The sequence below is a fragment of the Schistocerca gregaria genome, chromosome 7, assembly GCF_023897955.1.
Source record: "Schistocerca gregaria isolate iqSchGreg1 chromosome 7, iqSchGreg1.2, whole genome shotgun sequence".
NCBI lineage: Eukaryota > Metazoa > Arthropoda > Insecta > Orthoptera > Acrididae > Schistocerca > Schistocerca gregaria.
Window position 1 is genome coordinate 38,754,988 of NC_064926.1, and position 72,089 is coordinate 38,827,076.

The following is a 72,089-nucleotide window of genomic DNA, read 5'->3' on the forward strand; positions in this document are numbered from 1 at the left end:
CTAGTTTCACACCAATGGGTACAGTACTGATAAATATTCAAAATGATTATCAACCTACGTCTGCGTTCATTCACAAACTGAGGCGTATTTGTAATATTGAATCTAGACTAGGTATCCTTGTCTTTCTTGAGTGGGCATTGGAAGGCGTTTACACACACGTATACGAGGGTAATCCCAAAGGTAAGGTCTCCTAAGGGACACGCAAGTGGCAACGCAGGCACAAACGAGAGATCCTTAATTTTAATGGCAAGCAGAAACCACAGTGTTAGCTGCATGGTGGCAAGGTGAGGAAAAGCGAGACTATGGATACGAAGGTCTCAGGTTCGATCGATCACAAGCCCCATAATTTTTATGTGTCGTTTTACACATATTTCCCCTGGGGCAGTGTTTGTTGATGTGAAAAATGCCGAGTTGCACTGTGGTCCGAAAGCCACTTAAAACTGTAGGTTCCCCTATTATTTGGCTAGGAAAGTCAACTCAAAGGTCGGATGAAAGCAACAGCATACCACCCCCAACAAGACCGTGCCTATTAAAGCACTGTGGTGTTCAAACCACTCTTGCGACTGATGACTGCTTTATTTTCTATGGGTTCCAGAACTAATGATCTTCGGGTTATTAACATTTTTGTGTTTTCATGCTGTAGCTTTCATACCAGTAAACGTAAGTAACCGGCCGAGCACTGTCACCGTTCGAGTTGTCAAGGTGGTAGACGACGATGCTGTCGACCGCAGTTACAGTTTTGGTCATGGCCATGTTTCAGTCGAATACCTCTATGAGCCTTTCTGCATATTTCAAGATATACTTTTATACACTTGGTACGCTTCCAAATTGATATCTGACAGGGATGTATTTAGCAACATGAATCAGATATGTTTTCCGTGCAATATATAGGACAACACGTCAGTGCAAGATTTCGTTTATGTGTTGCGCATGGTGCAAGAAATATTTGTGTTTTGCTTGCTTCTGTGATAGGTTTCACCCCACTGAATGGGAGCAAGTTCACGAATAGACTGTCAATAACTGGAATTACGCAATAACACACTTAAAAGCTGTATTTTTGCATTATGTATCCCGATGAAAATAACTGTAAACAGGTTATATGCCTACTTGCTTATTATCGCGCTTCTCGATGCTTTCCTCAAAAAATTAAAATAATAATAAAAAGAGACAGATAAAGAAAACAGAAATGTATTTCAAATATCAGCTCACTGAAGCCATGCTCGTCTCGTGATATAAAGCAAGGATAGTTGATAGGTAATATCTCGTTGTACTAGCGATATGTATGGCTACGGGATTCTTTGTTTTCTCTCTGCAACCCACTATAACAGAATTCAGTAACAAAGTGGTAAGAACATCTAGTCAGTGCGCCAATTAAATACTCAGCCATTCTTGGTTATTTTAGTAATCGTCTGTAATGCAGTAAACATCCTTGATTATTGATTTGTAATTACTACCATTGTTATTGTTATTCGTCACCCCACAACAGCTTTCCTATCACTCATTGCCGCCGATGCACGTAATGAATGGATCAGGATGAATGGAATGTGGGATGTTTCGACACGGAGAATATACACATTTATCTCGGCGACTTGTGTCAGGGTAATATGAAAATCTCAATAAGAAAAGACGACAATAACTCCCAACTATTTCTGTCCACTTAACACCATGGCGACAGACAAATTGGCGTCTCACTGTATTTTGATTATAATTCGTTAGCCCTTTTGCGACCTCATTTTAATACCTCGTTGGAGCAGGCATAATATTTTGATTTTTGAACACCAAACAATAACACAAAGATAGTAGATGGAAGGATACAAAGAAAAAATCAGACTCTTGGGTGTGGGTCCAGTTCATCATAAGAAGACTAAACAAGAGCGAAACATTACGAAAGCAATGAATACGCTGGTTAGTATACATTATTTGTATAGATCTGAAGATGAAAACGCGCAGATCTGCACAGTGCCCGCATCTGCACTTTAGTTTCTGTCTTAATGGGCATAATTTTTAGTTTCTTCTCTTCTGAATTATGAAATGAATTGATTATTACGTGGTGCAGAATAATTAGGTAACTGTGTTTCTTACAGCTTTCATTCGCATCAACATTTTTCTACATTCTCGTTCAATTCATGAAATTCTACTTGTATGATCACAAGACTGCACATAGATGCAATCGATTTCGAGGTGCAAAGTGTTTGTTATCTTACCTTTCGTGACAGGTTGGCAAAGTTGATTTCCAAAGACTTTTTATTGTACTGAATTAATATTTTGTAACAAAGTAACAAGGTAAGTGTTTTATTCGTATATATTTTGTGGGGAAACTGTAATCGTGATGGAAGATAACACACCTGAATGTTTGAAACAGCTGGTAGGAGAAAACGCTGCATATTAACCACAAACCCCGCGCCTCCTCTCCGTATCCTCCTATGACACGAGCTTAGGATTCTCCTCCTATAACGCTACAGAGCTGTTCCTAGCATAGCTGAGAATTGGCGACATCGTCATAAACATTTGGCAACACTGTGACAGTGCAATCACTTCCGAGTATGGTACTGAACTGACTCGCTAAATTCACTTGATATTCTCTTTCCATTTGAATGACTCGTGGTATATAATCCTTAGGTAAACTATGACACTGAGACAGAAATTTCAATTTTTTGGCTAAAGAAATGCTTTTCTTCACACAAAACTTTTGATATCTTTCACGTTGCTCTACGAGGCTGAGAGACAAATATCATGACGAGAGTGGCCTGCTGGCAGCAGTGTGTCCGTAGGCCCGTGGTGCCGCCGTGTCTGTGCTCCAATGGTTAAGAAAGTCGTCAGTTCTAACCGTGGTAGGGGCAGCACGTGTGAGCATTTTTTGGGTATTATTTCATGGAGCTGCGAATTCCCAAAAAAAATTCTGTAACATAATCAGAAGAAAAGCTTTACACATCAAATCCTCTTGGCAGCTCGACTCAGTAAGTTGTGTTAATGGTCGTAGATCACGGCTGTCTGACTGCCAAGCTGCTGTACAATACAAGCGTCTCTAAAGAAATTCGTATCGACCGTCAAGGAAATAAATTGATTAGCAAATTGAAAAGAAAATACTTTCAGCTCAAAGTGCAATGGTGAAAAACTTACAATGCTGCACAACAGGTAACGCCTCTTACCCGCTGCTGTCAAGCAAATTTTGGGTTTCTAGGAATACGTAACTTTATTTATGAAATGCCACATTTGCATCCCTGTTGAGTATGACACAGCATACCATTTAAACACAGACCCAATCGAAATCTAAGTGAGTAGTATTTTACTAATTCGTGCAGATAGAGGCACACCTGTGTACCGATACTAAGTTTTGTTAAAACAGACTTACTTTCGTCATAAGGCTATCGTGGGTAGATTTATTTCATTTCTTACAATACAGTGCACAGTTTTCGTAAGGTTTCTTTTAGTGTTGTTAAAACAATACTAATCATCAACGATATATGCGAATTCTCTGATGTTATGTATAACAGTCTGACAATGACCATGCAGCTTATTGATTACATGCGTGTAGAAAACTTGTTTTGAGTTAAAGGTATCAAACAAGGTTTGAAGAAGAATAAAATGCCACTACCAGACGACAGCTAATGCAGAAAACACTTGTCTGACTATTTTGGCACGATACACTCTCCCCGTACATAATACAAAAGCTTCTAGACGCATCTGCTGCCTGGCCGTCTATTAAACCTGAAAAGAACAAAATGACGCAATAGTTAGCCTTTTTTCCACATACGACTATTTTGCGTTGAGAAGTGAAGAGAATTATGTTCAAAGTTCCATTAAATTGATAACTTCATCAGACAGAAGAATTGCGTTAAAAAAAAAAGTAGTAGCGAGTGTAATAGAACACGCGACGTCTTATGAACAGTGCGCGACGCTCACCGTTACGCTACGCTACTAGCTGTGACGTAGCTACAGCATCTCTGGAAGCGAACAACAGTTCCTCCAGAACTTTGGCATTCCACAGTGCTGTGAGATAATGCATACGGCCGGATCTAGACTTCTGAGAGACAGACAGTTACAGCATATCTTTTGCACTGCACGATGGTTTCAACAAACAGATAGCGCAATAGAGTAGCTCAAATGGAAAGGAACACTTCCTATTTAAATTTCTGCATCCTACACTGTTGGCAGTTCTGTGTAGGTGGCAGTTACGTTATTTAATTTCGGAGATTACAAAGTAGAGTCGAATGTCTGCACTGGGTAGCCAAGGCAGCTAGATCATGGCGATTCGGTCAGCAAAGTAAATGAATGTACTGAACATCCTACAAACCACTACAGAGAGCCTGTGTGTCAGAATTCTCATCTTGTGTGCCGCAACGGTGTTATGATAGAGAAATGAGTCGGGGAAAAGAGTGTTTTGGTGGTCTGTTGGACTCATGATAGTTTCATATGATGTTGGTCTCGGTTCGATTCCAACTTCTGCCGATATTTTTTGATAGGGGGAGCCATATTCTATTCTCTTCTGGCTACGCCAAGTGAAGAAGGTATAATGGTATTGTGGTCTGAAAATCACATTAAACATGATATTCCTTCTCTGCCAAGTAGACGTTAAATGGAACCACAATAAAATAAGGATTAGCGACATGTAGAAACTCTATCACCAGTAACCTTTCTTATATTAGTTATTTATTTCTAGTGACGAAACAAACCCCCTGTATGGTCACAGGACACTTATTCCATCTTTTATTTGCGCTTCTGTATGTCGATAAAATTGGTTCTGAACTGGGAATGCAACTCAGACCACTCTTAACGCGGAATTTCATCCCTTCCTGACAACACAGCTCGACTACAACTTGTTGTTTGTTCAAATCTACAGATTCCTCAACATCACCACATATTGCGCATGAATGGATTGGAAACCTGGCCCAGGACTAAACTTTTCACTATGTATTATCAAGCTCTAGCATGAGAACACCTATCTGCTGGTGGATAATAATTTTTATTTTTAATGCATTTTCATTCGTTGCCAACACTAACGATAACTGACGATTTTGACTCCCAGCGAGACACAGCAGTATTTGCGAGATCACTGTAAGTTCAAGGACGTTATTCCGAGCTGCTGGTGGAGAAAAATTCGGTAAGTGTCGTCTCTTTGTGTGTACTCAACAACGATGTGTGTGGGGTTCGATTCTCAGTCAGCACTGAACACTTCGTCATATTAATTCTAGTTCAAACATGCTCACATGTCGCTGCTGGTGTAGCAAACCCATACTTAATGTTCCTTTTCTCTAGAATATAACAGCGATACGTGCCGGGTTGGTGTCCTGGGAAGAAAAAAATTAATGTTTCGTCTCGTCATTTCATTTAATACATATAGATACTGCCGAGAAAACCCGATATGTCAAAGTTCATTGTGCTTCGATAACAATCCGATTAGGTTCTGGGTACGAATCCCTGCCCAATACAAAGCTTTACCTCACTGAATTTCAAGTAAATTACTTGTGAAGTAGCAATATTTAATCTCTCTCGTAGTTCGTTAACAGGGACAATAGATGCTTGGTAGAAATTCGCGTCCGTTAAAAATGTTTACGTTATGTAATTTACAGTTGATATTTGATAACTGATACTGACCAAAAATGAGGTGTATCACTCTCTTTATGCCTAGTCAGGAACGACTGTTAATTTCCGTCAGCCACGAAATCTTAGCCTGCATGATTGATTCAAATTGCTCTGAGCACTATGAGACAACATGTGAGGTCATGAGTCCCCTAGAACTTAGAACTACTTACACCTAACTAACCTCAGGACATCACACATATCCATGCTCGAGGCAGGATTCGAACCTGCGACCGTAGCAGTCACGCGGGCCGGAATGAAGTGCCTAGAACCGCACGGCCACCGCAGCCTAGCCTGCATGATCTGGGTTTGAATCCATATGCAGAACGAGGCGGTTCATACATATTCTCCACTAGCTGCTCGTGAATAACATAAATTTTTATTGACATTTTGTGTTAAATAACAAGTATGGTATGTTACTTTGAAGAGGAAATCATGAATACGACGAACTTACTATGTGCATTACCTATCTGACGTAATAATCAGAGTGCTAACATTGAAGGTATGTCAGTTATTGCAGTAAATGTGAGCTCACAAGCCTTAAGGACAGTCTTACCTGCGATGAGGTGTTCCCTGATATTTGTTGTATCGTGGTATTACTTTACATCTTGAGTTATTTCGATAAAGAGCAGTGTTTTCTAGTGTTGATTTGTTGGAACCATTTTCAATAGTCAAACGACTGTACCAAGGAGAGATTAGAGGACATGGCAGACAGCTGCGTTATGTAGGTCGCATGGGAATCAGGTGAAATGTAATTCAGGTTGTTCGGATACATTTGAGCACGACTGTTCATAAAATCAGAAGTTATATACCAAATGTTTTCAGCAGTAGCGAAATGCCGGAACCTTAATTGACGATAGAATTGTTTTTGTCTGACTGGGATTCGAACCCAGCATCTAGCACCGTCGTTTTCTAGCCAGGAACAGACGATAAATTGCTATTGTTGGTTGACCAGTAGCGAGATGGGCGCAAGTTTAGCTAGACATCAGGCGACGAAAAGTTCTGTGCTGAATGGAATTCAAACCCCGCACACGTGGTCATGAAGAAACTTTAACTATCAAATTCTTTTCCAATAATAGTTAGGAATGGCATGTTTGTACTTTCATTGATGAGATGAAAAATACTCTTCTGTCAAGAAGTTGAATCCACAACATGTCGTCGTTGGTGATCACGATGATCACAACGTCAAACCCAAATCCGTTTTCGCCAGTAGGATGGAGAGGAATGTTTGAACTTCAAAAGATATAAGGAAACGTTTGATCATGAAATGTTGTGATAAAAAGCTCATCATGTGGCTGTGAGTTGAAACGAACACTACAGCTGACAACGCACGAAGAGACGTTGAAATTGCAACTATTTTTCACCAGTAGTTCGGAGTGCACATGCCAGGGCTTGAAATAAAATACTGAATATTTTGTGCTGATGAGTATTCGAAACCAGATAGGTGCCTTTCGAGGACGCCTAGAAGAGTTTGCAAACTTTGGAAATACAGTGAAATCGAATTCTAATCCCAGTCCAGCACCACAATTTTCAACGTCTCAGTTTCAAATAAAGTAAGAGCCTTTTGAACTTACATGGCCACTGGTTCATTAAATGAAATACGTTTTCTAGTTTACCACGGCTTGCTGGGGACAGAGTCCCTGACTTACGGGGTTTCTCCATCTGTCACAGCTCAAACGAATGCCCAGTCTTTTGTGCTGATGAGTATTCGAAACCAGATAGGTGCCTTTCGAGGACGCCTAGAAGAGTTTGCAAACTTTGGAAATACAGTGAAATCGAATTCTAATCCCAGTCCAGCACCACAATTTTCAACGTCTCAGTTTCAAATAAAGTAAGAGCCTTTTGAACTTACATGGCCACTGGTTCATTAAATGAAATACGTTTTCTAGTTTACCACGGCTTGCTGGGGACAGAGTCCCTGACTTACGGGGTTTCTCCATCTGTCACAGCTCAAACGAATGCCCAGTCTTCAGCGAAGGGATCTTTACTGCGGATATTGAACTACGGAGCTTACTGGCGTTCTGCACTTGGCGTTACTAGGGGTGTGTTAAAAATCTACGCCTGACGTGAGATGTGAACCTACACGTTTTACACATCAATACAAGATTAATCCATCAGACCACAGAATCCCCTGCCAAGCACATAATTATGAATTGCAGAATATTCATTTAGATGTAGATTCAGATGTCAAGGGACGCGTAGAAGGAAAGAAGGAGGGATCTGGGAATGGATAGAAGTGCAGAAGTGCAAAATATAAGCGTGAAATGCTAGCAAAGGATTGCTTACTTAGATGTGTGCCACAGTTTGTTTTATCTTAGCACCGAGAGATAAGGAAGGACTGTTCTCAGAACGAAGAATGGGTTATAGGGAAGGGGAGATCAAAGAATACGATTTCATAGGTGGTGAGAGAAATGCCAGAGAGTAAAGACAGCAGCAATTAAAAGAGAAAATGTATCGTCATTGGAAACCGCTAGATGGTTACAAAGTTTTGGGGGAGTGTAATAGAAGGGCCCTTGCTGTGATAGTCTCAGAGAGAGAGTGTGAGAGAGAGAGTAGAAGAGATATTAGCAACGAGTGAACACAAATGTTCAAATGGGTGTGAAATCTTATGGGACTTAACTACTAAGGTCATCAGTCCATAATCTTACACACTACTTACGGACAAACATACACACCCATGCCCGAGAGAGGTCTCGAACCTCCGCCGGCACCAGCCTCACAGTCCATTACTGCAGCGCCCGAGACCGCTCGGCTAATCTCGCGCGGTGAGTAAACATAATTTGAAATCGTTGGCGTATTGTGTGGAGGACGGAGGGTGTATTCATGGATGGAGGGGAAGAGAGAGAAGTATCTGAAATAACAAAAACTACTGTGACAGAGTGCATCTACGCTGATTACTTTGTAATCCATAAGATTTCACAAGTCCACTAAAGATACAGCTTACACTACAAATGCTGCGCCGTGTGGGATCCTTACCAGGTGGGATTGACGGAGGACATCGAAAGGGTGCAAAAAAGGACAGCTCGTTTTGTATTATCACGTAATAGGGGAGAGAGTGTGGCAGATATGATACACGAGTTGGGATGGAAGTCATTACAGCAAAGACGTTTTTCGTCGCGGCGAGACCTTTTTACGAAATTTCAGTCACCAACTTTCTCTTCCGAATGCGAAAATATTTTGTTGAGCCCAACCTACATAGGTAGGAATGATCATCAAAATAAAATAAGAGAAATCAGAGCTCGAACAGAAAGGTTTACGTGTTCGTTTTTCCCGCGCGCTGTTCGGGAGTGGAATAGTAGAAAGATAGTATGATTGTGGTTCGATGAACCCTCTGCCAAGCACTTAAATGTGAATTGCAGAGTAGTCATGTAGATGTAGATGTAGATGTATGTAGACAGGGTATAAATGAAATTAAAATAGAATACTTAACAAACTGTATATTCAAAAGAAACCAACTTGAATTAAAAGGGCAACTCAAAGGAAAGCTAACCCATATTGTATCTTTTCTGTTGCCACGCTATCTTCCACTAGCTCCCAATGAGGAAAAATGACGAAAAAGAAGACATAACAAAACATTTTAAGAACTATAATATTTTATACAGAATCCTTCATTATTTTGTACTTCTATCACGCGTCTTGGCATAGAATGTGTAAGCCGTCGGACGTAACAGCCTGAAGAAGCAACTTCCTCCAAGGCTTCCAGGACGCAGTCCCAAAGAGCGTCCTCAGTAGTTGGTTGGTTTCGTAGCCAGTTCTCTGTTAATGTTCTCAGCCCACATGTTTGCCATGGAGTTCATACCAGCCGCCCATGGCGGCCAGTCCATGACGTTGACGATATTCGTGGAGAGCTCCTGCTGAACAAATGTAGACTTGTGAATTGGAGAATGGTCCTCTTGCAATGTGACGTCCCCTTCTGCGTACAGCATTCGCACTGATGAAGCATCACATTTTCCAATATGTGGGCATACTGCGTGCTGTCCAGAGTTCCTTCTATCCTGTGAAGAACTCCCGCCCCTCTCGCAGAGTTTCAACCCCAGCAGGTAACAGATAGCCGGCCACTTCTTCTGGTCGTGGTTACATATTCGCGTCGATGGCGAGTCTCTTGCGGCCTGTAAACGATTAGTGAACCGTCGTTATTGGTGGAAAACACCTTCTCATCAGAGACAATGATGTTCCACGACGCCCTCAGATGGAGCTCCGAAAATGCTAGCCGGTATAAAACGTTGTCTTTGCTGAGCTCTTGTTTCACGGCGGATCGTCGTGCATGCAGTCCAGCGTCCCTCAGCCTTCGGCGAATCGCGTCGCTGGAGCCGGGGAAGTTGGTCTCCCGCTGCCACTGCTTCGCGTTCAGAAAGGGATTTCCTCTGCTCCTAGACACTAGGTCCCTGTCTTCCTGCTGTGAGATCACTCTATTCCTGCCTGAGCCAGAACCCCTGTTGCTGCTGCCTCTTTCAAGGCAGATCCTCCACTATCTCGTTGCAGTGGTATGTGGTACGCCATACCGTCTGCCAGCTTCTCTGATGGAACATCCTCAATGAGAGCGACGACTCTACCTCGGCCGGCCGGTGTGGCCGAGCGGCTCTAGGAGCTTCAGTCTGGAACCGCGCGACCTCTACGGTAGCAGCTTCGAATCCTGCCTCGGGCATGGATGTGTGTGATGTCCATAGGTTAGTTAGGTTTAAGTAGTTCTAAGTCCTAGGGGACTAATGACCTCAGATGTTAAGTCCCATAGTGCTCAGAGCCATTTGAAATTTTTTGACTCTACCTCGAATAGACCTCTCCCAGTGAGCCAATACGGCAGACAGCCTGATGTGTATTTCTGCTTGCCGCTCTTATACTGATTCTAGGAGAGGTAAACATATTTACGTCAAACGGAGCGGCAGAGGCAGAGGCATGCGGCACAGCCGTCCTGGCTCGTCCCGGGCTGTTGGCCCACCAACGCCACCGCCAGCTCGCTCACTTGCGTCTCGCCTCGGCCAGCCTTTCTGGCCCGTAGCTCGCGAGTCGCGGCTAGTACAGACCCGGGCCGCATGGCCACGATCACCCCTTGAAGGATCAAACGTTGCACCTAACCTACCCGAGTCTGTAGTACAAACTAACGCAGCTACAGCTATTACGCTATTACGCTCCTACAGTTAACGATTTATTCAATTATTTGACGAACAATACTTTCAAAAATACATTCATTTTAAACATAGCTACCATAAAATATTTCACCTAGCTAGCAATAGCATGACTCAGGAAACTATACTTTCTTGTAAGCGCTGTGCATTAGATGTAGCTTTAAGAAAACCTGTATTCAAGGACGACAACTCAGCAGAGAGAGGTTCTAGGCGCTACAGTCCGGAACCGCGCGACTGCGGCGTTCGACTCTCATTCAGTATAGACGTTTTCGTCACCTTATTTCTAGTTAAACGTGTGCACATCTCGCTAATGGTGGACGAACATTGGACATTTCTCGTCTGTTCCTGGTTAGACAACGACGGCGGTAGGCGCCGGGTTCGAATCCCAGGCAGTCAATACAACTTCAGTCGTCATTTCAGGTTCCAACTCCACTACTGGTGACAAACTGTGATATCTACATTCTGATATTACGTACTTATTCAACAATTCGATTAGGTGCTGGATTCGTATCCTTGTCCCCAGCATTACACGATGGCATTTCAATTTTAAACATGTCCATCCATTATTCCTTGACAATGCAACAAGAAGGTAATTGTCATGTTAGGGTTCCTGCTTTCGTACAAACATTATCGTCATTTACGTTCAAGTTGAGAATTGATAACTGATACTGGTGCAATCGTCAAAATTTGACGTTTCTGTCTGCCTATTGATCGAGTCTCGATAAGGCACAAAGCTTTGCTTTGTTAACAATGGCTTTACGTTCTGCATCCGGATCCAGAACGAAGACGTTGGTCATGTCATTTAAAGTACAACTTCGTGTACAAGTAACTGTTGATGAGTAATGTGAGCAATTATATTACTTGTGATTCGCTGTTAATGTGGGGATTTCCGTAGAGTGGTTGCCGCCGTTAATCACGTTTTCATTTAACTGCTTTGTATTACATATAGCTGACGCGAAACCACTCTCCGTTGAACGTTGAACGACGTTCAGCATGTGTTGGTAAACCTTTTAGACAGCAAAGAACTTGTTTCCAATTGCCATACAACTTTATAAATCCATATACTGTCTCAAATATTTAATTGTGCCTAAGGATTACTGAACGATTTATGTGACAAAACTAGTTGTCCCAAACATTTGAAATGTCACTTATTGTAATTAAGTTTAGTTTACAAACGTTAAGGATTGTCTGATGTCTTCTTTACTATCATGGTGTTACTTTACATCTGGACGGACTGTCATAAAGACCGGTGTTCTCTAATAGTCTCTAGTGGTACCCATTGTGTATCTTACAACGACTCTGCTGTGGAGGGTTGCGACAATGTGCAACACAGATATGCTATGTTGGTTGCATACATTCACGTGCAGCCTACACGTTGGAATTTAGGGGTGACCCACTTTTTTTGCTGTCGAGTGCACATGATCATTGTTCCGGTGTTGACCATCCCCAGAAAGTGCTGTTCACAACATGTGCAGGGTTGTACATATAAAAAGAGGTTCTGTTATATTACTGGTGAAGAACAATGTGGCAGGTATCACAGGGTACGAAAATAGGAGGAGTCTAAGGCACTGAGAAACGTCTCCAAACATCTGTCTGAAGGTCATTTAGCCCCATATTCCATTGTGACAAGCAGCAGATGTCCTGTGTTTCGCCAAGGCTCTCTCCATCTCAAACAATTGGTGTCAGTCAATCATTACATGATAACCAACAGAATACCAGTGGAAGGATGCGATGGAAAAGACACCGTTGATATGCGATATGTACTATAATACACACCACAGTTCATAGGGCGGTCAATTTAAGCAAGTTTACCAGCTTTTCCGTAATTTCAACGCCTTACAAAGACACAGCAGAACAATTCCCAATTTCTGCATTATTTCTAAACCACCCCTCCAATACTTTGTGAACACCGTACACTGGACTGCGAATACCGATAGACGAAAGTACAGTACGTCCATTCGATCAGATACATCAAAGTATGCCAGATAACGTCCTATACCGATGCGGTTTAGTTGCATAAATATTTCTAGGATATGGTTCATAGCGCGGAACTTCGGTCACGACTAGTCCTCTTTCCCTCTGTGGATGGTAGTCACATTCTCGCACTCACAGGATAAAGTCAGATATTGGATGTTCAACCCATGTTGTCCTTGAGCGACCCTCCATTCAACACGGTTGCCGGTTTAATCTGCAAATGACCAGAAATTGTAGGGTACTATACTCACTCCATTCCACAACTCGTGAAGGAACAGAGCGAGCTGAGTTCATAACTGCTGGTCAGAAAAGACTGTTTCGCATCAATCTGATTCGCGGCACCCATCCAATAACACTCGAAACTGGTGGCAGATGAATTCAAAATAAAAAACCCGTGCCGCCTTTCGCCAAGATAACTCACCACATAAGGACTGCAGCGGCCAGGCGCATCATGAGATGAGCCAGCTTAGCGCTGGTTAGAGTGAGAATTCATTATACCCACCGCTGCCTGGATGACACTTCGAGGAAACTGCTGGATGTCTATCTCAGGATGTCTTCAGTTCTATCTCCCATATCATGGGAATGGTCTGACGCTACCACCTGGACACAAGCAGACGGCGTATGAAGAAAAGCTGCGAGTAAGCAGACATCGAAGTCTGAACGCCTTGTAGCACGACAGAAGACTAGGCAAGAACAACCTAAGCGTATTGTTATCAACCTTACAGGAAGAACGATCAGTGACGCAGAGATGTCGGTATTCGAGAAAGGACTCAGCTTCGCCCCGACCACGACATCTCTACCGATTGTGGACATTATAAGCAGTGTGGAGCAGGCCACCTACACTCTGACAGCGAATGAAGCAGACGAAATACGTCGTGAAACGTGCCGTGCGCTCACCAGGGCCGCACCACTGACACAGAACATCTCGAATGAGGAGAGAGCGGCCATCCCCGAGTTACACAGCGATCCTGAGTTGGTGGTCTTGCCAAGTGACTCTGACGACACAGCGTACAGAAGGGTAGAAGGAAACCCGACAAGTCGCCTTCAAAGAAGAACAGTTGAACTTCTTCCCAGTACCTTTGATGGAAAAACTGTCAAGAAACTTCGACCACGAGCAGCTGCACCACCACGACTGTATGGGCGACCAGAGGTCCACCAGGATGGGAAACCTATGCGTCCAATATTGAGCAACATAGGAGCAGCAACCTATGAACTGGTTCAACATCTGACGGGTCTTCTTAGTCCATTTGTGGGAAATTGCGAACACCACAGCCGCAAGTCCGTCCACTTTGTGCATCGTATACAAGAACTTCGGCTCCACGACGGCGACTTGTTAGTGAGCTTCGACGTAGTGTCCCTTTTCACAAGGGTATCACTGAAAGACGCCATCGATCTGATAAGCAAGAAATTCGACAACAACCTAACAAGGCTCTTCCAGTTCGTGCTCACCTCAACATACTTCCTGTTCGACGGAAATTATTATGAACAGACAGATGTGGTCACCAAGGGATGTCCGCTTTCACCAGTTGTAGCCAACTTTTTTATGGAGAATTTCGAGGACAAGGCACTAGAACAAGCCAAACAAAAACCAACTTGTTTCTTCCACTACGTGGATGACACGTTCGTGGTCTGGCCAGCTTAAATGAATTTCTCGAACACCTCAACTCGCTGCACCCCAAGATAAAGGTAACGATGGAGGTGGAGCAGGGTGGTGCCCCACCGTTTCTTGACGTCCTGGTGAAACGGAAACCCGACGGCGAGCTGGGACACAGTGTATACAGAAACCCTACATGCCTTCAGTTGTCACCACAACTCCCAGCGTGAAGGCGTTTTGCGCACACTGGCTCACAGTGAACGATCGATCTGCGACCAGGAGAGCCTTCCAGCAGAACTGCAGCACCTCGAGATAACATTTAGGAAACATGGGTACAACCAGAGCAAATAAGACTCGAACTTAGACAGACTGGGCCAAGGGAACAAGAAGAAGAAACAGAAGAACACAAGTCATTGGCGTGCATTCCGTTTGTCGGAAGCACCTCAAGAAAAATGGTTAGAATACTGGGGAAACACAATGTGAAATGTATATTCCGACCCCCTGCAAAAATCTTGACTCTACTGAGTTCAGTGAAAGATGTCCTAGGCCTTCGAAAACCAGGCGTTTATCAAATTCCCTGTCAGTGCGGAATATCATACATCGGGGAGACAGTCCGGACTGTTGAAGAGAGGTGCCGCCAACACAAGCGCCGTACCGAATTACGCCAGGCCATTAAATCAGCCGTGGCTGACCTCAGTACAAAGACTGGCCATACTGTTGACTATGAAAAGACAAAAGTACGCTGTCAGTCCTCCTACTTCTGGGACTGCGTCGCTAAAGAGGCCATCGAAATCCGACTACAGGACGACCTAATTAATAAAGACAGCGGCCTTCAACTTAGTCAGGCTTGGAACCCTGCACTCGGCCTGGAGAGAAAGATGCGGTCCCAGAGATCGAGGACGCCCCCGACGGCGGCAGCAGCGAGACTGCAGACCCCAGTTCAGACCCAGGCGCCGCTTCCGCCACCACCTCCAGTAGCCGCCGCGCCGGCCGCACCGAAGGCACCAGGAGAGGAACGGGGGAGGGGGTAACGGCTAGTATATATAGGGCGCCGAGAGGAACAGTACAGCATTCGTCAGGAACCACCTGACGGAGGCAGCATGCACGTCTGCCGAAATATTGTGGAGAAATTACGAAGCTACCCGGTCGGATACCCGAGAAATGTTCAAATTGGAAATACGCCGGGAAAACTTCAGATCGCATATCAAAATAAATAGTTACACTACGATGGATAATCCCTTTACATACAAGTCGAAATAAATCTCTCCAGCATGCATCTCGTGGTCGTGCGGTAGCGTTCTCGCTTCCCACGTCCGGGTTCCCGGGTTCGATTCCCGGCGGGGTCAGGGATTTTCTCTGCCTCGTGATGGCTGGGTGTTGTGTTATGTCCTTGGGTTAGTTAGGTTTAAGTAGTTCCAAGTTCTAGGGGACTAATGACCATAGATGTTAAGTCCCATAGTGCTCAGAGCCATTAGAACCATTAAATCTCCCCGCTCCCCTTGCGAACTGGCGGGATAAAGGCTGGAGTGGAAGGTACTGTCTTCATTTTTGGCGGAAAATGTGTTCAAATGATGCATATTTGCGTTGCACGGAGAGGAGTGATAAGTGTATTACATATAAACATACATCTGAGGACTGTGTTTGTATCGTCCTACATGTGGAATGAAAGGAAGTGATAATGGGCGACCGTAGTGGAGAATTACTGGTGATGCAGGGAAGGGGGGGGGGGGACGAAGGTGCATTTCACAACTCATCATAGACTATAGCCTGTGCTGGAGCTGGAGCTGTTCGTATTTCTGAATTGGTCGGTAAATCCACAGTGCAGGAGACGATTTCGTGAGCCTTTCCACCGACCGCGAATGTGTCTCGCTGTTTGACGTTGGAGTTCGCTACAGACGCCTCTCCCTACATAGCTTGACATCCTGCAACCCTGATACTAGAAATCCAAATAAAAGGTGCTCTATTTCTCGACAGCTTCACTGGCTCCGAGAGGTCACCTTGAGATAGCTGCTGTGTAGCTTGTACACTGAAATTGTGTGCCAGACCGAGACTCGAACTCGGAACCTTTGCCTTTCGCGGACAAGTGCTCTACCACTGAGCTGCCCAAGCACGTCTCACACCCCGTCCTCACAGCTCTACTTCAGCCAGTACCTCGTCTTCTACCTTCACATAAGCTCTCCTGCGAAACTTGCGGAACTAGCACTCCTAGAAGAAAGGATACTGCGGGGACATGGCTCAGCCACAACCTTGGGGATGTTTCCAGAATGAGATTTTCACTCTGCAGCGGTCTCTCGGTCCGGCACACAGTTTTAATCTGCCAGGAAGTTTCATATCAGGGAATTCTCCGCTGCAGAGTGAAAAAATCATTCTGGAACTTGTACACTAATACATGGTAAGAAGGGATAGGGCATCAAACCATCACTGAAGTGTTAAGAAGGCCAATATACGCTACCACAACCAGCGGAAAATGCTTCATCATAGTAATTATACATCGAAATTGTCGTGAAAAAATCAGCACTCATAAACAATCGTTCATAACGCGTCACACATAGTGGGAATTTAGAAAAATCTTTGTAATACACAAGACAAAGAAATCCTAAGTTCAGACAGGAATGTTTATCGTAAGGATATGTTAGTTGCCAATGGTGGCGGCGCGTTTATTGGAGTAAAAATCAATAAAATCAAGCGAGGTTATCACGGATTCCGAATGTGAATTAATCTGGGTGAATGTGAGTATCAAAGAACAGTCAAAATGGTGATCGGACGCTTTTATAGATTACCTGGGTCAGTGTCTGAAGTAGTAGAGCGCTTCAGAGAGAACGTGTAGAATATCACTGGTAATTTACCTGATCATGCCGTTGTAGTAGGGGGTGACATCAACTTGCCAGATATAGACTGTGAGTGTTATGCCATCAAAACTGGTTCCAGAGACAGGGAATCGTGTGGCATTGTTCTGGATGTCTTGTCCGAAAATTACCATGAGCAGATAGTTAGAGAACAAACTCGTGAGGGAAACGTCTTAGACCTCCTGGCAACAAACAGATCTCATCGAGTCAGTTAATGTAGAGGAAGGTATCAAGGATCATAATTCTTTGACAACATCTATGGCAACGGATCCTACACTGAATGTTAAAAAAAGGTTGTTGTTGTGGTCTGGTTTGATGCAGCTCTCCATGCTACTCTATTCTGTGCAAGCTTCTTCATCTCTCAGTACCTACTGCAACCTACATCCTTCTGAATCTGCTTAGTGTATTCATCTCTTGGTCTCCCTCTACGATTTTTACCCTCCACGCTGCCCTCCAATACTAAATTGGTGATCCGTTGATGCCTCAGAACATGTCCTACCAACCGATCCCTTCTTCTCGTCAAGTTGTGCAACAAACTTCTCTTCTCCCCAATCCTATTCAATACTTCCTCATTAGTTACGTGAACTACCCATCTAATCTTCGGCATTCTTCTGTAGCACCACATTTCGAAAGCTTCTATTCTCTTCTTGTCTAAGCTATTTATCGTCCACGTTTCACTTCCATACATGGCTACACTACATACAAATACTTCCAGAAACGACTTCCTGACACTTAAATCAATACTCGATGTTAACAAATTTCTCTTCTTAAGAATCGCTTTCCTTGCCATTGCCAGTCTACATTTTATATCTTCTCTACTTCGTCCATCATCAGTTATTTTGCTCCCCAAATAGTAAAACTCCTTTACTACTTTAAGTGAGTTATTTCCTAATCTAATTCCTTGAGCATCACCCGACAATTCGACTACATTCCATTATCCTCGTGTTGCTTTTGTTGATGTTCGTCTTATGCCATCCTTTCAAGACACTGTCCATTCCGTTCAACTGCTCTTCCAAGTCCTTTGCCGTCTCTGACAGAATTACAGTGTCATTGGCGAACTTCAAAGTTTTTATTTCTTCACCATGGATTTTAATACCTACTCCGAATTTTTCTTCTGTTCACTTCACTGCTTGCTCAATATACAGATTGAATAACATCAGGGATAGACTACAACCCTGTCTCACTCCCTTCCCAACCACTGCTTCCCTTTCATACCCCTCGACTCTTATAACTGCCATCTGCTTTCTGTACAAATTGTAAATAGCCTTTCGCTCCCTGTATTTTACCCCTGCCACTTTCAGAATTTGAAAGAAAGTAGTACAATCAACATTCTGAAAAACTTTCTCTATGTCTACAAATGCTAGAAACGTTGGTTTGCCTTTCCTTAATCTTTCTTCTAAGATAAGTCGTAAGGTCAGTATTACCTCACGTGTTCCAACATTTCTACGGAATCCAAACTGATCTTCCCCGAGGTCGGCTTCTATCAGTTTTTTCATTCGTCTGTAAAGAATCCGCTTTAGTATTTTGCAGCTGTGACTTATTAAACTGATAGGTCGGTAATTTTCATCTGTCAACACCTGCTTTCCTTGTGATTGGGATTATTATATTCTTCTTGAAGTCTGGGGGTATTTCGCCTGTCTCATACATCTTGCCCACCAGATGGTAGAGTTTCGTCAGCACTGGCTCTCCCAAGGTTGTCAGTAGTTCTAATGGAATGTTGTCTACTCCGGGGGCCTTGTTTCGACTCAGGGCTTTCAGTGCTCTGTCAAACTCTTCACGCAATGTCATATATCCCATTTTATCTTCATCTACATTCTCTTCCATTTCCATAATATTGTCCTCAATTACTTCGCCCTTGTTTAGGCCCTCTATATACTCCTTCCACCTTTCTGCTTTCCCTTCTTTGCTTAGAACTGAGATTCCATCAAAGCTCTTAATATTCATGCAAGTGGTTCTCCTTTCTCCAAAGGTCTCTTTAATTTTCCTGTAGGCAGTATCTATCTTACCCCTAGTGAGATAAACTTCTACATCCTTACATTTGTCCATTTTGCACTTCCTGTCGATCTCATTTTTGAGACGTTTGTATACGTTTTTGCCTGCTACGTTTACTGCATTTTTATATTTTCTCCTTTCATCATTTAAATTCAATATTTCTTCTGTTACCCAAGGATTTCTAGCAGCCCTCGTCTTTTTACCTACTTTATCCTCTGCTGCCTTCACTACTTCATCCCTCAGAGTTACCCATTCTTCTTCCACTGTGTTTCTTTCCCCCATTCCTGTCAATTGTTCCCTTATGCTCTCCTTGAAAATCTGTACAACCTCTGGTTCTTTCAGCTTATCCAGATCCCAAGTCCTTAAATTCCCACCTTTTTGCAGTTTCTTCAGTTTTAATCTACAGGTCATAACCAATAGATTGTGGTCAGAGTCCACATCTGCCCCTGGAAATGCCCTACAATTTAAAACCTGATTCCTAAATCTCTGTCTTACCATTATATAATCTGTCTGATATTTTTAGTATCTCCAGGGTTCTTCCATGTATACAACCTTCTTTCATGATTCTTAAACCAAGTATTAGCTATGAGTAAGTTATGCTCTGCGCAAAACTCTACCAGGCGGCTTCCTCTTTCATTTTAAAAAAGGTACGAAGATATATTTTCTCGGCAAGGGTGAGAGGTTACAAATTTCAGAATATCTTAGCAGTCAGCACAGATATTCTGTGATAAGGACGAAGATGTGGAGAACAAATGAAAAGAACGCAATATGCCCTAGACAAGTATGTTCCGAGTAAGGTTTAACTCTTTCAGACCCTCTGGATACAACGGTGTACATTAACTTTTACTGTGTCTTAACTGCAGCATAAGATTTTTCCCCAGTGGAAACCTGAAGTACACGTTTATCAATGTTCAACCGTCCCATGAAGTGAAGGTTCTGCCAGCTATTGGGCATCACTATGAAAATATCAGCAAGTCAGTGTAGCAGTGCACAGCAGCTCATGACCACCAGAATATACGGATGTAGTTGGTTCGCTATATGACATTGTATAATTGAATATTGTTATTTTCTAAGCTAATTATTGAGTGATCATTTTACGATTTATTACAACACAGAACGTTTCACCATTAGTTGTTTTAGTCCATAAAACAAAGCCAAGTGTACAGTATATGTTTCGAAAATAAGTAGTTCTTTTTGTATAAATCTCGCTCCTAAAGAGCATCACCACCGAAATAAAAATTTTGTTTCCTCCTGACAAAATTCAGGTCTGAAGGGATTAAGGGATGGGAAAAGTCCACTGTGGTTAATTAGCCATGTTAGAACAGTGTTACGTAAACAAAGAGCACTTCATCTCAGATTCAAGAGAAGTAAAAACCTAGCTGACAGACGAAAGCTGGACGAAGCGGAAATGAGAGTAAGGAGAGCAATGAGAGAAGCTTTCAATGATTTTGAAAGTAATACGTAGTGAAACGACCTGAGTAAAAACCTCATGAGATTTTGGTTGTATGTAAAATCAATAAGTGGGTCAAAATCATCTATTCATTCTCGAAGGGACCACAACGGCACCGAAGCGGAAGATAACAGAGAGGAGGTCGAAATACTGAATTCCGTGTTCCGAAGTTGTTTCACCGCGGAAGATCGTAACACCGTCTCTCCTTTCAATAGTCGAGCGAACGTCGAAACGGCAGATATTTAGATAACCGATTGCGAACTGGAAAGCAGTTACAATCTCTTAGTTGAGGAGAGGCTTCAAGTCAAGATTAGATACCTATACGACTCTTAAAGGTCACGTGAAAGAACTTTCTCCCCTTCTAACAGGCATTTATCGTAGATCGGTTCAGCAACGAAAGATACGTAACGACTGGAAAAAAGCGGAGGTCGTTCCCGTTTTTAAGAAAGGCTGTAAGACAGATACACCCCATTATAGACCTATATCATTGGCGTCAATCTGTAGAATTATGGAACATGTTTTATGCTCAAGAATTGTGACGTTATTGGGAAATGAACATCTCCTCTATAAAAATCAACATGGACTCCGCAAACAGAGATCTTGCGAAACTCAGCTCGCTCTGTTCCTCCATGAGATCCACAGCGCAGTGGACAACGGTGGTCAGGTTAGTGCCGTGTTGCTTCATTTCAGTAAGGCGTTTGACACGGTCCCTCATTCCCATATAATGAAAAAAATACGAGCTTACGGAATATTGTAGCAGACCTGCGATACGATTGAAGATTTTCTTGCAGATAGAACTCAACACGTCGCTCTTAACGGAGCTATATCGACAGATGTAAATGTAATATCCGGAGTACCACAGGGAAGCGTGATCGGATCGTTGCTCTTCACAGCATATGTAAACGATCTTGTAGAAAGCGTCGGATACTCTTTAAGGCTATTTGCAGATGATGCAGTTGTTTATGGCAACGCCAGAAGATAGTAAGAATTTGCAGAACGACCTGCAGAGAACTGATGAGTGGTGCAGACTGGCAGTTGACCCTGAACGTAAATAAATGTAACATATTGCGTATACAGAGGAAAAGAAATTCACTACTGTACAGCTACACTATTGATGAAAAACAGCTGGAGACAGCGTATGCCGTAAAATATCTAGGCGTAACTATCCAGAGCGATCTTAAGTGGAATGACCTTATAAAACAGATGGCGGGAACAGCAGCCACCAGACTCAGACTCATCGGAGGAATCTTAAGCAAATGTAACTCATCCATGAAAGAAGTGGCTTATAAGGCGGTTGTTCTCCCGATTCTTCATTATTGTTCATCCACCTGGGATCCCTACCAGGTAGGACTGATAGAGGAGATAGAGAAGATCCAACGAAGAGCGGCGCGTTTCGTCACGGGATCATTTAGGTGGTGAGAGAGCTTTACGAAGATGTTAAACATACTTCACTGGCACAGACGTTGTGCATCACGACGAGATTTCCCATTGAAATTTCGCGACGGCACTTTTGAGGAGGAGTCAGACGACATACTACTTCCCCCCGACATTCATCTCGCGTATTGACCACGAGGAGAAAATTCCAGAAATTAGAGCCAATACAGAGGCTTACCGACAATCATTCTTCCCATGCACTATTCGCGAGTGGAACTGGGTTGGAGGGATCAGATAGTGGTACCGAAAGTAACCTCCGCCACACACCATTCGGTGGCTTGTGGAGTTTGTTGTAACTGTAGATGTAGATGTTCTGTGAAAATCAATCCCAAAAGATGGCACCAAGAGAGAAGGGTGGAAACTGCACGTGTTCCCCTAGATATGCAGTCGTGAGCCAACCAGTTTAAACCCAGTCTTACCTCCCGTCCTATCACCACTCATCCCTCCCTCTCCTCACTGCAGATAGGGGTACAGTCCTATCCTGTCGCTGATGGTCCACAAAGAGATCCCTCTGGTGGCTGTGATACACTATCTCCGGTATGGAGAAATCAGTTATACGTTGACAAAAGAGCAAAGAACAGGACACTTCCTGCAAGCTGTTAGAATGTATTTCTTGGTGACACTGCACTCCTCCCACCTCTTCCCTCCGTAGCAACAACGAAATTCTGCAGAATAGTTTTGGTAACGTTATTTTGTGGGATGGAGTTCCATACCTACTGCAGTTCGTTGGCTACTACAGGGACAGGTAATGCTGTTTGTAGATGATGCTCGAGTTGTAGTCCGATGCTGTCCAATACGTCCTCGATTGGAGACAGATGTGATTATCGAGCAGGCCAAGACAACATGTAGACTCACTGCAGATCATGTTGGGTAACAACAGTGGTGTGTGCGTGAGCGGTATACTGTCAGAAAACACCCCCTGTTACGCTGTTTAGGTTCAAATGGTTCAAATGGCTCTGAGCACTATGGGACCTAACATCTGAGGTCATCAGTCCCCTAGAACTCAGAACTACTTAAACCTAACTAACTTAAGGACATCACACACACCCATGCCCGAGGCAGGATTCGAACCTGCGACCGTAGCGGTCACGCGGTTCCAGACTGAAGCGCCTAGATCCGCTCGGTCACACCAGCCGGCAGCTGTTTAGGAATGGCAGTACTACAGATCGAATCACCAGATTGCCATACAAATTTGCAGTGAGGGTGCATAGCCACGAGAGTGTTCCAGCTATCATCCGAAATTGCACCCTAGACCGTAACTCCAGGTGTAGGTCCAGTGTGACTGGGCCGCAGTCAGGTTGGATTCACGCCTTGAACCGGCCTCCTTCTAACCAACACACGGCCATAACTGCCACCGTGGCAAAACCAGCTTTGATCAGAAAATGCGACAGACCCCCACTCTGTCCTGCAATGAGCTCTCGCCTGATATCACTGCGGTCGCAAATGGTGGTGGTTTGGGGTCAGTGGAGATTACGCTGTAAGGCGTCTGGCTCTGGGCTGTCCTTGAAGTAACCGATTTGTAAGAGTTCATTGTGTCACTGTGGTTCCAGTTGCTGCTCGAAATGCTGCTGCAGACGCAGTACGACGTCTCGCAGCCACACGCCAAACACGACGATCGTCCCTTTCGGTTGCCAGGAGTCTGGTCATCTTGCGACCCCACCTTTCCGTGGCCGCCGCTGTATACTGGCTGCATTCCTACCAAGTATTTCTGCGGTATCGCGGGAAGAACATGCAGCTTCTTGTAATCCTGTTACATACCGCGTTCAAACTCAGTGAGATGTTGAAATTGGCATCTTCGTCGTGTTGAAGACGTTCTTCACTAACATCGCCTCACCACCAGCGATCTCAGTGGTAAGTAACGCTCATATTTAAAGCAAACTTGATTTACATCCTCATAGTGGTTCTACTCGCACCACTCCTGTGCGACCGGTGAGAAAGTGGAACAGACGTCATCGTTCTGATGTAGAAACTCGCCTACCAACTTATGTTCATCTCGCATAGCTCGTTCTAGGTGTCGGGATTTTTTTCCCTCAGTGTAGATAAGAATTGGCTACCTTTGTACAATCCATTTCCACATGAATACAATGAGTATTTACAGTTGTTGAAATCCCTGGACTAGCGGGACAGATCGGATGAGGTTATATTTGTGGAAAGGGGCCAAAATAAGTTGCTGTCAGTTGCACTCAACATATAAACTTTATTTGTTAAAACACACAATACCATAAGCAAGAATTAACAACTCTCAAGGTTTTAACGAAAGAGCTCCTTTGATTTAATTTAAATAGGTTGAAGGCCACATACGAAAATCCAAGGCGCAAGGCCTAGGCTGAAGGCCTTAGTTTAAATCTCTGCCATAGAACTCGCCTGAAGGCCACACATAAAGCAAGAACAGTGTTACGGCTTAACGCCAAAACAATGATTTTCAATGTTAAATCTAAACAGGCTGAAAACTCGAGTGAAAGACGCATATCAACATACAATTTAACGGCTTAGACGAGCTACCAATTTGAAAAGGCTGAAGGCCTTATCTTAAAATATTTCGTGTAAAACTCGGCTGAAGGCCTCATACTGCAGAATAACAATCTTATGACTTAAGGGTAAGACAAAGATTTTGAATTTCGAATTTAAGAGAGATTAAAACTCGGCTGAATGCCACACAAACCATGCAGAAAACAATTTTACGCTTAAGGCCTAAACGAACAACCTTGCAATTTAAATAAGTTAAAACTCGGGTGAAGGGCACACACAGTGCTTAAAAATAAAAGGAAATGACTTTGTAAAACAGAAGGAGCGGCGCTCAGAAGGTTCCAAGGGTCGACCTGAGAAGTAACAGTAACGCACGCTTATGTGAGACAGGCAGCCCGACCGACAAGCTCTTAATCGGAAGGCAACACAACCAACGGACGGTTCACGGTCGACGCACAGTCTGACCGATTTCCAACGGTGAGATCGAATTGCACAGATGATGGAAAATATCGGCCGATGAAGAATAAACCGAGATACCAATAACTGGGTCTCACCAAGATCAAGGCATCAAACATCACCGAAGACGAATTTAAAAGGATCCGAAAATACAAGTCACAACTGTCACTACCGCAGGCTGTAGATTCTAGCCAAGAAGACGCACGGTTCATGGGATGAGGAAACAACAGCCCACAAATAACTAACAAATCGTAACTGTCGAGTTTTAAGAACAGGTGACTAATTACTCAACTTGCGGATCCAGCTGGCGCCACCAGATGGGACAGCGCGTGCCCTCCGCCAAAAGCCCCGGCCTGGCTTCGCGCTGGGGAGCCTGCGTCGCCGCTCAGTTCCAACGAACCAGCGAGGTCCAGCCACGTCCCGACTCGGAAAATGGTGTTCGTCCCGAGGGTCCGAGACGTCGTCGACTGAGGCGACCGGCCGAGCAAACGACCAACGGCAGCCCACGTTCTCTGACAGCGGTCCCGGCGAATCCTAACACCATGCGATCCCGTCTGTTGCTGGCTACCAGCTGCGAACTATTCCCCGAGTGATACCAGTGTTTGTGCTCAGCAATCCACACGTCCCCTTCCGACGACCGGGCAACCGACCGACCAACGGCCTTCCGTCTGCGTCGGCCACGGTCCCGGCACTGTGCAGACCGCCTGCTACTGACTGCCAACTCGGTGCCCGACTGCTGCTGCCAACCGAACTGGCTCCCTTCGGACGGACAACCCGGAGATACTGGCTCCGACCCAACCACGCAGAGGGAACACAACCGACATCTCTGCACAGGAAGGAACCGACCGTTGGCCTGGGTGGCAGAGCGGTTCTATGCACTACAGTATGGAACCGCGCGACCGCTAGTCGCAGCTTCGAATCCTGCCTCGGGCATGGATGTGTGTTATGTCCTTAGGTTAGTTAGGTTTAAGTAGTTCTGAGTTATAGGGGACTGATGACCTCAGAAGTTAAGTTCCATAGTGCTCAGAGCCATTTGAACCACTTTTTTGTGTACTGCGTATGCCGAGCACAATGAACTGTATTTTACATTCCACTTCACTCACACCTTCGTACACTGCCACCGTCCCCCTCCCGCCAGCTCCCTCTCATCCCCCAACCCCAACCGCTCTACGCACAACATGTGGTTCACTGTCCTCGTAACATACCTGGCAACGCTTGTCGCTAAGGGAAATTGTTAATTCTGGTCTCTCAATCGCACTCTCATATTCTGCGCTTTGAATGTGTCGTGATGTCTATTGTTTATTTGCTATTGTTCAGCTGCATACATTACACCAGGTGGGAGTGCATTTCGATCGCACAACAAAAGAACCCATCCGTGTTTACTAAATTTGCATCTTCATTGTGGCATATCCGTCTCAGCATCAGGAATTCACACAACGAACACACGGCCACTAGCGTAAAGGGTGCTTTACTGGCTGCTGGAGACAGTAAGCTAATGCAGATTTAGTGCGTTTGTGTAGTACAGAATGTAATGACGAGACTCATTCAAAGCTCGTAATTCAACAACAGCTACTCGTAAACAATAACAGTAATTTATTAAGAGCCACCGAAATATTACGAGACTGGCTTCTGGTCTGACGTGAATGATTGGGAGCGTACTATGTCGTGGGTCACTTATGTTCTTACATATTCTTCAGGCGTGTCCCAGTTATTCCTGCCTTTATTTACAAATAATTTTGCCATGACGCACTAGGTCCTTAAAACAATGTTCTCGCTTTTCATGGAACGATATCGGGCACAAAAAATTACGCATTTCAACAGAAATGTACAATTTCTGACCACATCTAACTGTGGTCTTAAAGCGTGGAAATTCACGATGGTCAATACGAACAACAGGAACTGCATCGTTGATTGTTCTCCAGAGGCTGAAACATGCTATAATTTAGACCTCTGTCGATACATATCTATCATAAATCACAGAATAGGGTTTATTTTTTGTTCCTAGGATAGCGAGTCCACGATCTGTCGCGTGTTTGTCACAAATAACCAATAATTTCCAAAACTACCTCGGAAAAATAAAAAATGATGTTAAAAAATTACAATCGTATTATTTTTCTAAGCACATCCCTTCTCTTACCACACCTTCCGCGGCGGCTTTCGTAGAAGGTCTGGAATACTTAGCCCCTTCAGGACAAATTTGAGGTTGGGACACAGCGTGAAGTCACTTTGCGCCAAATCAAGAGACTATAGGAACGTGTTTCGGGAAATATTATACCCGTTTTGCCCAAAACTGTCGCACGTAAACTCAGGCATATACAAATTGTACATTTCGGCGCGAACAGAAAAATTTTCGCATGTGGACGTTTGCAAACATCGACACAGAATGTCTCTGACAGACTATGTCCAAGGCGGTAAGATTTCGCGATGAGGAATTCCTCGAGAATCGAAAAACAAGTGAAGAACTGTCTTCATCTTGGATCTCGGGACTCTAACGCTCGTCGGATGGCGCTATTCAGGTGAACACCACTTGGATGATTGTCTCTTCGTCGACGGATCTACGTCTAGATCTACATCTGCACTGTTCAATACACCTTATGTGGTAGAGGATACTACTGGTACCACTGTCTCTTCCTCTTCATGTTTTATGCGTGAATGACGCATGGGGGAACGACACGTGGTAAGTCTCCGTGTTGGCTTCTATTTCTCCGATTTTCCCGTTATGATGACTTTGCGAGACGTGTGTGAGAGGAATTAGTATGTTGCCTGACTCTTCCGGGCGTGTACTGTAGGAATTTAAATAGGAAACATCTCCGTGATGCACATATCTTGTATTGTAGCTTCTGGCATTGGAGTGTGTCGAATATCTCCTTAACGTTATTGATCCAGCTAAGCGATCCTGTTATGAAACACTCCACTTTTCGTTGACTCTGGTCTACATCCCCAATTTATCCTATCTGGTTAGGGTCCCAGACTAATGACAAATACTCAAGAATACGTCTAACAAGTGGTTTGTAAGCCACTTCTTTAGTGGATGAATTACATAAGCTTACTATTATTCTTACGGATCTCAGCCTGATACCTCGTTTCCCTACCATATCTTAATGGGAAGACCTCTCCGGTTGGTTACTCCTAGCTTTTTCGCGGTACCGTAGACTCCCGACGCCGCGGTGGTCTCGCGGTTCTAGGCGCTCAGTCCGGAACCGCGTGACTGCTACGGTCGCAGGTTCGAATCCTGCCTCGGGCATGGATGTGTGTGATGTCGTTAGATTAGTTAGGTTTAAGTAGTTCTAAGTTCTAGGGGCCTGATGACCACAGATGTTAAGTCCCATAGTGCTCACAGCCATTTGAACCATTTTTGACTCCCCACTATCTGTCTGGTGACCAACCGGCTCGTGACTACCCAGACTCCGCACCATCTACCCTACTTGTTGCTGTTGTGGACTTCAGTCGTGAGACTGGTTTGATGCAGCTCTCCATGCTACTCTATCCTGTGCAAGCTTCTTCCTCTCCCAGTACCTACTGCAACCTACATCCTTCTGAATCTGTTTAGTGTAGTTATCTCTTGGTCTCCCTCTACGATTTTTACCCTCCACGCTGCCCTCCAATACTAAACTGGTGATCCCTCGGAACATGTCCTACCAACCGATCCCTTCTTCTGGTCAAGTTGTGCCAAAAACTCCTCTTCTCCCAAATTCTACCCGTCTAATCTTCTTCATTCTTGTGTAGCACCAGATTACGAAAGCTTCTTTCCCTTCTTGTCCAAACTATTTATTGTCCATGTTTCACTTCCTTACATGGCTACACTTCCATGCAAATACTTCCAGAAACGACTTCCTGACACTTAAATCTATACTCGATGTTAACAAATTTCTCTTCTTCAGAAACGTTTTACTTGCCATTGCCAGTCTACAATTTAATCCCCTCTACTTCGACCTTCATCAGTTATTTTGCTCCCCAAATAGCAAAACTCCTTTACTACTTTAAGTTTCTAATTTCCTAATCTAATTCCCTCACCATCACCCGACGTAATTCGACTACATTCCATAATCCTCGTTTTGCTTTTGTTGATGTTCATCTTATACCCTTCTTTCAAGGCATTGTCCATTCCGTTCAACTGCTCTTCCAAGACATTTGCTGTCTCTGACAGAATTACAATGTCATCGGAGAACGTAAAAGGTTTTATTTCTTCTCCATGGATTTTAATACCTACTCCGAATTTTCCTTTTGTTCCCTGTACTGCTTGCTCACAATGCGGACGGAATAACATCGGGAAATGCTGCAACACTGTCTCACTCCCTTCCTAACCACTGCTTCCCTCTCATGTCTCTCGACTCTTATAACTGCCATCTGGTTTCTGAACAAATCCAAACTCATCTTCCTCCATTCGTCTGTAAAGAATTCGCGTTAGCATCTCCAGGCTTCTTCCATGTATACAACTTTCTTTCATGATTCTTGAACCAAGTGTTAGCTATGATTAAGTTATGCAATGTGAAAAATTCTACCAGACGGCTTCCTCTTTCATTTCTTACCCCCAATCCATATTCACCTACTACGTTTCCTTCTCTTCCTTTTCCTACTATCGAATTCCAGTCACCCTCGACTATTAAATTTTCGTCGCTCTTCACTTTTTGAATAATTTCTTTTATCTCATCATACGTTACATCAATTTCTTCGTCATCTGCAGAACTAGTTGGCATATAAACGTACAACTGTAGTAGGAGTGGGCTTCGTGTCTATCTTGGCCACAATAATGCGTTTACTATGCTGTTTGTAGTAGCTTACCCGCGCTCCTATTTTTTTTATTAATTATCAAACCTACTTGTATTTATAACCCTGTATTCACCTGGCCAAAAGTCTTGTTCCTCCTGCCACAGAACTTTACTAATTCCCACTATATCTAACTTTAACCTATCCATTTCCCTTTTTCTAAAATATCTACCCGATTAAGGGATCTGACATTCCACGCTCCGATCCGTAGAACGCCAGTTTTCTTTATCCTGATAACGACATCATCTTGAGTAGTCCCCGCCCGGATATTCGAATGGGGGACTATTTTACCTCCGGAATATTTTACCTAAGAGGACGCCATCATCATTTAACTATACAGTAAAGCTGCGTGCCCTCAGGAAAAATTACGGCTTTCATCCGTTCGCAGTACCAGCGCAGCAAGGCCGTTTTGGTTAGTGTTACGAGGCCAGATCGGTCAATTATTTAGACTGTTGCCCCTGAAACTACTGAAAAGGCTGCTGCCCCTCTTCAGGAACCACACGTTTGTCTGGCCTATCAACAGATACACCTCCGTTGTGGTTGCACCTACGGTACGGCTATCTGTATCGCTGAGGCACGCAAGCCTCCCACCAGCGCAAGGCCCATAGTTCATGGGGGGGGGGGGGGGGGGCTACTTAATTAATACAATAATACTTCTCCGTGGTGAATGAGAATTAATTTATTGTACGTACTGCACTTTTCCAAATCTTCAGCAAGCAGGCGCCAGCTGGAATACTGTGTGTTCTCTCGGAATGTATTATGCATCTCTTGTGCTACTAACACATCTGAAGTCACACTTATGAGACAGTAACTGAGAAACTCGCCATTGCCCAGGTATTTATTTAGGCCTATTCCAATCTTCTATCAGTCCATATTCGTGTCCCTACTATCCCTGTTCATCTCCGCCTTCCCCCTCCCTTTGCCCATCATCTCCAGCCCCCTCTCTCTTTCCACTTCCTGCTTCCATGTCTGTCCACCTCCACGTCCTCCCTCTCTCTACCGTTTCCTCTCTTTTTATCAATCACTCCTCCCTCTTTCGGTCTATCCATCCCACATCCCTGTCCAAATCCCCCATCCCTCCCTCTCTCCGTCCATTTCCACCACCCCATTGGTCTGCTCACCTCCTCCACTGCCCCTCCTTCTGTCTGTCTTATCATCACCTCATCTCTATATCAATCTGCACATCCACCCCCTCCCCTCTGTCCATATGCTCCTTCTCCCTGTGTCCATCTTCTACTCCCCCCTTTAATTCCATCTCCTCCTCACAGTTTCTTTGTCAATATCATCCTCCCCCAGTCTCTGTCCATCTGTTCGCTCCACTCTTTCTGTCCACCTGCTCCTCCTCCTCCTCTCCCTATCCATCTCTTCCCCTTTCCTTTCTGTGTTCATTTCCTCCTCCACTCTCTCTTCTTTTCTTCCGTTCGTCCTCCTTCCACCCATCTCTCTGTGTGTCTCTTCCTCCGCCTCTCTCCATCTTTCTCTCTCCTCTCTCTTCTCCTTATCTCTTCTCTCTCTGTTCATTTCCCCCCTCCTCTATACGTGTCCATGTCCTCCTCCTTCTCCTATCTATGCTATCTCCTCCTTGCCCTCGCTGTCTGTCCATCTGCTCCCTTCTCGCTCCACAATATCATATCTTCCCCAACAGGAGGCTGATGGTTCTTACCTCTACAGTATTTCTTTACAAGTCGTAACTAATATTTGCACCAAATTCGATTCAAATTGTTCACTGGTTTGGGATGAGCTCTTTATCTGTGACTTTTCTCACATATGCACATGTCAGATGTATTTCACATATATTTAAGATATTTCATACGTATTTTTACGCATATTTCATCTCTATGCCTAGCGAATTTTGTAGTTTCATTTTCACACAGCTTAATGTTTATGACGTCTTACCTCCTGAACCGTATGCAGTAGAATGATATAATTTTCCAGGTACATCAATTGGTCTATGCGGCTACTATCTGCAAAATTTGTTGTGAATAGAGTTTGTAGTAAAGAAGTAATAAATTAAAACTTCAGGCGTACTAAGGCAGTTTCTCACGCATGTCAGTGTTTATAACGACATTTCTGCGTAAATGTATGTAGTACAATAATATATTTTTTAGGTGAATTCAGTTGAATATGTGAATAAAGTATGCAAAATGGGTCACGAATAAAGTTCGTCGCAAAGAAGTAATGAATTAGATCGTCGTGCTTCATGCGGCAGTTTAACTTTCATCATTTTGTGGGAGTCATCAGCGAGAAACAATTTGGTAAAGCTTTGAAATTATGTGTAAAGTTTATTGCAAGTTTCTAACAGCTCTCATTCTCAAATACAAGATAACTACAACACGATATTCTCGCTTCATGGGGTGCACTGCTTTTTCATGCCCACCCTCACCCCTTTGATTGGTAGGTGGTTCTTACGCCCACAATAATCCTTTCCACACAGTGCATCATATGTCTACAAAGTTTGGTTGAAACCAGTGCGGTACTATAGGAGGATAGACAGAACGTGCTAATATATACATGCATACAGATATTTTTGTAATTTGTATGGATGTTACTGAAGCCACTCCTCAACAAATGATTCTTATAAGCTCAAAAACAATAATGAATACCCGTGCAGAGGAGCTGTATTGACAGCTTTGTGCTCTTTGTTTCTTCAGTTGCATGTGTGATGTCCAAATTGCGTGCGTTGTTAAATTGTTGTGTTTTGCGGTCCTTTGTGTGTTAATTAAAGAGCCAGAAATGGGTGATAAATGAAAAAAAATTGTAGTGTCTATGGCTGCAAAAATTAAGTGCTGTAATGCGACTGGATTCTTGAGTAGCAGTCAGAACTATTGCTTTGGAATTGGGGGCAGGAAAAAGTGCTGTTGCAATTTCGAAGAAAAATCGAACATAAATTGAAAATTGGTGTACTTACCATGCTAGTGGAAGTGTAATAAAAGTAAGGAAGGCAATGTTGAAGGGTAACGGTAAATAAGTTGAAGAAGCTTTATTTTTATGGCATGAACATTTAAGAGGAAAAGATTTACCCATTACGTGGCCGATATCTCGGGAAAAATCATTGCAGTTTCGGCGGCCGAGAGAAGAATTCACTGCCAGTGGTGAACGGTTACATAGGTGGAAAAAGCTTTCCAGTATTCACCAGACCACATTCTGTGGAATGGCTTTATCGGTTGGCAAAGACACTGTGCCATTGTTTATAGACTATCTTTCGAAGTTAATTCGAAGGCAATTAAAGAAGAGGGGTTTTCTGGAACACAGTTGTACAGTTGCAATGAAAGTGGTTTAAATTACAAGATTCTCCTTAGGAGAACACTTGCTTCAAATAGGAAGCTGCACCACCAGATACCGTAGTGTCTTGCAATAAAACACCCGACAACCACAGGCTTAGGCTAATATTGATAAGGAAAAATCATAAATCACTGTCCATACATTACTCTAATCAAATGAAGGCGTCAATGAATTCAGAAAACTTTAAAACCTGCTTCCAAAATGAATTTACCGAGGAAGGCTTGTTGATGGGCTTTGCATCCTGACAGTAACGAACTGACAGATGAAGATATCAAAGCATTATTTTCATCATGACATGTGTCTGCTCTTTGTCAGTCGATGGACCAGGGTACCCTTGAAATGCTAATGAATAAATATCACTACCATTTTCTCAGTTAGTTGATATCAGCGACTGATAATATTGCAGATCGCGTAAGCACTCTGAAGAGGATTGTCTTACTGGATGTCATAATGTGGCTGGCAGGAACGTGGGAAGAGATTGCGAACATATCATGGTAAGGTCTTCGAAAATTCTTTTAGACCATATTTTAACTTTGAATCCATGTGTGAAAACGTAGTCAAAGATGGAAACAGCAATATCGTTGCGTTGCTCAAAAACGTACCTGGCAATGAGGATGTCGATGAAGAGGACGTCACAGAATAGGTAGCATACGATGAAGCAGGTGAACTAGCTGGCGACTGTATTACGAAAATGGAGATGCAGGGGAAGTAACACAAGGTGAGGCAAACCGGGATGACTGGAAAAATATCATCTGAAACTCGAAAGGGTTCAAGACGGTTGAGGCAGCGCTGCAGTGCGCAGGAGGAAGCAACACCAGCTGATATCATATCGTCATATGTTGAGCGATGACTGTGAAGGACGCTGAGACACTGCGCACTTGTACGAGACAGCGTTATCAGCACTTGACAGAGTATGAAATGGTCCTCTCTAGGTTCCTCCATTAGCCGGCTTGTCGAGTCACGCAATATCTACATTTGTCGGGTATTCTGATGTGGGTAGGGCAGTAGCTCGAAAATGGAGCTACTGCCCTACCTACAAGGCAGATATAATGAAACATTCGGGTATTTACAAAGTTAATGGTAATGACTGTGGAATGTGTGGTGGAACATACTGGGAGAAGCTTTGGAACTGGACTGGGGTAATATCGGACTATTAGTACCAGTAATAAATATTTCATTTAGCAATCACTTACGTACTAGTACACATATGGCTAAGAGCCATAATGCACTGGAAGTTTAACATATCACTAGTAAATGTAGATTAATGAAAATTTATGAAGAGATGGAAATTTTGCCGCTTTTAATAAACATCCAGAGTGCGTCAAAAATGAACCAACGGATTTGAAATACAGATATTTCCTCCAAAGTTTTAAAAAAGATTTACGTTAATTTTATATACTTCTTAGTTACATGTGACATTCGTTTCATATGACTTCGCAATCTTCGTTCTGAGTCTTCCTGTTTCACAGTTGAACGTTACACCTATTTGGTACTTTGGATTTACACTATACTGACCCTTAAGGTTCTCATACGTTTGTGGTTCTACGGTTTATTTTTCATTGTGGCAACAGATTACACTTAATGTCATGAATTATATAGTTTCAATCCCAAATTTCTTATCAATGGTGCCACAAGCGCCGCACTGCCTTGCATTTTACAGGGTGCCCCAGCTATCTTGTCCACCCAAAATATCTCCGGAACAATAACAGCTATTGGAAAATGACTTTCACCCGTATCAATGTAGGGCTGGGGCCCTTGAATGTACATATTTGGAAACATTCTAAAACGAAAGCATATGTATTTTTAACACAAACTTATGTTTTTTTTTTTCAAATGGGCCTCCTATATTTTTTCTTCAGCAACCCATAGCATGACAAAGAACATACACAATGGCGTTGATTGCATCGCAACATTCCCATTATATCCCGAGATATTGAGACACGAAGTTGACGCTTGAAACACCCGACATGTGCTGCTAGCGCACATCCTGAGGCTCAGGCGTGAACCCGATGCTGCCCGTAATCGCGATGTGGTAGACATGCGTAATCACACCTCCATACTTATCAAGAGGTCCGAAACGAATAATACGTCCTGCTGTCATCCTGCATTAACGTCGTACATTCCAACAGGTATTTATCCCATGGGCTAGGGGTGATGCGGTTCTGTAACATATCTGTGTACCGCAACGTTAGTCAGTAAGTTAACTTCGCTTATCGTTAATTAGTTAAAAAAGATAATGCGGTTCAACGTTAAAACTTTACTTTACTGTAGATCTAGCGCAAGTGACAGTTAATCATTCACTCGTAATCATTCACTAGTAATAGTAAAATTCATGTTGATGGTTTTATTGAAACGAGCAAGTGGACTAAAAGTTTTACCGTTTGGGAAGTTCAGGTAGGACATAGAAGATGAATGTAAACATGTTTAACCAATTAGTTTTATTATCACATAATTATCAATGTTATGTTTATCTAATGCGTTAAGTGACAATTTGTTGCAAACAAATGTTTCTTAACATCACTGGGTAAAATGGCCCTTTGTAGAAACTTCCACCGTCATACCAGCACTACATACTAAACATAGCGTTCACATCTCATGCTCAAAGTGATGGCCATTGGCTTGCATACATAGGGTCACTCTGCGGATGAAGGATGCCCTACTTCGTGCTACTGTTTCCTCTTTGATGGCTGTACAAGCATCAATAATGCGTTGCTTCATGTCCTCCGGTGTTGTTGGTCCATTTTGGTAAACAGCACCCTTCACTGCTCGCCAAAGAAAATAATCCAGCGGTATAAGGTCCGGAGATCGGGAAGGCCACCTCGTCCAATCCACCTACCAGGGAACTTACGGTTCAGAAGTCGTCATGCTCGTAACGCGTTATGTGCAGGGCAACCGTCATGCTGATACCACATGACCATTCTCCGGTTCAGAGGTACGGTTACCAAGAGAACAGGAAGAGTGTGTCGTATAAATCTGGAGTATTGTCTGCCATTTTGGATGCCATTTATAAAGAAAGGTCCGATAATGGTATCTCCAATAATCCCACACCAAACATTAACTTTCCACGAACGTTGATGCTCTACCTGACGGAGCCATTTTGGACTGTCTGCGGACCAATAATGCATATTACTCATATTGATAATTCCTTTGTTGGAGAATGATGCCTCGTCGGTAAAGACAACATTTGCAAAAAAATTTGGATGTCAGAAGTTTATGCTGTGCTCACCGACAAAATGTTACCCTATTGCGGAAGTCATTTCCATGATGATCCTGGTGTAAATGAACATGGTAAGGATGAAATTTATGACGTTTAAGAATACGCTGCGCACTTGATTTCGACACACCAACTTCAACGTTCAATTTGACGTGTGCTGGTTTGAAGATTCACAGCTATGGTAGCAGCACGTTCATCTGTGCGTGTTCTAGGACGATGTCGAGGTCCTGGATTTAAGCTTCCCGTTTCACGCAGACCAGATGTGAGACGACCAAACATCCGGTGCGAAGGCGATGGCTTGTCAGGGAATCGTCTTCTGTACAGTCGTTCTGCCTGAACAGCATTTCGTCCACTTACAACAGGGTACAGTACAGGTATGAGAGTAGGGTAGAAAAAAGACATATTAACCTAATAATCATAATGTTCGCTAACAGTACTATCAACAAACAAGCAATCTCATAACGTATTTCTCGTCAACGTACATTCTCCATAGATCAGCAGCATTTCTACCATATCTTCATGTGTGTAGATTATAGTGTACAGTATAAGGTCCAAAACACAACGTTTATTCACAATGTGTACTACCTCCGTGCCGTCACTAGATTACTCTGATGCACGACTACACTTACAAGCGGTGTACTGCACGCCAAAGCAACAACAAATGGGATGCTCGGAGGGTGGTGGAGTACAGGAGTTTGCATGGGTCGCAAATCATAAACAAGGCGAAGTGGTAACTGTGGCGGTAGTGGGAACTACGTTGGACACTTGACTAGATAGAGCCAGGCCCTGCACGGCAAGCACAATGGGTCATATAACGCATTCGATAAACCTTATTTTGGGCGTGCAGGATAAATAAGACAACCTGACGGGTGTATACTGATCGGTACTGGTTCATATTGTGTACGTAGATACGTAAAACGTGCAAGAGGGAAACCATTATGTGCTTATGAGAGTTGATGGCAGCAGAACGTATTATTCGTTTCGGAGCTCTTGATAAGTATGGAGGTGTGGTTACCCATGTCAATCACATCGCGATTACGGGCAGCATGGGGTTCACGCCTGAGCCTCAGTATGTGCGCTAGCAGCGCATGTCGGGTGTTTCAAGCGTCAACTTCGCGTCTCAATATCTCGGGATGTAATGAGAATACTGCGATGCAATCAACGCCATTGTGTATGTTCTTTGTCATGCTATGGGTTTCTGAAGAAAAAATATAGAAGGTCCATTTAAAAAACATAGGTTTGTGTTAAAAACACATATGCTTTCGTTTTAGAATGTTTCCAAATATGTACATTCATGGGCCCCAGCCCTACCTTAATACCGGTGAAAGCATTTTCCAATAGCTGTTATTGTTCCAGAGATTTTGGGTGGACAGGATAGCAGGGACACCCTGTATATCAGTTGTTAGAAGGGCCTTTTTCTTTTGACACATTTATGTTTTATAAAAATCATTGAATGTTACGGAAATCGACGCCTTGTTTCGTTTAATTTGTAATTTGTATAAGTCAACATTGTTACTTGATGTATAACTTTACCTGTATTTTATAACTTTTCTACCTGAATGCCTTACATTCTTCTTCCAATAATGTATTGTTAGCACGTAATTTGCTGCATATATGATCAGTATACATGTTTTCAATTTGTGTATTTTGACACCTGTGTATGTGCAGTAGCGAGTATTTTTGCGGACTTTGTCTTTTAGTATCTGCTGTCACTATTTACCCATTTGGAAAAAATAAAAAGCTTGAAGATAAAATATATTTGCTACAATTTGGCCTCTGTAAGAGGATTCTAATGTTTCATAATAGATTAATGTAACCCAAAAAAATACCGTTGTGTGAAATATCATTAAGTTGGTCTCTGTGTGCAATTGTCACACACTGATGACTACAATAATGTTTGTAGTAGCCCGTACCTTTATTCGATGCATGTCTTGGAATTATTTTTACCTGTATTTCCCATGCATTGTTACATAGCTCCACATATTTTTCTTCACATTATGTGGTTTATGCTTTGATTCATATACATGGGGTTGAATTGTTTGGGGGAAGAGACCAAACAGCGAGGTCATCGGTCTCATTGGATTAGGGGAGTATGGGGAAGGAAGTCGGCCGTGCCCTTCCAAAGGAACCATCCCGGCATTTGCCTCGAACAATTTAGGGAAATCACGGAATACCTAAATCAGGATGGCCGGACGCGGGATTGAACCGTCGTCCTCACGAATGCGAGTCCATCATATACATGTTTTTGAGAAGGTAGGGAGTGGTAATGCTTGAATTTGGTATTCTTGGCACGCTCTTAAAGCTTTTCGTCGTGGAATATTGCATTCCCCAAAGAGTCCCGAAATGGAATGTCCCATGCGTCTAGCTCCAACTATCATTTCGCATTCAAAGTCTGTTAATTCCCGTCATGTGACGACAGTCACTTCGGAAACCTTTGTACATGAATCACCTTAGCGCAAATGAGACAGTGTATCGTCCTTTTATACTTTGTGTACGTGACACTACCGCCATTTTTATTTGTGCATGTCGCTATCCCATGACTTTTGTATATTTTCCATTCTGAATTCAGGAATTCTGCTCCTGATACTGTGTGGGCATTATAACCTTTATAAGGGATAGCAATTCTAAAACACTACCATGCATGGTATTTCAGCTTGTATATGAACATTTTCTGATTCCGATCTGGATGGACGACGTTCTCTGAGAATAATGTGGCTTATTTTCTTCGATTTCAGCAGGTAGTCCAGCACTGATTCCAAGGATGGATCCTTCTGACCTAAAAAAAAAAAAAATCCTCATGCGCACGTCACAAGTTCTCCCCTACTATATTAGCCGCTTCTTCCACTTAGTGCACGCCTGAACTTTTGTCAGGAGCTCTACTTTTCTCCAACCTTCACCGGAGGTCGAGAAATTCACATACAAGATCGTCTGAGCCTAAGGTTTGGATCTTTCACTCTGCTCCTGTAGTCTTCTCGTCGACACTGTGGAGTCTTGTTCCATAGAAAACAAGGGAAATGATGTTGTTTGATGGCCACTTTCCTCTTTCTACAGCACAGCTGCACACATGTATTAACAGAGTTCTTTAATTACTTAAACAGATAGCTGCTATTTTACTTTAGCAGCGTCCAGCTGTTGTGGTATAAGCTCTTGAATATTAGTGGTGAAGCACAAGTCCTGCTATGCAGTCACTGACAGATGCCAAATTGGAGTGCAAGCTGGTGGTCAGCAACTAAGCTCGTTACTGAGAGACTGCGCTAGGGCATGAGACAGAGCCCTCCAGTTCGCGGCGACGATCTAAATAAATGCGGTCGAGACGGTGTTGGCAGCGTGTAGCTTGTGAGTCTGTCTTTGGCCTCTCATCTGACAGGCGCCCTTGGGTTTGGAAATTTTTGGTAAGCTTCAATGGGACCAAACTGCTGAGGTCATCGGTCCCTCGGCTTATACAGTACCCAATATAACTGTTACGCAAAGCACAACACACGGACACCCATGCCGAGGGAGGATTCGAACATCCGACGGGTGGAGCCACGCTACCGTGACAAGGCGCCCAAGACCAAGGCTGCGCCCTTGATTAGCGCCTACTATCGATCTTCCTGCATCTTTTCCGACCAGTGTGCTAGCGAGAGCTGACGCAAGCACACATCCAAACCATACGACCACGTTCTAGTCTAAGTACAATGCGACAAATTATGAGTTTAGCGTGCACCCTGTGTGTGATGATAACTGTCTTCTCCAAGTCAGCCAGTCCCCAAAAGAGTGTGAAGATGGCCTCAGAACCCAAGTGGTAGGCGTCATTCTGGCCGACGAGTTCCCACGACTTGCAGCCCGTTGCACCTAGTGTTCTTGATATCGTCTGGCAGAGCCTCCTTCATGTCTCGGACGACACCTCCTGATGAACTTATTGAGTGCACGCTCTTTCTCTTTCCTGACCTGTCTACTATTTCGCTGAGGGGCTGCGTTACTCGCCTAACCTTGGGTTACCTGCCCTACACTCTTGTCCGGACTGGATAGGACAGCCGTCCTCTGGCATAACAGGCAGGGCATCCTGTACTGGCTCAAATGTGTTACCAACACTGTCTAGCACCTCGCACCTGTTGCTGAGACGTAAGGAGCCAGCCCTGTGGCCAATTGCGACTTACGCCTTTCGGTCTGTGATACACGAACCCTCGCCGCGGGATTAGCCGAGCGGTCTAGGGCGCTGCAGTCATAGACTGTGCGGCTGGTCCCGACGGAAGTTCGAGTCTTCCCTCGGGCATGGGTGTGTGTGTCCTTGAGATTATTTAGGTTAAGTAGTGTGTAAGCTTAGGGACTGATGACCTTAGCAGTTAAGTCCCATAAGATTTCATACACATTTGTACACGAATCTAACAATGTCCGCCACTCAGCCTCGGATGAATTCAGACTGGTCAGAAGTGGATTCAGGGGGCACGTATGGAGTAGCAGCTATCGCCGCTGGCTCCCCCATCTCATTGCAGGTTAAAGCAGTCGCGCGAACCCTATGGAACGTGCCAGCCGCAGCTTCTAATGTTTTCCAGACAGGCACCAATGCTCCTTGCCGCCACACACAACAAACATAATTCTTATCCATTTATTGCTGTGTAAAATTGTATACAGTGACGAAAACATACAGTCATAACAGTCAGCAAAAATTGAGAGAGAACAAGGAGACATCAGAAACGGCTAAAATGACCAGTCAGTGTCTCTAATGAAGGTGTGATGTACACAAAATACAAACGAGAAAAATAAAGAACTATGATTAAAGCTGGTCTACAAATTTATTGCTCTAAGCTACAGACCACAGAACCTGGAAACTCTCAAAACAAAAATAAATAATAATATTTATAACATCCTATTTCATACACCGTGACGTTCAACAAAAACTGTGCATGCATTTCTGCTGCCTCAACGAAGCTCAGCTGTTAAGGAGTGCGGCGCAGACTCGGCGGACAGCTTCCACGTGTCTCAGCTGAGATGCATGACGTTGTAAACTGTTCCGACAGCGATACCGAATCTGTCTGCGATGGATTTGATATCAGTTCGTCAGACAGCGTGAAGCAGCTACCGTACGCAGGTCATGTAGTCGCTACTTCGGATGGTTATCGTTCTCCTCCACGCGAATTGTCTTCAAGGAACTCACCACCATTCTTAAAACGCTAAGATTCTTCGAACATCTTGCTTCGGGTGAGACAGTCATTTCTATATTCTTGTTGCACCATTCGCACATTTCAGTTACGGTTTCGTGACTTAAAAACAAATCTTAATTGTGTACGCTGCTCCATTTTGAAAACAATGACGGGTTAAACATACATCATTGCTGATCTCGTGTGCTCGATACAGATTGTTGCCAATGGTTACTGAGCAACCTGGTTCGAACACGAATCCCCAATTTACGCGGTTCTGTATTTGTTCTAGTGATTTACTTCTCGTCCAAAAAATCTGTCTTCGATCTTCTTTAAGTGAGTGTGTAGAGAAGTATATCGAATAAATTTTAGTTTCCTCATTGAGATTCTCATTAATCCTTGTAAATATTTTCTTGTCTGATTTAACAGATTTTTGTAGTGTTTCACATACTATTCAAATAAATATCCTGAAGCCGTAGTTGGTGCTTTGACGTCGTGGTCACCATTTGGCTTATTTCAGCGTAGAGCTCAAGCGAGGCCCGCGAGAAAGACAGGCCGCGCCGCGTACGTCACGAAGGAAGTCCTGCGGTCGCTCGCTCGCTCAAATCAGCAGACAAACTACGTTTCTACACCTGTTAACTCGTAACTAGGCGTGCCGTACAAACGAAAACTGAATCTTCTACTGGAATCCGCTGTTATTCAATCTTACTGTTATTAGTCCTATAATATCGGGAAGTCCATGGGCCTGCTTATAATTTGTTACGGCTGCACTGGCGTACAATAAAATCAAATCATGCTAAAATGATTATGAGTTGCATGAGGTACCGCTTCTTGATGTAATGAGAACTGTTAAGCAGAAGAGACTAAATGCTATAAACAAATCATCATACCATTTATATCGAGTATTGATCTGACATTAAATTTTTGCTCTAGTACTGTTAATCAGTAAGACTTCGTAACAGCAGATTCCAGTGGAAGATGCAATTATCGTTAGTACTTATACGCCCAGCTGCGAGTTAACATGTTTAGAAACGCATTTTGTCTGCTGAGCTGAGCGAGCGAGAGGGTTCAAGGACTACCTTCGTGACGTACGCGCCGCGGCCTGTCTTCTCGTGGGCCTCGGCTCAAGTGTGTTCTTAAAGGCTAATTTCGTTCTGGAACATCTAGTAAAGTGTAGCGGAAACTGACATCGATATACACTGTGATAAGAAGTCTTCCAACACTGATTTCTGTTTGCCTCAAAGACGCCAGACGCGTAGCTAATAATGCGCTGATGCTCCTTCTGAGATGTCTACAGATATACATTTGGAATCGGTACAATATGTTTTGGTAGAGTAACTGCAAAGGTTGCTTTCGCTTTCCTTAGGTGTGGCTAATAATTATCGTGTGTTTGTGTAATGCGACCCCGGAAATGCTCTGTGGGAGTAATGTAGCGTGTCTGAGCAGGTCGCCAGCAAAGCCACATCGTTCCCTGCGAGCCACAATGTTATGGCCCTCAACTGTTGGGTGAGGACATTATTGCCTGGTGACAGGAAAGGACTGGTTCAAAGCTGTTGCTACAGTGTGGGAAGAATGTATGTGGATCAGTTTCATCAAATCCTAATTCATTCCGACGTACATGAATATTAGTGTTCCGAACCGAGACCAGATTAAACAACCCAAGACCGTCGTAGCATCATGACTACCACGGAGCTACTTGTTCAATTTTGTGTTTATTAAACTACAGGAACTTTAGACTTTTTCGGATTCCTTTTAACAGATTGTAATGTTCTGAAATGGTATTCCACTGGGTCCACCGGAAGATGAATGTAATCCTGATGTTCAGATTTCTTACTGAGCTACTGAATAATGACAGGAAGTTAATGCAAATTCCTCTTGACTTATTTTTCATGCCGCTGTCATTTATTAAATTCAAATGTACTTCTAGGTTGTTTCCACGTGCTCTTCTATTCTTATTTAAATCGGCAGTTGATGTAAGTAGTAGCTATTAAATGCATTTTGCCTTTAGAAGACTCATTATTCTTATTTAAATAGGCAACTGAGGGTCGTAGTCTTGGACGCAGCCGCCACGTGTGGGTACAGGTGCGAGTTGGCGTCACCGTGAAATGCTGACGAACTGCGGACTCAGTATACACCGGCCGCAGGGCCCCCTCCTCACCTCCCTATACCCCCCCCCCCCCCAAACACACACACACACACACACACACACACACACAACACACTCCCATCGAGTCGCTGGCCACCTGCACGGCCAGAAAAGTTTCCAACGCGCGTGGTTCCCACACCGAATTTTGTCTTTTTATACTCACAGAGCACTATCGACAAATCCGTATTTGTTCGTGGTTGGACGCCAGACACAATTATGACGGGACGGCGTAGCGAGCACGTTATTATAAATGCCTTCATGGAAATAAAGTTGTTATGGCTAATAATCATAGTGCGCGTGTTTCTGTACCTTGTGGACACAACGCCCGCAGTAATCCTCACACATACCAAGGGAGACTTTACGCCTTAAAGAACTGGTGTCAGCTTGGGGATGAACTGTGGAAATCCTACAGTCCTGAGGAGGTGCAGCGATGTGTGAACTTCAGAGAATTTCCGAGTTCTTGGCGTATCTCCATAGAGAATCAACAGCAGCAGAACCAGCGTGGACATCATCCGACAACACGGGGTGATCCAGCTCTGGAATTCAGGTTAGTCTCCTCAAATCTGGCTGCAATACGAAAGGCAGTGATGGATTCGTAAAACTTTTGCTGTAATAGAGTGACTTTGCTGGCCTACATAAATCAGTATGGCAGAATCCACGTTACTCGGGCCACAAGGACGATCTCCAGGCTTGCGGAACGGGATTCAACGGTTAAAAGTAGACAGAAATGAGCGCATCGTTTCGCATGACTTGTCAAAGGAGAGCTCTTGCATTGCTGGCCAGATAAACAGTTTCTCACTACTGCCATCAGTACCAGTGGTTAGCGGTGAACCAGAGAAATTCTTCTGTAAACTCGAAGCAGCTGCCGTGTTGGGTTTCTTGGACTGATTCAGATAAATTAGGAGCTGATAAATCAAGAATTCAGAGTGCCGCACAAGATTTCATCAGCGCGGAGCCCACTTGTGTGAAATCAGAAGATTACATTGAATTCAAAACGACACTTGTCCAGAGAGTCAAACAAAAATACTGTCAGATTCCATATAGAGCAACTACACTACTGGCCATTAACATTACTACACCACGAAGAAGACGTGCTACAGACGCGAAATGTAACCGACAGGAAGAGGATGCTGTGATATGCAAATCATTAGCTTTTCAGAGCATTCACACAAGGTTGGCGCCAGTGGCGACACCTACAACGTGCTGACATGAGGAAAGTTTACAACCGATTTCTCATACACAAACAGCAGTTGACCGGCGTTTCCTGGTGAAACGTTGTTGTGATGCCTTGTGCAAGGAGGAGAAATGCGTACCATCGCGTTTCCAACTTTGATAAAGGTCGGATTGTAGCCTATCGCGATTGCGGTTTATCGTATCGCGACGTTGCTGCTCGCAACATAGCAGCCGAGATGACAGGCATCCTATCCGCATGGCTGTAAAGGAACGTGCAGCCACGTCTCGATCCCTGAGTCAACAGATGGAGACGTTTGCAAGACAACAACCATCTGCACGAACAGTTCGACGTCGTTTGCAGCAGCATGGACTATCAGCTCGGAGACCATAGTTGCGGTTACCCTTGACGCTGCATCACAGACAGGAGCGGCTGCGATGGTGCATTCATCGACGAACCTGGATGCACGAATGGCAAAATGTCATTTTTTCGGATGAATCCAGGTTCTTTTGTCAGCATCATGATGGTCGCATCCGTGTTTGACGATATCGCGGTGAACGAAGATTGGAAGCGTGTATTCGTCATCGCCATACTGGCGTATCACCCAGCGTGATGGTATGGGGTGCCATCGGTTACACGCCTCGGCCACCTCTTGTTAGCATTGACGGTACTTTGAACAGTGGACGTTACATTTCAGATGTGTTACGACCCGTGGCTCTATCCCTCATTCGATCCCTGCGAAACCCTATATTTCAGCAGGATAATGCACGACCGCATGTTGCAGGTCCTGTACGGGCTTGAACCGGTCTTTCTGGATACAGAAAATGTTCGACTGCTGTCTCACCAATTGAAAACGTCTGGTCAATGGTGGACGAGCAACTGGCTCGTCACAATACGCCAGACACTACCCTTGATGAACTGTGGTATCGTGTTGAAGCTGCATGGGCAGCTGTACCTGTACCATCCAAGCTCTGTTTGACTCAATGCGCAGGCGTATCAAGGCCGTTATTACGGCCAGAGGTGGTTGTTCTGGGTACTGATTTCTCAGGATCTATGCACCCTAATTGCGTGAAAATGAAATCACATGTCAGTTCTAGTATAGTATATTTGTCCAATGAATACCCGTTTATCACCTGCATTTCTTCTTGGTGTAGCAATTTTAATGGCCAGTAGTGTACATAAATCTGCGGATGCGACGGGACGAATCTATTGAACACTTTGCTGACAGAATTAACGCTCAAACATACGAGCTGCGTGAAGGTGAGAATACATTCACCTGGCCGAAGCCGATCAAAGAGCTTTCCTCGCATTCATTCAAAGGTTTTATGGCGAGGAAGGAAGCAAAGCGGTCATACGGGCACTATGTAACACCTCTCACGGAGAAGAAGAAGCAGCTGTTAGCTAAGTGGAAGCATTAAGACGGCAGAATGATATACGAAAAGAAGGGCATCGTGTGGTCAACAAATACGGAATGTTACAGATGTAACAAGCATGGTCGTAAGCTTAAGGACTGTAAGGGAAAACGATTTTGCTACGACAGTGGGATAAAGGGTCACATATCGAAAGATTGCCGCAATAAAAGAAAGAGTAATGAAAGCAACAGACAATTTGGCAGGTCGTTAAATGAGTACGGGGACGTATGGACCACCACATCGTCCGCTCCTTGCAGTGATTCCTGTTCGCCCCACCGAAAATCATATCAATAATGACTTTGTGATAAGCTCTGTATATGTGGACGAGAGATCGAGATCAAGCTACTTATTGACACAGGAGCACAGACCTCACTAATGTGGTGTTACGTTGAAAAAAGGGATAAATTGAGACCGCCACAGCTAAACGTGCGCGGTTTAAACGGCGGGAATTTAAGTAACTACGGAGAGGTTGACGTAGAATTATGTTTAGGCCAAGAAAAATACATACAAAGATGAAAGTAGTTACAAATAATGAAACGCGCTACAACTTTATACGTGGATTTGATTTCTTGTCCGCTAACGGGCCAGAGATATTTGTTGCAGATAGAAGGACGAGACTGGGACCCAGGAAATCATTCTTCAGATCCTACTCAAAGGAGCAGAAACACTGAAGTCGTGAGATCGATCAACACCAGCGACCCATCAGTTAAAAACCTTCGAGTCCATACACAGATTGATCAGCCTCAGTAACTTCCCCCGGGGAAGAGGAAAAACAATCTACGTCGAAGTCAAGTCATCCTGATGCAAGGAAGGAACTTCAAGCCGGCCGCTATGGCCGAGCAGTTCTAGTCGCTTCAGTCTGGAAGCGCGCTGCTGCTAGGGTCGCAGGTTCGAATCCTGCCTCGGGCATGGATGTACTTAGGTTAGTTAGGTTTAAGTAGTTCTAGAGGTTTGTTGACTCCAGATGTTAGGTCCCATAGTGCTTAGAGCCATTTGAACAGTTTGAAGGAATTTTGTTATTGAGCGAGCGGTCGGATAAATGTGCATTACTAGACAAAATGCATTGTTATGTTGCCAGAGGCGTTGGCGTAGCCATGGTCCCAGTAACAATAATGAACATGAGCAATGTTTTATTGCCACGAGGAACGAAAGTTGCTGAAGTGTTGAGCATAATTAACAGTAATGACATACAGATTCCAAATGAAGTTTCAAATGTCGCAGTTACGAAGACAGATTTTTCTAGTGGTACAGAAAAATTGCAGTCTGGGGTCGAAATTAATAGTGAAATAAAGCTATGACTGATCACTAAATATTTGATAGTTGAAGAGCAGAAGATTTTCGCGTCTGTTTTATTGGAGTATTGAGATCTTTTCCGAGAACGTTCAAATTTTCCAGTCACTCATCTGGCTCAGTATCGCATACATACCTGAAATGCATGCACCACCGATCACCCAGACCTTACAAACAACCAGTAAACATGGTGTTTACCAGTTGTCACTATTAAGAAGAAATCTGTTTTTGGAGAACCACAGTTCTATTTTGCGTGGATTATCGTGCTCTGAATACAGTAACCACACCAGACATTTACCCCTTGCCAAACCTGGCAGGAACTTTGGATTACTTCCGAAGTAAGAGTGACTTCAGGTGTGCCGCAGGGGAGTGTCGTAGGACGGTTGCTATTCACAATATATATAAATGACCTCGTGGAAAACATCGGAAGTTCACTGAGGCTTTTTACGGGTGATGCTGTAGTATATCGAGAGGTTGTAACAATGGAAAATTGTACTGAAAAGCAGGAGGATCTGCAACGAATTGACGCATCGTGCAGGGAATGGCAATTTAATCTCAATGTAGACAAGTGTAATGTGCTGCGAATACATAGAAAGAAAGATCCTTTATCATTTAGCTACAATATAGCAGGTCAACAGCTGGAAGCAGTTAATTCCATAAATTATCTGGGAGTAGGCTGAGAGCGATACGAGAACAAAAAGAGCAATAACGCGTTCTCCCGAGAATGCGAGTTTTTCAACTTCAACATCTGTGACTTGAAATTCCTGACCAATCGTTCAGCGGCACCGTTTGACTGTGGCGAAAACGGCGCGGACGTCAGATGTTGAATACCATTGGCCTTGCAGAATGGCTGAAATTCTGCGGACATGAATTGTGGGCCACTGTCGAAAACAATAGTCTGAGGAAGACCTTCAATGCAAAAGATACCGGATAACGCTTGGATGGTGTCAGATGACGTCGTGGAAAACATCCGGACAACAAAAGGAAAATTACTGAATGAATCTACCACAACCAACCATCTAGCATTCCAGAATGGACCAGCAAAATCGATGTGTAAGCTTTGCCAAGGGAAAGGGGCTTTTGGCCATGCAAAGAATATCCGCGGTGGTGCTGATTGTTGTTCGGCACACACCATGCAAGAAGAGCACATATTCGTAATCGCGGCATCGATTCCGAACCAAGTACAGTGCTGACGAGCAAGTTGTTTCGTCCTCACTACACCCCAATGTCCTTGGTGGAGAAGCTGTAAGACAGAGGACTGTAACGAACGTGGTACCACGACCCTGGACTGATCATTATCAGAACGCAACAGCAAAACACCACGTCGTACAAAAAGTCTCTCCGTGTGAGCAAAAAATCGGCGAACCAACGGGTCCCCGATCCGTGACCTTGACAAGGGCCATAGCTTAGCAACAAAACGCAGAACGGGAGCAAGGACAGGGTCGGCAGCTGTGGCTGTAGCTACACGACGAAAATCAATCGGAAACGATTCGACCACGTCATCGGTTTCCGCATCAATGAACATGCAAGCAAGTTCGGAGGAATCGAATGCCCTATCCTTAGCAACAGGCAAGCGGGACAACGCATCGGCGTTTCCGTGCTTAGCAGTGTACCGATACAACATATCGTAGCGGTACTGCGAGAGGAAAATAGACCAGCGAATGAATTTCTGCGCTGTACGTGGAGTTAAAGGCTTGGTCGGATGAAAAAGCGATGTCACAGGTTTGTGGTCTGTGACTATGGTAAAGTGACGAGCATACAAGAAATCATGAAACTTCGTAATACCAAATACGAGAGGCAATGCTTCTTTCTCGATCTGTGAATAATTTCTTTGAGCGGACGAGAGCAATTTGGATGCAAAGGCAATAGGGCAATCGGGCGATCCATCTTTGTGCGCAAGCACAGCTCCGATCCCGAAACCCCATGCATCCACCATCAACAAAAGGGGCGTCTGGGGGATCGAATGGCGTAAGGCAAGTATTGGAAAACAACGCCGATTTCAACTGGCGAAAGGCGCGATCGCATTCCGTCGTCTAGACGAACAGAACACCTTTACAGCGTAAGCGATGAAGCGGAACTGAAATGGAAGAGGCATTCGGCACATAGCGGTGGTAATAATTGATTTTTCCCGGCACACTCTGTAGCTGCTTCAAATTCTGCGGCCACGGTAAGTCTTGTATGCCACGAAGGTGCGTGGGACTGGGATGTATGCGTTGGGCATTGAGTACATGTCCCAAGTATGGCAAGTCCCGAGCAAAAAACAAACATTTGTCCTTTCGCAAGCGAAGACCATTTTGTTACAAGACCTGAAATAATGTTCTGAGATTGGCCAAATGCTCTTCTTCGTCTTTCCGGATATCACAATATCGTCCAGATAATTTGCTGGAGTTGGGACCGACGCACAAACAGTTTGTAGATGTTGCTGAAACAATGCAGGAGCGGATGCACACCCGAATGGCAGTCGTTTGAATCGATACAAACCAAGATGCGTGTTAACCACCAAAACGCGCTGTGATTCTTCGTCCACCGGTATTTGCAAGTACGCATCTGCGAGGTCCAACTTCGAAAAATATTTACCCGGGCACAGTTTGTCAAAAAGATCTTCCGGGCGGGGTAAAGGAAAAGTTGCAATCACTAGTTGTGGGTTCACTGTTGTCTTGAAGTCTACACAAAGTCTCAACTTTCCGGAAGGTTTTGGCAAAATTACTAAGGGTGATGCCCAGAGAGAAGCCAGCACACGTTCAATTACACCTTGTGATTCCAAATCGTGTAATGTTTTTGCGACCTCATCACGCAATGCGTGGGGAACATTGTGCGCTCTGAAAAATTTCGGTTGCGCGTTTACTTTCAGTTTCAAATGTGCTTTATAGTTCTTAGCGCAACCGAGGGCCGGTGCAAAAATGTCTGCAAATTCTTCACATAGAGGAGAAACACTGTCTGAAGGCACAGTCTGGTCCACTGATAGGACCTGATTTACTATAGACAAGTTAAACAACTGAAATAAATCGAAACCAAACAAGTTCACTGCAGAAGAAGAACGAAGGACGTAAAATGACACAAGTTTTGTTTGTCCTTTGTATGTTGCAAGAAGGCTGCACTGTCCTAACACAGGGATCTTTTGTCCTGAATAGCTAGTTAATTGAACATTTGCGGCACGCAACGGCGGTGTTCCCAGCAGTTTGTAAATGTCTTGACTGATCAGTGAAACTGCAGCTCCGGTATCGAGCTGGAATGGTATCACTTTGCCGTTAATGTCCAAGTCTAGAAAAAGTTTATTGTCCTGCTGACGACAAGAGCGACTGTCTCGTGCAAGGTGAACTGACACTGGTACATAATCACTTGCGACTTGACGGGAGTTCCGGCGACGTCGACGCACACTATTTTTGGGACGAACACAGTCACTGTTAGAGAGAGTGGCACTGTGGGGAGTGGAATGAACTACATGAATTTCCATGGGGGAAGTTTAGCGAGCCTGAGTATCCTTGGGTCGATTCCGATTCCGGCGCGAAGCAAAGGGCCTAGAATGGTTTTGAGCTTCCAATCGGAGCTTTTTCTGGCAAACACTCTGAACATGTCCTTTTTTATTAGAATAAAAGCAAATAGCCTGGCGTGACGGGCATTTCTCACGCGAATGTTTAGTAGCAAAACGTGGGCATGATTTGATCACTGCATTTGCTTGCTGGCGCGACACACGTGGCTGAGAGCCTGGCGGCAGCGGCGCGGCAAGACGCAAGGGCTGTTTACTGCTCCGTGCAGCTCGCCCAGCGGGCCGGTTAACCTGACACACTGCTGGAGAAGTTTCAAATGATTGCTGAGCAAAGTCAAGTGTGTCCTGCCGATCCAATATGTCCATCACTTGTTGAAGGGAGGGATTGAATAGTTTCAAATCTGTTCCCTTATACTAACATCAGAAACGTTCTGTGCAATTGCATCACGTACCATAGTATCTGAATAAGGGAGTCCACATTGACACTCAAAAGCACAATCCCTAGTAAGGCCTTGCAAGGTTGCAACCCACACCCGATTAGTCTGACCTCCGGTACGTTTTGTACGAAAGAAGGTATACCGTTTGGCAACTACATTGATTCTGTGAAAGATGCATCTAATGCAGACAAAATTTCTTCGTAGGACAGAATTGTGACGTAGCGTCGGGGAAATAATTTTACTATCACACGGTACGCGGTCACTCCTACTAAAGAAAGGAGGAAAGGCTGCCGCTCGTTACCTTGAATTCTGTAGGCGGCGAGATGGAATCCAAATTGGCGTGACCACTCCGTCCAGCTTTCCAGTACAGCATCAAAAGGTCGAAAAGTTGGTGCAACAGCGTGTTGTGGCTGCGTTAGCGGTGAAGCGGCTGCTGCCGCATCGTTTTGCATCGCACGTTGACCGTGGACGAGCTGTCCAAGGGCATCCAGTAAGGCCTGCGTCTGCTGATTCTGTAAGCGATAAAATTCGGACAATACATCTGGAGATTGTGGCGAAGCCATTTCACAAGTATCAGGGCAGTTTAGATAAGAACACGTTTACTCTCGTCGCCAATGTTGTGGTTGGCAGGAGAGCCAGCCGTATAACTAAAGGAGGCCGAAATGCACGCGTTTCAGCTCACGCAGGGTGGCGTGAGGTCTGGAACATGGCAATCGAATTAGAATTGAGAAAAACGGACGTAGCTGGTGGAATACTTAACTTTAATCCATTAATGACGAACGTCGCTCTTAATGGTACATGATGTAGAATATCAATAGAAACTGATCATGGCGCCTTGCCAGGTCGTAGCAAATAACGTAGCTGAAGGCTATGCTAACTATCGTCTCGGCAAATGAGAGTGTAGAAGTGAGTGAACCATCGCTAGCAAAGTCGGCTGTACAACTGGGGCGAGTGCTAGGAAGTCCCTCTAGACCTGCCGTGTGGCGGCGCTCGGTCTGCAATCACTGATAGTGGGGACACGCGTGTCCGACGTATACTAACGGACCGCGGCCGACTGAAAGGCTACCACCTAGCAAGTGTGGTGTCTGGCGGTGACGCCACAGATGCATTCTAGAGAGGGAGAAGTTGCTGTAGGTCAATTTTTCCACTGTTCTGTCAGGATGCATCAGTCACGTGACACAGCCTGCGTTCGACTCGTATACATCCCTGTGTTTAGTATTTGATTTAAAGCACTGTCTACTTGCGATCGTTAACGGTAAACCTGCCTCTCATCAAAGGACTGCCATTTCATGTGTGATGAAAAGTGACACATTTCTCTAAACTAACTATGATTTATGTGATGTACTCCACCCCCCTGTCCCATCTAGAGTGTGAAATCAAGACTTTCAGCTTCATAACTAAGTTAGCGATAGGTGTTTGTGAGGCACTGCAATCCCCATACATACATTTGCATGACAGATGTGCTGTTGATTGAGTTAGTGGCGGAATGACTTGTAATTTTCACATGTCAGTCGCTGCTGCTATGTGTTTATCTGTTTCCCTGTAAGAGCTAATCCCCGTTTCTAACCATAATTTTATGTAGGGCTTATGCAAGCGTAGTATAATTTCTGAAGCGTGATCGGATGTGAACAGTGGATGCTATACATCTCTGAAAAGCTATATTGTGCTTGCATCGCACAGAGCCAAAGTTCTAGGGAAGTAGCTTTCTCATTTTACGATCCGATAACAAAGTTTATCGTACAGAAACCGGGAAGAAGGATGTATGTCACGCGTTTGAAATATATTTCTTACATTGAAAAATTAACAGCACTACATTCCATACGACTGATAGGTCGGAAACGCAAGTGATCTAACATTATAGCCAGTTTTAAGCGCGGAACGTTGTAGCCCTAGGAGTGCGTGTGTTTATGTTCTCTACTACCAATACCTTCCAAGCGCTGATCTTCGACTGTGGAATAACACTTTAAAATTGATAGCTTGGTTGATTTATGTAAAAGTGCTTCGAACTCCATCCGTCTGGAGTTGGCAAGCTCCATTAATTCATGAGACGTGGAATGTAGCGGTCTACTTCTCGTCGACTGCAGATTAAATCGGTAACGGTGCTGCAGGGTGGGTTGGTCAGTGACAATGTGAAGGGGTCTTTCAGTCTCTAATTTTACCCTAAGACTGTGAGAATGCTCTGTGACTCCAATCAGCATAGAGATAGATCGTAAATTAAGCACTATGCTTAAGAAATATGTAGTGCGTTGTCTGATATACATTGATGATGAATGTGCCTGAGAAATAACAATGCATGGACCAACTGCACAGTCATCTATCCACATTCGCAATGATACTTGCAAAGTGGGGATGGGGTGTTTTAGCTATGATACTGAAATTGTGATAGTGAGAAATGTGTGAAACTGTTCACACAATCAACTGTAATGATTATTTGAGTCAATCTGGGTGACTTTTCCCTCCCATCCATTCACTGGTATGCTGTTGGTTACCACATAATGACTGACTGACATCGCTTGTTTGAGTTGGAGAAAGAGTTTTGTTGGGGGGACAACACCTTCTGGGGACAGATAGCACGGTAACAGTGATCACGTACATGACTGCAGTGTGAAGAATCAGAATAAACGCATCATGCAGCCTACTGCGCACAGTTTGAGTCGTAACACGACTTTTTGTGGCAGCACGAAAAGCATTATACAACATGGTGGCGCTGCTGTCAGGGTTCCTCCGAGCCATAACCCGTAGGAAGCGGTCATCCACTGCAGTAGTAGCCCTTGGGCGGCCCCAGAGAGGCGTGTCATAGATAGTTCCTGTCTCTCTGTGCGAACAACATGGCTTTGGTTCACTCCGAGACGCCTGGACACTCCCCTTGTTGAGAGCCCTTCCTGGCACAAAGTAACAATGCGGACGCAGTCGAACCGCGGTATTGACCGTCTAGGCATGATTGAAGTACAGACAACACGAGCCGTGTACGTACTTCCCGGTGGAATGACTGGAACTGATCGGCTGTCGGATGCCCTCCGTCTAATACCCGCTGCTCATGCATGGTTGTTTGTATGTTTGGGCGGGTTTAGTGACATCGCTGAACTGTCAAAGAGACTGTGTCTGTGATACAGTACCCATAGTCAATTTATTTGTTCAAGAGTTCTGGGAACCGGGGTGATGCAAAATTTTTGATGCGTGTATTAAAAGTACTTTGTCTTCAGAAGTACCGTTATTGATGCAAGCAGCCATCAACAGAAATATTTTCAATTTCTTTGCATTTTACACCCACTATCAGGTAAGTTAGTGCTTCCGTAAACTTCGAGACTTTATGCTGGTCCTGGATATGTTTGTGGTGATTACTGTATTAAGATATTCATTCGTGAATACATTCCAGAGGTTACAAAGTGAGGTCTTGCTTCCTCATAGCACGTGTGTTTTCTGTAAGGCAGGACACAAAGACACTTAGATATATTGATATAATTAAGAGTGATTTTATCGTTCGATTCAGTTAAATTTATGTTCAAGCTTACTTTGCAGTGTGAAAACACATGCTACTTCTGAATGTATCAATCAAAACGAAGTAAGGTCACGTTAACGTTCGTAGTTGGGTACAGATTTTTGTGTAAAAATTCGAATATTTTAAGGTAACTTTCACTGAGGTCAGTTTAGTTCAAAAATATTTAGGAGGCTATCAACTTTTAGCTTTGTATTACGGTATATTGATAATTTTAGCTTTGTAGTTAAGTTATAGCTTCCACATAAGCAAAGAAGATTGGCAAAAAAATTTTAATTTTTGTTAAAGTAGTTGTAATGTATCAACTAATATTTAACACTGAATTTAATATCTACTTTTTACAATTAACTAGAAAATTTGATATTTTTGTATTCTGTCTGAACAAATGTGTTGAGTGGATCAGGAATTTTAGTTTTTGATGTAACTCAGTACAATGTAAAATATACTAAAACAAAAAATAAAAATTCCTCTTCAGACCTAGAGGACCACGCAATGCCGACCGGCAGCCGTATCGTCCTCTTCCAGGTGCCACCACGTGGATGCGGTATGGAGGGGCGTGGTGGGTTCGGCGCACCGCTCTCCCTGCCGTCCTCACCTCGGTACAGCTCAGTCCACTGCTTGTCGCTCGTGTTGGTGCTCAGTTGGCATCAAGGGGCTGAATCAATCTCGTTCTAATGTTTCACCAATGAAAAATCCATGGCAGTACTGTGGAATGAACAAGAGTCTTCCACAAGGCAGAGCCATATACTACTCGACTACAGTGGCAAACATGAAACGTGATACTGAAAAGCGGCGGACAAAATGCCACGCCTCCCTTTGTTCCAGCGGTATGTTGTTACGATTATGCAAATCAGTCACACTCTTATATGCAACTTGTAGTCAATTTGACATCCAAATCAATTACGTTTCAAATTAGATGCAGATGAGATCGCGGGGGCTTGGAAACAATAGTTACTGTGCGGGTGGTTTCTGTCTTTTCTTCCATCCAGATTGTTGTAGATATTCCACTGCATGTACGAGCCTTGAGCTAAGACGATTTCTGCGTGCTTTACCGCATGGAGAGAAGTAAGAGCAGTTAAACAGAAGAACCACCCGAAACCCCGCTGGTTTGCGCCAGCCTGTGGTGTCGGACTCAGGGAGGGGCATGGCGGATGCTGCAGATACCTGTGCAACGCGCGCTGTTGCCTTTATGAAGACACTTTGTCAGCCAGAGCACTCTGGAGCTTTTTTCTGCTAAGAACGTCTGCGAAACGTTTCCCTGGTGGAAAGAGGATTTGGCAAGTAACATGGCCAGTTTCTGAGCCATTTATAAGGGAAAACTTTCTGGGAGAGAAGCTTTCTAAAAGACGCGTACGGGGTCTGGGAATGTCAGTAACATGCTTCTCCGCCTGTCTGACATATAGCCCTAGGTTTTTCGTTTTTCATTTTCTCTTCTCATGTTTCCACGCTATGAAATAGCGCGTAAAAGAGGCCAAATACCAAAGACATATAGACTGGTTGCAGTATTGTACCGTAATATTTTAAGACGCAAGTACGCAGCTCGTGGTCTTACTGTAGCGTTCTCGCTTCCCACGCACGGGGTCCCGGGTTCGATTCCCGGCGGGGTCAGGGATTTTCTCTGCCTCGAGATGACTGTGTGTTGTGTGTCTTTCATCATCACTGACTCGCAAGTCTCCGAAGTGGCGACAGCTGAAAAGGCCTTGCAATTTCGGCGGCCGAACACCCCGCATGGGGTCTTCCGGCCACAATGCCGTACGATCATTTCATTTCATTTTAGACGCAAGTTTCTGAAAGAGGATTTCAGTACATTTTGTAAAATAAACAAACCACACAACAGCTGCTTAAACCAAAATCTTTTATTGTGTACAGGACTGGCTTCGGAACACTTAAAGTTATATCATTTGATGTAAAAAAAAAAAAAATTAAATGTCTGACGTCATCCTAACCGAAATGTTGTCATGGAACCAAAGGTTCCTGTTTGTGTTCCCGATCGTGCAGCATGGGGAAACAGTTTTTATAGAATTTATGTCCCTTCCATCCTTTTGAAACATTTGGTTCCATGGCAACATTGGGGTGAGGATGACATCAGATGGTTAAGTGAATTTATTTTTCACTCCAGATAATGGAAACTTTAACTGTTTCAAAGTTAGTAATGTAACAATAACAGATTGTGGGTTGAGCAAGTGTTGCGTGGTTTCTTCATTTTACAAAGTGGAGTTACACAGCTGTGGCTGCCCCATAAGCAGAACTTTTTGTGGTTTCAGTACAGATGGGTAGACGAGTCAATTTTTTCCTACGGTGGTTGGTGTACAACGACGTCCGCTTAATGTTTTTCGTTGGTAGCGCATAAAAGTTACTTTCCTGACTGCCAACAGTTGCTTGAGACCTGGGAAACGTCCCCATAACTGACGCGCTCTGCGCTTTTGGTCTGAGTAGAGCGACTTCAGGCTCTGCTTGCAGAGAGGAGACTTCGGCCTCCGTTTTCAGCAGAGCTATTTCGCGTCTTACACTCTGTAGAGACATCTCGGGTTCAGCACGCAGCTGGGAGATTTTGCTCCAGGCGGAGACTTCGCCGCCATACTCCTGGGTCAGACCTTGTAACAAGCGAGGTAGCGCAGTGGTTAGCACACTGGACATTCAAACCAGCGTCTGGTCAAAATGATTTAGGTTTCCCGTGATATCCCGAAATCTTTCAGGCAAATACTGGGGTAGTTCGTGTGAAGGGGCACGACCCATTTCTTCCGCCATCCTTCCCTAATCCGAGCTTTTGCTCCGTCCCTAACGACCTAGTTGTCGATGAGACGTTACCCACTAATTTCCTCGTACTCAGGTCTCGCCCGAACTCTACAGCAACGGTGGTCCTCACAGACGCGCTTAGCGAGCCATTCGCGCCTCGAGCAGCCGAAGCATTCACTCTGCAACGGCACTGATATTTACGGTCGGCACCCGCGGTATGGGTCGCGATGAATTTAATAAACGTCAATAATTCCGCAGTTAGGTTCTACCTGCCCACTGGGGCTCGCACAGTTGCACAACACCTTTGCTGATACTCCAAGCATAAATACAATACCTGTTGTCGAGTCGCGGATTTGAGTCAGTTGAAATGTGTTAGAGAGCTAAACTTACCGTCACGTGCTTCCCTTCCTGAACTCTGCCAACCACAAGACGCAACAATTTTATCTTCTTTTGCGCTCATAGTTATTGTCGTCGCATTTGGAATAACTGTTACTGAATTATTTGATAATTTTTTTAACGAAGTCAACTTGGGCTAATAAACTTAGGAGTTTATCGTAAGTCTGAATTTCATTTCATAGCTAGTGATCCCTGCTTAAGGGAACCGTTTCATTATTACCACTCATTGATCCATAGCTGCGCTCAAAATTGGTGTCATTTACCCTGTTGCGCTGTTGGTATATTGGAGCAGGAATCTAGAAAGGTAACTAGAACTATTTCTCACTCTCTTTAATAGTAAGGGGGATTTCGCAATACTAGTTTCTTGATTATTTACTGTCGAACTGTATCCAACACCTTTCCTTAAGTTCAACTTTTGTAAACTACAATCTTCTATGAATTACAGGTATTGATTACCTCCTCTCCGATTCCAAATTCCTTCAATGTAATTATGACGTAGGCAATGTTAGATCTAAAACAAAATTTTGTGCAAGAAAATATACACACACTGTGGTCCATTTATAGCGACCAGGCCAAATATCTTACGAAATAAGCATCAAACGAAAAAACTACAAAGAACGAAACTCGCCTATATTGAAGGGGGAAACCAGATGGCGCTATGGTTGGCCCGCTAGATGGCGCTGCCGTAGGTCAAACGGATATCAACTGCTTTTTAAATAATAGGAACCCCCATTTTTTATTACAAATTCGTGTAGTACGTAAAGAAATGTGAATGTTTTAGTTGGACCACTTTTTTCGCTTTGTGATAGATGGCGCTGTAATAGTCACAAACGTATAAGTACGTGGTATCACGCAACATTCTCCACTGCGGACGCTATTTGCTTCGTGGTACATTACCCGTGTTAAAATGGACCGTTTACCAATTGCGGAAAAGGTCGATATCGTGTTGATGGGTGGCTATTGAGATCAAAATGCTCTACTGGCTTGTGCTATGTATGCTGCTCGGTATCCAGGACGGCATCATCCAAGTGTCCGGATCGTTTGCTGAACAGTTACGTTCTTTAAGGAAACAGGAAATAATCAGCCACATGTCAAACGTCAACCATGACCTTCAACAGATGATGATGCCCAAGTAAGTGTTTTAGCTGCTGTCGCGGCTAATGCGATCATCCGTAGCAGATAAACTGCGCGAGAATCGGGAATCTCAAAAACGTCGGTGTTGAGTATGCTACATCAGCATCGATTGCATCACTGGCCACAAGAGAAATAATTACGGGGATGATAGATTTTTTGGCCGCGTTCTATTTAGCGATGGAGCGTCATTCACCAACAGCGGTAGCGTAAACCTGCATAATATTCACTATTGGACAACGGAAAATCTACGATGGCTGCGACAAGTGGAACATCAGCGACCTTGGCGGGTTGATGTATGATGCGGCATTATGCGAGGAAGGATAATTGGCCCCCATTTCATCGATGGTAATCTGAATGGTGCAATGTATGCTGATTTCCTACGTAATATTCTACCGATGTTACTACAAGATGTTTCACTGCGTGACAGAATGGCGATGTACTTCCAGCATGATGGATATCCGGCACATAGCTCGCGTGCGGTTGAAGTGGTATTGAATAGCGTATTTCATGACAGGTTCACCGAATCTGATGTCCCCGGATTTCTTACTGTGGGGAAAGTTGAAGGTTATTTGCTATCGTGATCCGCCGACAACGCTTGACAACATGCGTGAGCGCATTGTCAAAGCATGTGAAAACATTACGGAAGGCGAACTACTCGCTGTTGAAAGGAATGTCGTTACACATATTGCCAAATGCATTGAGGTTGACGGACATCATTTTGAACATTTATTGCATTAATGTGGTATTTGTAGGTAATCACGCTGTAACAGGATGCGTTCTCAGAAATAATACGTTCACAAAGGTACATGTATCACATTGGAACAACCGAAATAAAATTTTCAAACGTGCCAATGTTCCGTATTTTAGTTTAAAAAACCTACCTGTTACTAACTGCTCGTCTAAAATTGTGAGACACATGTTTGTCACTATTACAGCGCCATCTATCACAAAGCGAAAAAAGTGGTCCAACTAAAACATTCATATTACTTTCCATACTACTCGAATATGTAATAAAAAAAGGGGGTTCCTATTTTAAAAACGCAGTTGATTTCCGTTTGACCTATGGCAACGCTATCTAGCGGAGCAACCATAACGCCATCTGGATTCCCCCTTCAAGCTAGACAAGTCTCGTTCTTTGTAGTTTTTTCGTTTGACGCTTATCTTGTACAATATGTGGGCCTGGTCAGGATCAATGGACTACACTGTATATATTTTCCTGTTCAAAATTTTATGTATACGAGGCCTGGAACTTAAAGAGTGGCAACTATTTACTCAGAACCGATACAAAAGAGTTACGTGTTTGAACCTGTTACTGTCCTTCCAAGTAGTCGCCAGCGCTGTGTAGAACCCGTTTGCCAGCGATGTAGAAGGCGTAGTATACCGTTAGCAGAGCCTATTCTGTTGATGGAGCGAATGGAGCGGTCTACTGCCAGTTGAATCTCTGAGCATTTCTGAAACGAATACCACGAAGTGGTTCATTCATATTCGGAATCAAATCAAAGTCACAAGGACTTAAGTCCGGGCCGGCCGGTGTGGTCGAGCGGTTCTAGGCGCTACAGTCTGGAACCCCGCGACCGCTATGGTCGCAGGTTCGAATCCTGCCTCGGGCATGGATGTGTGTGATGTCGTTAGGTTAGTTAGGTTTAAGTAGTTCTAAGTCAAGCAAATAATTGAGGACGTAGGTTGAAAGTGCTACTCTGAGATGAATGGGTAAGCACAGGAAAGGAATTCGTGGCAGGCAGCATCAAACCAGTCAGTAGGAAAAAAAAAAAAAAAAAGTTCTAAGGGACTGATGGCCTCAGAAGGTAAGTCCCATATTGCTGAGAGCCATTTTAATTTTAAGTCTGGGGAGTGTGGTGGATGGTACAGTACTTCCCAGTCCCATCGACCGAACAGAGCAGGCACAGCTTTTTGCTGTATGCGCCCACGCATTGTCGTGCAAAATGATGGGTGGGTTGCGCAGAAAGTGACCCCGCTTCTTTCGCAAAGCTGGTCGCAGTTGATGCTCAAAAAACGAGCAGTAATACTGTGCATTGAGGGTCTGCTGTGGATGAACGTAATGCGTTAGGATAACACCATCACATTCGTACACGAGAATCCATAAATTTACACCGCTCCATTCGAGCCATCTACAGAACAGGCTCCGCTAACGGTATACTAAGCCGTCCACACCACTGGCAATGGATTATACACAACCCTGGTGACTACTTTGAAGGACAGTAACAGTTGAAAACATGTAACTCTTTTTGCACTGGTTGTGAATAAATAGTTGCCACTATTTAAGTCCCATCCCTCGTATACATGCTTAAGAAACTGTGCGCTGTTTGTTGGGGTAACTATGCCAGCGGAACCACTGGGCACGCGTATGTGTCTCACGCAGTAATACGGGGCTGGTATGAGAGCGGGCGTGGCGGTTAACAGCCAGCCATACACGGGCACCTGCTTTGAGTCAGCTGTCCACCGGGACCGGTCACGTCTGCTATCTGCCACCAACAGCTGCCGCGTGCATCAGTTCCGCTAAACTGGTCATATGGAGCAATGATACGTGTGGCTGCTTTAATTGTCCGTGGATTGTAGCACACAGCAGTGCCGTGGCTCCACTATTTCGCAGTCTAAAAAAACTACCTTAGAAAGCAGCGACGTGTTTGTAACAAATATAAGTAAGATTTTGTTTTTATTTTCAGTGCAAACATTGAATTTTTATTTACACATGAGAGGAAACAGAATACTAAATGTAAATGGAATGATAGGTATTGTAGGAAAAACTTGCACTGTATTTTTGTAAAATAGCAAGTAGTCAACACTTATGTTAATTGTTCATTCTCAGTAACTTATTAGTGTAGTTCACAGGTGGATTAAAATAAATTTAATGTAGCATCCCTTAATAACTTTGACGAATCAGTTACGAATATTTGTAGTTTACAGCTTACTCTCAATACATATTTTAAATGTTACTGTTCTCTAAAGAATAAGCTCTTTTTAGTTTTCAGAATACTAAAAATTGGTGGTATTAAGTGAGTTCTTCTTAGGACGCAGAATAAAACTCCAGATATTATAGTAACTATAGTCACACGGAATAGTTAAAGGAACTCCAGTTACTACGTGAAAGCAATTTATTGCGCATTATTTAAACAACGATAGTCCTCGTCTTCTCCGGTCAGTGTTATCGATTCATACCTCACACACATCGCTGTAGTATTCATGGTAGCTGCCGAGACAAAAGCGAGCACTAGGCACGTCATGTGATACACAATCATACATCATATCCTGCATTTCCGTTGCAGGACGAGGTATACACTCAAACATCCTCCACTGTGACCTTAAGTTTTAATCCATATCGTATCAAATACAATATATCATTTGCTCTTACTACTCTGAAAAGGTAGTGCACTCTGTGTTGCTCCAAATGTATTTCATGGGACTGATGACCTTAGCTGTTTAGTCCGCCTTAAACATCCCAACAACCACCATGTCCAGCTTAGTTTTTGCTGTTATTTGTAATTCTGCTGAAACATTCAAGGAAACAATTTTGGGAGAAAGCTCCTTAAAAAACACGTGCATATTACCAATAGGCACAATGGTACAAACATCAATGAAAAACAGAAACTTCCAAGCACATGTAGAAATCGGATGTGTTGCTTGAGGCTTTCTCGACTGACATGCTGTATATACGGTTCTGGGGCGAGACGTCGGATGTCATAGTGAAAACTCCAGAATATTTCAAGATCGCAACTGGCTGACATCTTCAGGTGCAACGAACACATTGCTATGGCAGGACCAGAGCCCCATATTTATTCCAGTCTTAGGCAGGAAGTGCGCATGCGTGGAGGCGCCAAATTCGATGGCCAATAGTGACGATATCAACCGATAGCTGGAAGGACAGCAACGCCACCTACATGACAGCCGAAGTCTTTGGTTCTTCATCCTGTAGATGGCGTTGCTGTCCTTCCAGCTATCGGTTGATATCGTCGCTATTGGCCGTCGAATTTGGCACCTCCACGCATGCGCACTTCCTGCCTAAGACTGGCATAAATAGGGGGCTCTGGTCCTGCCTTAGCAGTGTGTTCGTCGCACCTGAAGATGTCGGCCAGTTGCGCTGATAAAATATTGTGGAGTTTTCACTATGACATCCGACGTCTCGCCCGAGAACCATATATACAACATGTAGAAAACGTTTGCCACAAACGCATTAAAATCCTAAACAAAACGGTATCAACCGGCCAAAGAAGCTTTCGGCCACCTGCAAGTGCAATAAGAACGTACCACAGCGCAATGTTAATTCCTGTTTTGGGCTACAGGTCGAGTGTATGGGCTCATAGAGCGAGAAATGTAAAGACAGCACATGTTCTTCCGTGATGACATAGAAGTGCACTGGTGCAGCTGACAGGTGCGTATGGAAGAACTGCCAGTGAGGCGCTGGTGCTGACACTACACATGATGCCACTGGATCTAGCTGTAAGAAAGAGAGGTGCACACAGGGTCAGCATGGAAAGGTAAAGGAGATACTAGAAAGAAAAATGATCTGCACGACCTCTAACGTGCCTAGCAGTGGCACAGAAAGGGGTAAAATATCCAAATATAAAACTCTCTGACAACCTACCCGTGGAAACAAAGTGTCTAACAGACAGCAGAAATATTTCCAAATGTACGTTAAAGATCTTTCTCCGCAGAAACGCCTTTTGTAACGTAGAAGAATTATTATGTAGACATTATCAGTCATTAACAAAATCGGAAAATGGCCAGCATGCAGTCATAGAAATATTACTTTTTATTTATTTTAATTAGTTGTGTATAAGTGTTCTCTGTTTGTTCAGTTGACCATTCCATACTGACTAACTGGGAATAAGAGTCGCATCAAAAAAGCAAATAAAGGCATGCAATGATAATGAATGGCAAGAAATTTGGGACAAGACAGCAACAGAGAGGAAGACCTATCAGTTCCTTATCGACATAAAAAAGGAAAAAAATGTTCCCTCCAGCCAAGAAAGCTATTCACCACCCGTCCCGACGTGGTCCATGTTCCAGCCACTGAAAAAATACAGCAACGCACCACGTACACAAGTGAATGTGAAGAAATCGGCAAAACGGACCATATCGTCCGGGAGTGTGAAAATAGACAAGACATTACAGAGCGAGATACGAACGTCTCTGGTAATACACCAATCTATAACATAATAAGTAATGAATGCCTTCTGGTTTCGGGGTAGACGTATATTTGTGCGTCAAACGTACAAACAGTGTTACATAGTTTTTGAAAATTATTTTATTGTTTATTGCTAAAGCAAATTACATAGTTTTTGAAAATTATTTTATTGTTTATTGCTAAAGCAAATTCGTAGACGTTTTCCTTAAGCTTTGCAAAAACAGACATAATGTCTTATGGGATAACAGCAATCAGTGATTTTTTAATGTTACTTAAAATCCGTCTTGATTTCAATTTTTTTAATTCATATGACCGGTTTCGGTTCATTCAGAACCACCTTCAGACGCAGCGTGTGAAAGTTGCTGGATTTGAGCGGATTACTCCTGTAACTGAAATATCAGATCTGAAGATGTAACATTTTCCTTAAGCACCACAAGCTTAGCTGTGTTAACACATATTAAATTGTTCTGAGGTATAATGTGCTATATTCATATATACCAATTCATGTGCAACATTTGATCTGTACTTCTATCTACATAAAACATTTAAAGAAATCAACAAATAAATGATAATAATATAAATAAATAATTTAATCACTAACATTGTTTTTTTTCTTCTAGTTGTATTTAGTTCAGTAATCATTTACAAAGCTGTTAAGTAGTCTATAACAAGTACTGATTATTCAGTATGAACTATTAATTTGACATTGTATAAAAATCTGCCAAAGGATGGTCTGTTGTACGAAGCTAGATGATGGATGGGACACACTGCGGCAGTGAAATACAAAATACAATATAACGATCACAAGGAAAAGTATGAGAAGAAGGAAGTTGTTGGAGAGTTGCAGCGCAGATGTGGCTAACAGACTGTGTAATAGTTTTCTGGAGCCAGTCGCGAATATTGTTGAACGTGGATTTACACTCTCGCCAAAGAAGGATACTATAATGTCCCATATGTATATTTTAGGACTGTTGTGTTTGCAATTGGTTTACGAAAGAAAACAGAGGTTGACAAGTAATTATGGAGCCGCACAGTTTATGGAAGGCAAACATTTACGAACCGCCAGTACTGGATTTATTGGATTTCTACCTCAATGTGGCTTATTGTTTTTCTCATGTAAACAAACGAGCCAGTTGCCATGGGCTAATTTAATGATCATTTTCTAGACAAACTGCACACTTTTGGACCTGCTTAGTTTATTTAGGACATAATGAATGGGTAATAACTGTCATGGTAATTACCATAACTTATGGAAAATAAGGGGGTTAGTGAGGGGAAATGGGTTCATGATTACTCAGGTGTCCGAAGGCTAAGAAATAATTGTCGCTGTAACGGTGGTAATTTATGATTTAAAATGGCGTCTCCTCCGCTGTTTCAGCGTGCTCATCCCCTCCCCCCTCCCCCCATTAAAGTGCTCCTGTTGGGCACGCTCCCACCACCGCCCCACTGCTCTTTACAGTCCCCAGCATCCTGAGACTGTCTTTCTTCATCTAGACATTATTCAAACAACAACAGCTGCAGTAATTTCAGGCGGTATTGTAAATTTCCTGCATATTATAACACCCAGCGGTATTTGCCGAGTTTAACATTCAAAGCTATTTTCTGCAAAATGCGACGGTATTTACGGTTTCGTGGATAATTTTTATGGATATTTTAAGAAAGTGCATATTATTTTCTGATTTTTTCGCACTTTTTAAGAAGATACTGAGATCACCTGCTATACCTTGAAACCTTCCCGTCTCCTCTATATCTCTTTTGTTACGCAAACTTCCCTTCTACAATAACCTATGGAACCTTCCCTTATGATTACTATCTCGTGCTTAACAATAACAAAAGAAATCTTCCCTTTGAAATTAATTCTCTTTCTCTATCTTCGCATACAAATTTAAATGCTGCTTATTAAAAGTGATTTTCTGATTATTTCGACGAAACATAGAATGTGTCGTCGTCGTGGCCCACAGTCGTTACCTGCAATAACCCAAAACTGTTTTTTACTGTTACTGGATCGCCATCTAACTGCTACATCGAACTGCGACATGAATATACTTACTCTGTTTTACTCTGTTAGCTGCTGGTGGGCTGTCATAATAAGTGGCTGTATTTATTACCAAAGCTGACGTTATTCTTTAATAGAAAAGTTGACGCTATTCTTTAGTTAATTTGACTGAAGTTACGTAATTCATAGTTAAACTTTCTCTTGACAACAACAAAATTTTGTAATGTTTTACGTTGATGGTTCAAATGGCTCTGACCACTATGGGACTTAACATCTGATGTCATCAGTTTCCTAGAACTTAGAACTACTTAAACCTAACTAACCTAAGGACATCACACACATCCACGCCCAAGGCAGGATTCTAACCTGCAACCGAGGCGGTCTCTAGGTTCCAGACTGCAGCGCCTAGAACAGCACGGCCACCGAACATACTACTTTATTCGTTTGACAAACATTACAAGAGTAAAGAAAACATTAAAAACAGAGTAAGCCAAACAATTTTAGAACTTAATTCTCAGCCGGCCGGGTGGCCACGCGGTTCTAGGCGCTGCAGTCCGGAACAGCGTGATTGCTACGGTCGCAGGTTCGAATCCTGCCTCGGGCATGGATGTGTGTGATGTCCTTAGGTTAGTTAGGTTTAGGTAGTTCTAAGTTCTACAGGACTGATGACCTGAGATGTTAAGTCCCATAGTGCTCAGAGCCATTTGAACCATTTTGATTCCCATATTTGCCCAGTATGCAATTGTAGTAGTGCGGAAACGGCATATCACACCATCTTTCATATTAAATTGAAATCAAGTTAATTAATTATCAGTGAATTACCCGTCTCCCCCACGGATGACGTCCCAGCTAAATGCGCCATTCAATCTCAAGCCTCAAGGGCAAAACAACTTTAATTTAAAACCGGCTGAAGGCCAATCACTTAAGACTCAAAAACATTAATTTTAATTTAAAAGGCAGAAGACCTGATCTTAAAACATTTCTCTGAATTAGGCTGAAGGCCCAAACACTTAAGGCTCAAAACAGGAAGTAGACATTATCCTAAAATTTATTTAAATCAGGCTGAAGGCCCAAACAATCTCATGCCTTAAGAGCAAAACAACTTTATCTGAAAATCGGCTAGAAGCCATACATAAAGAAAACAACAAGGACAAATAAGAAAAGGCAGCACATCAAACAGCGCACAGAAGTTTCCAAGGGTCGGCCTGGAATTCAAACACTAACGCTCGCTTAGGAGAGCGCAGGCAGTCGGCCCAACAAGTCTCAATCCGACAGCAACCCAACCGATAGATAAAAATGGCTCTAAGGCTATGAGACTGAGGTCATCAGTCATCAGATTTCTTCAGTCCCCGAGAACTTAGAACTACTTAAATCTAACTAACCTAACGACATCACACGCATCCATGCCCGAGGCAGGATTCGAATCTGCGACCGTAGCAGTCGCGCGGTTCCGGACTGAAGAGCCCATCACGGCCGGCACCGATAGATAGATAGTCAACAGACCAAGCGACGGGATAACCTCCACTCCACCAGACCAGCACACAACAGGGAATTCATTGGAACAATGCGAAAGGTATCGGCGCCCACAACGAATTACGCACTGTGCTGTCAAACTACACGCCGTGCTGGACATGACGAGGACAATACACTACCTGAGTTTACGTCAACGGCCAGGGCAGGTAACCGGAACTTTAACAGCTACTAGGCAGATGATTCCGCTGGTGCACTTCAGTTCAAAAATAGTCAAGTCAAGTTAAACTCCACAGTAGGGCGGATAGAATTTCGGCAACTTGAAAACACACGTTGTTGCTCGCCGAATGTCCCAACAGCCCACAACGAACTTCAAACGACACAGTGTGAGCAGTTGGGGCTGGGATCAGCGAGGCACGGACCTCGTAGCAACGGAAACAGCCCCTCACACTCCGACCGCGCGTGCACGCCGCCAGCGGGACCCGGCCAGACACGCGCCACCGAGACTTCCTCGCTACTCCACACCAGCCGACCAGATGCCAGGCCCGGAAAGGACCAAATATATGTCGGCCGATGAGACGACCAACCAACTGTCGTCCCACTCCAGTCTCCCTCCGTCGGACAGGTCACGTGTGTTGCCAGCGGTCGGCGAGCACTGCCTGTCGGCGCCTCACCAGCGCTCTGCCCCACTTCACTGCTGCTGCCTCCAGGCTGCATTGCTGGTCCTTCTCCAACTGACTGCCAGCGACACACGACCCGGAAACACTATTGGTCGCTCCAGAGATGGCACGCCAGTGCACTTATCGATACGCGCTGCTGCTGCCACTCACGGTCAAAGAAGTTGGCGACGCCAGTAAATGGATAAAAAAACGAGGCAGCAGTACCGTAATAGAAGGTGACAAATAATAAATGGGATAAACGCGAGTCTACACTTCTGTGTAGTCTGAGGCTTTTTATACCCACTCTACTTCCTCTCATTATGTAACTGCTCCCGTTGCCCAATATCAAAGACTTCTACTGTGGTGTGACCGCCAGACACCACACTTGCTAGGTGGCAGCCTTTAAATCGGCCGCGGTCCGGTAGTATACGTCGGACCCGCCTGTCGCCACTATCAGTGATTGCAGACCGAGCGCCGCCACACGGCAGGTCTAGAGAGACTTCCTAGCACTCGCCTAGTTGTACAGCCGACTTTGCTAGCGATGGTTCACTGACTTCTACGCTCTCATTTCCCGAGACGATAGTTAGCATAGCCTTCAGCTACGTTATTTGCTACGACCTAGCAAGGGGCCATATTCAGTTTCTACTGATATTGTAAATCATGTACCATTAAGAGCGACGTTCGTCATTAATGGATTAAAGTTAAGTATTCCACCAACTACGTCCGTTTTTCTCAATTCTAATTCCCTTGTCATGTTCCAGACTTCACGCCAGCCTGCGTGAGCTCAGACGCGTGCATTTCGGCCTCCTTTAGTTATACGGTTGGCTCTCCTGCCAACCACAACAACTCAGATACATGTCAGTATAGATTTAGCAGCTGCTTTAATTCACTTTTTAAGAAGATACACATAAATATGGGTTTTGTGACTAATATTACCGTTTTTTTAAGACGATACACAAATATGTGTTTTAGCTGTAATTTTATAGATTTTCAGGAAACACACGAAAAAATATTTAGTTTTAAATGTTTAGTAACTATCAACACCAACATATTTAAAGTTTTTAAGCAACTCGTAAAATTTTTTTCGATTTTCTCCTAGCATTCCGCAAATACCTGCTTCTTGGAGAAGACGCACTTAAATACTGAGCTTTAATTATGCAGCATCTAACACCTCAGTGCGTACATTGCAAGCACATGAGCATATGACACTTTTAACAGTTTTTAAGCAATTCGATAAAATTTTCTCTATTTTCTCCGAGCAATCGGCAAATAGCCACTACTTTTTTTTATTTATTTTTCTCTCTGAGAAGATAGAACATTATAAGAAATACACAGTAGTTCCACGTTTCGCTTATCCTCTGCCTTGTTCACTTGGTTAGATAACCTTTCAACTATAGATACAATCGCAGATTTATTAACTGATATAATTCTCTCTACAGACTCGAGAACTGCACCAGTTTTTGTCAGCTTAACTGCCACTTGGGGGCTATTCTCAGATAACTCAGAGATTTGTCATTCCGTATCACGACACGCAAGTCGCCGAAGTGAGGTCAAATCGAAAGACTTGCACCAGGCGTGCGGTCTACCCGACGGGTGGCCCTAGCTACACGCCATTATTATTACGTGCAAAATACTTACTAACCTGCACATGTTGTCTGCTACATTTCAGTCTACACTATGCACATCGGAGTTCAGAGCGTGGATTTACTGTTCCATACTGATTTCCAGCCAGACGAAATTATGCGAGCCGTTCATTCAGTCTGCAGTCACACTCTATTTTTTCAGTATTCCGCTTTTCGAGCCGCTTCGTTGTTTCTATGTTCAATTTTTCCTAAACGTTCTGATAACGCACTATTGCTCTCTCCTATCTGCTTCTCCAAACATTATTCTAAATGTGCGTTCTGCCTTTCTTAGCGATACACTGGCGCAGTACACCGTTCTCCATCTTGGGAGTGTGGAAATTCCTTCTTTCATGGAAGTCCATTCAAAGTTACGTCTTCCATTTTTTTTAAAATAATTTTGAACATAGTTGCTGTTCAGCAATGGTAAATTTAAATTAATGATTCGAGAAAATCAGCCAATCAGTTTCAAGTATAAAGGTCTATTCACAACCCTTGACAAGGATTCAAAAACTGTAAAATTGCCTTCTTCAGAAGTTCATGGTCACGTAAAATCACATATTGGGTATGATAAATTTAAAATCAAAGAAGCTCATACCAAGTAACATGGTATGTGCGGCCAGCAGTAAAACCAAATAAAATGCATTAAAGAACATTCTAAGAAATGCTTCACATTTGAAAGTGAAGAATTTTACGTTTAGCTCAGTATCAGTGGTAATTCTCTTTAATGAATTTCATTTGGTCTTACTGATGGACACAGATAGCATCTTACTTGACATGAGATTCTTTGCTGTGAAATTTGTCTTTGTCAACCCGTGATTTTACGTTCTCATGTGCTTTTGAAAATACAAATTTTGCAGTTGTTGAAACAACGGTCAAAAGTTGTAAATAAACATTTACACCTGCAGCTGGTTGGCTGATTTTCTCAAATCATCTGCTTGTTTAGTGAGATCCCATTTTGCAGTCTCAAAACACAAATTAGCAGACAATGATCATTTCTCAAAAACGATAACCTTCAAACCTAGTACTCGAATCCTCTCACTGACTCAACACAATAGTCAGAAAAGCATAATCCCTCTAGAATCACTGTCTGGACGTAATACACGAAACAATATAATCGCTTTTGAAATTCTCAGCTTACAGTTAATACACACAACAAAATTCCTGTACATGGTGGCAGCCAGTCAAGGAATATTTTAGGGAATCGCTTTAAATAATTTATTTCAATGGCCCAGTTACATTTTTACAAGTGTCATCCCGAGTAACTTATGACATGCCTACGTGACACAAGTCGCTTGTCTTTCAAAACCGAGGCAGTTCTGTCCAGTTATAACTGCTGACAGGAGACACCTTGAGCCCTCTGCTGAAATCGCTAGCGAATTCACGCCATTGGTTTCAGCCAATAGCGTGCGCAGTATACCGATCACGTGTGTGGACACAAGAGTGTTCTGCGGTGGAGAACGCAGTTGGTTCTCTCTTTTGTAATCCAGACATCGAGCAGAAGAGACGTCTTTTTGGAAGGCAGAGACTCTGGGTCTGCTTTTCACCACCGGCCTCAACGTAAGGTAACATGAACCGTTTCCCCTTCCGTTGCCAATTTCAATGAATTGTTCGACCTCCTAGATGGGCGTAAAACTGCTAACTCCCGACCCTAGGCGCGCCTCTTGTGAACCGTGCATTGAAATACTCCCTCTTCAATGCACCTAACTTCCTTTTTTCTGTCAGCCCTGGATGCCCGCTCTCTAAAACTGATCGCTCCACCTCCTGCAGACTGTAGTCACGAGGCACATGTAGCAACCACCTCCCCCCTTTCCCAAATCCTGTATAAGTGGTGTCAGATGTGGGATCCCACTGACTGTACACTTTTACATTTCTATCAAAATTTACTGCTTACCATTATAAACAAAAAAACTTCGCTGGCTTAGTAATGTGTTATCATTGGTAATGCATTTCACTTACCTTTAGTTCGTCGCATTTGCTGCTTCTCGTTGTAGGTGGTACATAACTAATTTGGCAGCATGTCCCATTAAGCCGTTAGCAGCACACCCGCAGCGTTTGTACGGAGGGCGTTCAATAAGTAATTCAATACTTTTTTCTGAAAGCAGGTTTGTTTTATTTAGGGCTCTAATACACCATATTATTCACCACTTATCTGGCTACAGAACCATATTTTTCAGCAATATCTCCATTTCTTAAGTC